Genomic DNA, 70,755 nt, shown 5'->3' on the forward strand with positions numbered 1-70,755 from the left:
TGGAATTTGACTCTTTCCCTTGACCCACTCCAATTATAATTTTTACAAAATTCAGATACCACATGTGTTATTTATCAAGATCTTATACTTTATATAGATTAAACTTATAATAATTAGCTTAGATCCTTGATTAGAATCTTTTAGTCCCATATCATTTCATTAGTTAATGAAAGATTTTGTAGTATTATGTCAAGCTCAACTCTAAGAGACGTATATTGAATTTTAATTAGTAAGAAATGTAACACCTAATAATGATTCTTCTCCAAAGAATCTTAGAGATAGATTTATAAATAAGTATAATTTAAAAGACGCTTATCATATCTCCGCTCAACAAAATATAATTTAAATATCATGTCATCTTTAATCTTCATATATGTTTGGTTGAGAGTCAGATATTTTTTATAAATTTTTTTTAGAGTTAAAATACAAAATATTAAGTCTCTAAATGTCAAATGTATTTATCTATTGAGATCTTATACTTTATATAAATTAAACTTACAACGAAACTTTTTAATAAATAATATATTAAATCATGTGATAATATTAAGTGTCTGTAATTGTTGAAATATATAGCTTTATACCAAGCTATTAGGTTCACAATCAACCCAAATGTTACATTTTTTTCTTAAGATAACAAAATCATAATTAAGAGAATGGACCAAAAGCTAGGAGAATTTGAGTGATGCCTTACTTTACTTTTTATTTTAATTTATTATTTATCATTTGTGACATAATCTTTGCGTAAGCAAAAATATTATTTAGACATCTAAATTTGATATTTTTATTGATATAAAGTATTAATAATATATTTTATATTTATATTAATATGACACATAATATAAGATATTAATATAAAATTTACTATAAATATTAAAATTAAATATTCAAATAACATTTCTGTAAGGCATAATATGCTTTAGCAATAAAAAAAATAACTTAATTTAGCTTATATTGACTAATATTATGTAAATAAAGGTGACTTTTGGTATTAAAATGAAATATAGATGAATAGCTGAAATAATTGAAAGTTTAGGAGTGGAAAGTCAATTTGAATGTAAAATATAATAGAGGTGCCAAACAATTAGGGCTCTGTTCAACTATCCAAATCTCGTGGCAGGAAGATTTCTAGAATCAATGGGGGTAGTAGTGGAATTTTTCAAAGTACGGTAACTTGGAATTTGTGACTGTCTATTAATTGGCTTCTCTAGGGAAAGTAAATCATTGTTCTAATTACAAAAATGAGCCCATTCCCATATTTTTTGCACGTACTTTCATATTTTTTTTGAATAATTATTTTTTTATTTTAATTATATTTATAAAAATATATTATCGAGTTTATTTGGCTTTTATACATTAATTTTTTTCATATGGCAATTTAAATTTTTTGTAATTTTGATTATAATTTATATTTTTAAATTAATTTAAGTATTATATTTTAATATAAATAAATTATGACATGTATTTTATTATTTTATTTTATTTATATTTTTATATATATAAAAATATAAAAATTAAATTGACTTGAACATATAAATTTAAAAATATAATCAAAATAATAAAAAATTTAAATTATTATAAGAAAAAAATTTCAAAGATACATGGATTAACTTTAACTCAAAAATCAAGTTTAAATTTATAATTAAAATTTTAAATAATTACACAAAAAAATAATTAAAAATATAAAAAACAAAAGTATGAATTTTACCACAAAAATGCCTTGCAAATTTGCAGTCTTTTGCACTCTTTGGCAATTATGGCTATTGTTGTCCACTTTTCGGGTTAAATTATAATATATTAGTTTATAAATTTTAAGAATAATATAATACACATTAATATAAGTCTTAAATTATCTTACAATTAAAATTAATCTAAATCTCATAATTACATTGAAATGATATCATATCAACAGTGGATTCTCCGAATCTCCTCGGAATGATATATCGTATCAAATCTCTTGATTGCTTCAGATTAAATATACCGTCGTCTTGTTAAACATTCCCTGCTGCAAATAAGTTCAGTAAAATTCAAATTACACCCTGGCCACGTTTTAATTTACAGCAGAACCCACATTGTTTTCTAAAATACAGTTCCAACCGTAACTAAAAGGACAAATTTACAACTCATGACCAACCACAACCATCCACTTGAAATCCAACCAAATCGGGATTTTTTGGCTTTACCTTACACAAAAATCGAACCTGCGGGAAATTATAATAATTAATATTCTAATAAATTTTCACACGCGAACTTAGAATATACTAATAAAAATAAATATTAAAAATTCATTCTAAAATTCTAGAATTGGGCGGCGGGTTCGATCCTCCTCATTTGGATCCCGTGTTTGTTGGCTTCATCCTCTTCGTCGTACACGTATGCGGACCCGCCATGCCGGGTCAGATCCATACCCGCCATCTCGTCCTCCGGCGAGATCCGGAGAAGATTCAACTTGTTCAGAATGAAGAACAGCGGCCCCATGGTGGCGCTCACCCACCCCACGATCACCAGAATCTGCACAACGTGCGCCGCCAGGAGCCGCCCGCCGCCGCCCATGAACAGCCCATACGGCCTCCCGGGCTTCCCGGGGTACACCTGGTTAACGTACTTCTCCCGGGCAAAAAGGGCCGTGAATATCACCCCCCACGCGCCGCACCCGCCGTGCAGCTGAGCCGCCTCCAGCGGGTCGTCGAACTTGACCCTCTCCGCCAGTCTATTACACCCGATCAGAACCAAAGCGGCCACGAACCCGCATATGATCGCCGCCCAAGGGTCCACCACCGAGCACCCGGCGGTTATAGCTGCGAAGCCGCCGAGGAGGCCGTTGCAAACGTCGGTGACGTTCCAGTGACCCGAAAGGAGTCGCTTCCCGAAGAGGGTGGTTAGGGCCGCCGTGCAGCCGGCCAGGGTGGTGGTCACGGCGGTTCTCCCCACCGCGCTCCACTGGCCGTAATAGCTGCCGCTGGTGTAAGGGCTAAGAATCTTGGTAAACGAGCCGGGGTTGAAGCCATACCAGCCGAACCAGAGCATGAAGGTGCCGAGTACCACGAGGGAGGCGCTGTGGCCACGAAGAGGCGCGGACCTGCCTGAGTTGTCGAACCGGCCAATTCTCGGGCCTTCGATGAGGGCTCCGTAAAGACCCGCAATGCCGCCAACCATGTGAACGACGCCGGAGCCGGCGAAGTCGATGACGCCCGATCTGAAGAGGAGGTTGTCGGTGTTGCCTGCGCTGGCCCACCCGTCCCCGGACCAGAACCAGTGTGAGACGACCGGGTAGACGAAGCCGGTGAGGAAAGAGGAGTAGATGAGGTAGGCGACGAACTGCGTTCGTTCTGCAATGGAACCGCTGGTAATGCCGGCGGCGGCGATGGCGAAGGCCCATTGGTAGAGGAAGTGGGAGTAGTCGAAGGAGGCGGAGTCGGAGGCGAAGGGGATGGACTTAAGGGCGAAGAAATGTTTGCCGATGAAGCCATTTGAGGGGGTGCCAAAGGCGAAGGCGAATCCAAAGAGGTAGTAGAAGAGGCCGCCGGCCGCGGCGTCGAGGACGTTGGTGAGCATGATGTTCATGGTGTTCTTGGCTCGGACGGAGCCGGCGCAGAGCATGGCGAAGCCGAGCTGCATCGAGAAGACCAGGTAGGCCGAGAAGAGGAGGTAGGTGGTGTCGACGGCATAGCCGGTATCGACGAACTTGTCGGCGACGACAGAGAACTGGTCGCAGATGTAGGAGGCGGCGGCGGCGGCGTTGGTGGTGTTGGCGCCGAAGAACTGCGCCAACTGGTTAGCCGAGCAACTCTCCGACGCCATTGGTGGGGAGAGAGAGAGAGAGAGAGAGAGAGATAAAGAGAGAGTTTAGACCGTAGACTTGAATTGGATGATCGGATTCTTGTTTTATGGATGGAGATTTTTGACTTTTCACCGTTTCACAGTATGAATGATGGGGGGCTTTTGGATGTAATTTTGAGGCTTAAATGGGGACGAGATGGTCATTTGGGGCGTTCGATACGTGATGACATTCTGATGTTTGCATTCGCGCGTTATACAAAATAGTCCTTCAAGTTGTTATTATTGACTGTATTTGGCCCATATGCTTTCTACAATTATAATAATAATAATAATGACGTGTCCCCCCCAATTTTCTTCTTTTATGAGACGACCATGTGCAGTTTGGTAAATTCACGTGCACAAATTATGTACAGTTTTATATTAAATATACACAAATTTATATATATAAACATGTTCTAAAATGTCTTGAAATATTAATAAATTAAATCAAAAGTTATGTTTTTAAAAATTTATAATAACCAAAGTATATTATATTTTACTATGAGAGTGTTAATTATGTCTTAAAGGGAAATACTTAAACACCAATAAATGTATATTATTTTTAAATTAGGTATATTTATTATATCTTATTTTCAACATTTAAACAATTTTATTGATTAATTAGATGATTTAAATTACCATACATTCATCATTAACTAATAAAATTGATTAGATGGTTTAAAATACAGTACATTTATCATCAACTAATGTTGACGTTCAGAATTGGTCAATCGTAATTCGTTGGTCTGCACTGGTATAATGAATCCGAGAGGGAGAAATGAGTTATTTGGTTTAGTTTGTTGATCCACCAGCCAGTTGGCCCCTATAAAATACTCCGATGCTCAAATAAGTAAATGAGTAAGTAAATGCAGAATGTCAGCAAGTTGGCAGGAAAAAACATACCATGTCTCTAGGGAGAACTAGTTGATATATAGGAGAAAGAGATGTCATCCTGCATATGATGTACGTCTGCAGGTGATGGGACATAATATCTAGTGCCGGCGAAAGTGCCCATGCAGCAGTAAGGTGCTGATGAGACCTTCATTAATGTCAATGGGATTTGTCATTAATGAGGATGTGATCTAAGGTGGCACGCGAAAATTCAGAAGTGACTATAATGATATTGTTGCAAGGGTCAGGATAAGACCGACATGGACTGATAAAATGGCCCGAGAGAACAGGGCCAAGCTAGGCCTGAATGACCCAGCTAGGATGACCCTTAGCCCATTAATATTATCTAGCATATAATTTTCTCGTTATGCGAGCTGATCGATTAAGCTGACGAATTGCAAGAGTCGCTGGGAGCTCGCTCGAAGTGTAGTTGGGAGTTCACTCGTATCAAGCCCGCTTGGTCCTGCGATCTAAGCTCGGGTTCCAATAATGTGTGAGCTCGCTTCGACGAACTCAGATTGGGGTTTACGGGGCTTTATGCCATTGGGCTGATCTGCTAGGTCAATCCCAGCCCATAAAAAGTAGAGCAAAAAATATTCGTAATAACTAATAAATTTGTTATTTAGGGATCTTCAATTACGATCAGTCTTTATCTCAGACCATCCTAATATCTTTAAAACTTATAGTTCACTTGTTGCATGATCTTAGGTGAGTGAACAAGTTTGCTACAATCCAAAATCGTGGGACATAATCTCTTTGATAAACACGTGATTGCATAGTTTAACATGGAGACAGAATCAAACCCATGCCCTCACAGTATCTCAAGCTTCTGAAAGTGTGCAACAGATTGTTTGCGCTATCTTGAAGCATTCACTTATTAAGATATTAGATGTGATTTTTGTTTTTATTTTTCATGAATAAAAGTTTGTCAAAATTAAAATGAAAATATTATTTGTACACATAATTTTAACATTTAGAATAATACTCATACATTAAAACTCTATTAAGATAATTTATCTGTAAAGTTCAAAATAAATTATCTGAATGGGAAAAATGATAAATTTATCTTGAAAGTTTAAGATAAAAAGTCAATATGACTTATTTTTAAAAAAATTAACAAATATAATGAAAATAATTTTTATTCAGGATGTTTTTCATATTTTATATTTTTCAATCTATATTTTGATTAACAAACGCTACCTTAGTGACATATTCCACAATAGATCTCATTAAGTTCACAATATATAGATATATAAAGGATTATAGTTATAAAAATATTGCATACTTTTTTTAATTTTAAAATGTTTGGATAATGTTTCAATTTGAATCTTTAAAATAAAATGTGTTGGACCCATTGATATGCTTTTTCTAATTTTAAACTTTATATGTTTTGTGATTTTAATATTTTATGAAATTATTTTAATTTAGATTGGTATGTATTAATTCTTGAATTTTGGCATGCTTCTTATATTTCTAAAATCATCTAAACCGTTAAATAATGATTTAAGTGGTTTGAAACAAATAATAATTTAATTATAATTTAAAAAATATTTTTTAAACCATCTAAATTGACCATTACACAGCTTATTAATTAACCCAATATTCAAACCCACTTTCCTAAACACATGTTTGTTTATAAAATTTTATTTTTTACTTTTATTTCAACCTGGTAAAGAAAGCTCCCAATTATTGCTTCTCCATGGCCAAAAAAGGCTGTTTTTTATCCAAACAGAAGCACCTTTATCCAAACAGAAGTGGTTTTTGACTTGTCTAACTGCGCAGCCAAACAGGTCATAAGAATGGCACACATTAAAGGCAAAGTCATTCATTGACTTGTCTCCTTCTGTCTATCCAATTAAGAGTGCCATAAATATAAGTTGAAGCTAAATGCCAGATGTCAAAGCAAATATCCACATCTAAGTGTAAAACAGAACAAAGAAACTGCTGTATTGAGATGAAATGGTCATACACTGTTGGCCATACTCAATTCAGATAAGCCAATGTCAACTTCAGACAGTTTAATTGGTAAACTTGAAGAACAAACAGATCAAAGTTTGGTACTAACAGCCATTGCTGAAAACTAGTTTGATTTCACAGCTATAACCAGTATGCATTTCTGTAGAACTTCTGCTTCTGATGATAGTGAGAATTCTCTCTCTACATATATATATATATATATGTATATATTCACGCTATTCAGATGCTCTTAGTTGCTTCTTCCTTTGCTTCCTGCGTTGCTCGCGCAAACCTGAAGAAAGAGATCAGTTGTCAAATATAACAACTAGAAGCTGGAGGGAAATGGACTAAATTTTCGAAAACAAAGGAAAAAGGGGGACAAATGTTAGTACGTTTCTTCTCCTCTTTTCTCTTCCGCCTCAAGTTTTCTACATTTCGTCGTTTTTCTGCAATTTCTTTCAGATCCATGATCTGAGAATGTATGACAGGGAAAGGAGAAGAGAGATCAGAAGTTGGAAAGAGTAAGAAGAAAAGGAGTAAAGATATAGGAAATGAGGCAGATATTGAGTATGATATTCCAACAGAAACAAGGCACATGGTATGAATATGAATGAATTTATAGTGGCGGCGGCGGCTATGTTGAACAGAGCAACATCAATCAATACAAATGACCCTTTTCATAACAAAAACTAGGGCATGCGACAAGTAATCACATTGCATCAGGGGACCTAAAACGGTGCAGCAAAGTATGACCCGTGATTGCATAAGAAACAAAATAAAACCGGTACTTAGCCCATGATTATTTAAAAATCCAAAGACATACACACTGGCCTCTGATATCTGATAATGTGATTGCTTCCTTTTCAAATCGGGCAGCTTGTGCATGCCAAAGTACCTATGACTCAATTTCAACATTTTTTGTCTGCAACTAAAAGTATGTCAAGTGAAGGTACCAATGAAGGCAAGTCGCTATTGCATCCTCAGGCAACATAAAAAAGTAGATGCTAGTCATCAGTAAGGGACTACTATAATATTCAACGACATGTCCCAAAGCTGGTCTGGGAGAAGCTAAAATACCACTGCCAAAGTCATGAATTTGTCAAACAATAAATCCTTCTAATCATTGATGATACACTGCACTATTTCTAACTGTAGAAGGTAAAGAAAATATAAAGCACACAAATAGACTCTATGATTTTAGACTCTGGGACATTGCTGAGCATTTGAGTGAACCAGATAAACCTCATCAACTAAAAGGAGCCGAATTTCTGTCCACAGAAAGACGATAACACTAATAATATAAACACAAACATCATACAATTCTCAAGATTTACCTCATGACCAGCATTTTTAAGTGCCTGTAGTGGTTCCACACAATCCTGACCTATAACCATTAATTTTCCTTTTTTGCCTTCTCTTGAATTTGTGATGTTACCAAGCCTCTGTGTAGCTAATTCTTCAAATTGGTGTTGAAGAAGAGGTGAAACACCAGCCTGAGGAAAGCAAGACTCAATAGATTGGATTAGATTATCAACAAAGCAAAACAAGCCTGCCTTCAAATATACTGGAAAATACAAGATGAAGTACGAATTTTTCAGCAGGGAAGAAAACAAGAAGGAACAAAGGGAAATACCACAATTTTCTAGCAAGATTTGCGAACATTACATTGACATGAGGATCCGTTTAGCTCCCTAAGAACCATAATAGTACTGCTAATGCAACCGTAGCACTGCTGCGGTATAAATCTTCATGTCTATTATGTTAGTGTCTCTGGCTACTAGGATTCCAAAAGGGCAGTAATAGAATCTTTTCAGATAGTAAATTATTCTGCAGAGAAAATAGAGCTTTTCTTGGCTTTTTAGACAAAAGCCAGCCCTTTGGCAGTGCTCTGTCTCTTCTTTATTCCCCTTTCTTAAATATTCAAAAATGGCAAAAACTGACCAGATTAGCCCTCTTAATCAGGTAGCTATTCCTAATCATATAAAGACAGGAATGGAATGTACCAACTATTTGTCAAGTGGTAAATTTAGAGTCAGGAAATATTGCAACAAAAACTATAAACTACAAGTAAAAGTGGTATTCTGCCTTTTGTGCTAGACTGGCTCTTGCAATCCCACATTTTTATATCTTCTAAAAAATGGCTGGAATTTCATTGATAACAAATGAATCAAACCTCTTGTAATATAAGAATAAATAGGCCTTCCATGACATAAGAAAGTGGTCAATGTGACCATGTGAACAAGAACAAAAGAAGAATGAAGAAACTCTGATGAAATAAAAGAAGGAAGATCTAAAAATATTACTCCTGCTAAAAAGCGATGTGAAAATGTTTTTGGTTGCAGAGGCCGTGAAAGCAGCATATTCAGCTCCTGCAGTTTCAAATAATAAAGTTATAATGAGACTAAAAGTCCTCACGCACAAGCTTTCAAATGCATGCCTACGAGAACAATTGCAATTAACAGACAAAAAGAGCCATAGTTTGAACAAACCTGTTGCAGCTTCTTTAGATGCGTGGTATTGGCTTTCTTTTGCTTATAACTGTTCACCTTTTCCTCTTCGCTTTCATCATCCTCCATATCTAATTCAATTGATTTAGCATTTCGTTCAAACCAATTTTTCTCTGCCTTTTCCTACAAAATAAGAAAAACCTATATGAACAGAATGCACACTGCAAGAATCTATCTTGAAGTTATAGCAGCTTCTTTAAGTACACTAACAAGGTGCATTAGGAGTGCATGAGGCTCCTGCATTGCAAACACACACACACACACATAGAGAGAGAGAGAGAGAGCATTTTATTGAGCAATAAATGCGGAGAATAAAAGGTGAATACTGTTATTTTCTTTTTCCCTGTTTTATGCACGCATAAAGGAAGCACACTCAAGTGATTTCAGATGCTAATATAAGATCCTATGGTTCCAGTGAAGAACTAATAACCAATTATTTGTTTTTTGAACCACAATATAGCAATTAAAACAATTGATTTCAAAACTAATACAAAGGCAATCTTTTGATGCATTCAGATCCAATCAGTCCTGAATGCATTTATAAAAGAAAGTGCAGATGGGTCCAAAAGGGTCTGCCCACTGCGGGATCCAGGTGCAATTACTCTAGAAGACTAGTGGTGTTATTTAAGAAAAAAAAAAAACTGAAAATGTTTGCCAATAACTGTTGGCGATGGCAGGTAAGACCGAGACAAACCTAACCTACAGCATTAATTGTACAAATTAACTTCTCCAAACCCTTGAGTTCCCAATCTTGGCAGCCAAAGCTTTCAGCCTAACAGTAAGCAAGGCCCCTTGTGCAAAAGTTACCAACACATAAGGAATTATTACCTGGGAGTCCTTCCGCAAAATCTTGTCTATTTGACGTGCAAGAGATAATCGTTTGGCAACTTCTGGCATATAAGAGATCTTTACAGGAAATCGTCGAAAACCTTCCTGAATACAGGAGCAGAGGTATTGTTATGCAAGAAGTTGATACCCATTATTCCTAGAAGAATAGATATAAAACATTGTCAAGTATAACTACTTCCAAAATAGTTTTTCCTTGTCTCAAAAATGTACACTATAGAGCCATTAACTGCAAAGAAAGTTCTTGTTTATCTAATTTAAAACCCAATAATTGGAGGCGTAATATACTTATCGTCATCACCATGAAAAAGAGGACACCAGAATCAACAAATGAAATGTATTCCAAAGTCGATCAGTTTACACCAATTCTACGAAAGGTCAATGTGAGCTCATCTATTTAGAGCAATTATTATTTTTTTTCCCTGGTGCAACAACAACCAGTAAGTGCTCCAGTGAAAAACAGTGATACTATTGATGTTGATGGTAATGCTTAGAAACAAGCAAGACCAAAATCAACTCCTGTTGAGATAATAAAGAAAGATGTAATACACTATGATTTAATGGAAAAACTATTTCCTCAATATAGTGGATTGGAGAAAAAGGATCAATGAATTCTATTTTTCATTTATTTATTTATTCGTATATACTTTCTTTCTATCCAATAAAGGATAGGGAGGACTGAGGAGCAATTGAAGCAGCAACACAAACGGGCCACTCACATGGCATCAACTTCAAGGACAACTAATGCAAGCAGTTTTGCTGCAACAAATAGAGGGCAAGACAAGTGTAGGTGCTCAAGTTCACTTGGCCACCATCACTAGTGGTCCACAGTCAGTTCCCAAATAACTGTACAAAAGACTTTACCTTTGAAAATGATTTGCACAAAGCAGCAAATTTAGATGCATCATTTGGTGAGACTAAGGTAATGCTACATCCATCAGAGAAGGCTCTAGCAGTTCTTCCACTTCTGTGAACGTAAACCTGGCAACAAATTATGTACTTTGTCAACAAGGACAAACTTTGAAGGGGAAGGGGGGTGGGGGGGGACAACCAAAGTTAAGGCCACAAGAAGAATCAAACAAACACGAGGCTTGAACCATAACAAAATAGAGAATGAAAAACAAGTCATTACTTCTGCTGAATGTGGAAGTTGATAATGTAGGACAGTTCGAACACCAGGAATATCAAGTCCTCTTGCTGCAACATCAGTCGCAATGAGTATACCATGTTCATTTGCACGAAAACGGTCAATTGCCTGCATTATTACAGAACATTTGAAGAACAAAGAGCAGAGAATCATCTAGCAGTAAAGAGAAACTGGTTTCTTTACAACCAACCCTCCCCGCCCCAACCAAAAAAAAAAAATTTAACAAAAAAAGAAGGAAAATGGAAGGAAAAAATTAATACAACTAAATTTTCCATAAAACCAATAACTGTAGCATTGACTTCTTTTCTTTACATTCTTTTATTCACACACACACACACAGAGGCAAAATATAAGTTGCTACAATTAAAGGGTGAATGACTAGGCATTAGCATACTCCTTGCAAGGGATAATCCAAGGTCTTGGTTCCAGTATAATTCATGACACCAATTAAAAAATCAACTGATAAAGGGAGCAAGTGAAAGATAATAGAATTAACAATAAGGCATACAAATCTGTATGTACAACAGGACATTTGGCTGTCTAACAAGCAACTTAGAAGTACTAGAAATAATAAATGCTAAAAATCACTTTTAGATCAAATTCAAACGGTGATCTTTGAAGGAGGCAGGGAACTTTTAGGCATCTTTCTAATAACTTTGTTACTGTTCAGTATTCATCACAAATATAAAGACAGATCTTCAATATAAGTATGCATGCATGCATAAATTGATCTGAATATCAAAACAATCTTGCAGTGGCTTTGGATACGGCAATAGGAGTTGGTAAGTTTACCCACGCTGTAAGCAAAAGATTTTCTCTTAAATAACAAAGAAAAGAACGCATTGAAATCAACCCTGGTTAAATAGGCTTATCCAGCTAGGCCTAGACCTTAGTTTACAATTAGAAAATTTGTGTGAAAAATTGGACACGCACCAGATAACTGAAGAATGTCTCTCCTTTTGATGGAAAATACACTTTAATAATATCATAATATTTTTTTATGTTTAGGTAAATAACATTTCAACTCATCATCGTTGTCGTCATCGTCATCAAAAACCTTAATCCCATTAGGTGGAATCTGCTACATGAATTTTAGCTCTCCACTCATCTCTATCAATATAGTCATATTTGATAAAATAACATTTCAACCAAGTAAATGTATTTGTCATCATAATTGTTTTGTTTATTTCTCAAAGATACATTAAGAGGGATAGGAACCAAATTAAAGCCATGGGCCTCTAGTAAACTAACTCTGCATGCCAAACCTGAAACTAGTAAAACTCTAAAGATGGTAACTTTTAGATACATCTAGAAAAATTTGAGAACCAACACAACATTGTCAGGCAGCTTTCTCATAGACAGAAATACTGACAAGAAACGTGATGCAAACCTTTAAGCGAGCTCGCTGTTGCATCTGAGCATGAAGTGTCCAAACATTAATTCCAAGAATCCGCAAAAGGGAAGAAGTATGGCGTAAAGCTGCAATTGATGTACAGAAAACCATTGTGCGGCCTTGTCCATGAACACTCAATATATAGTATAGATAAGCATCTTTGTCTTCTTCCTTGCATCTACAACCAATTATGCGTACATATCATTTCATGGGAGTAGCTGTTACCCTCAAAATAAGGAAGAAATGTGGTAGTGAATAAACAAAAGGCTATAACACATATTAAAGCAATTGGTAGAACCTCTCCATCAGCTTGAATACATTAAAACAGAGGCCAAATGACAACAGGCACACATTTATATATTTATACAATAACCTCACTTTTACGATTTCTAAAATTTGAACCGCAAAATTTACAGCTTTCATTTTGGCTGCGGAAACTTAAGAAACCTCGAGTAAAAAACAAGGCCTTCTGTTCCAACATACTCAGCAGAAAACAGATTATCTATGATTATTTCCATAATAGAAATAAAATTTACTTGTTAAGATTAAAATAAACATTTGCTTCAATTTTAACACTTTCCATCTAAGAACTACTTATATTTATCAGCAATAGCTTTCTATAATTGCCAATGCTGGGCTTGTCACCATCATGTCCTATCCATCAGTTGTGTCATATGATATCCACACTACTTGTCTAATATTTAAACTAAATAAGCTACTTAGCCATTAAATATAAAACTGTCAAATGTTTTGAAGAGATTCTCAAGGCTGCTTAGCAAGTTGTGAGCACAATAGTATTAGTCTTAAAAGTAGAAGTTGTGCCAGTTATCAAACTTAATGAGACAATATCCAAATTAGGGTTAAAAATATTCAAGACATTTGCCAATACAGGACATCTACATCAAATAACTGGAAGAACAACCAAATACAAGTATAGGGGCCTGAATGTTGCCCATGGTCACAAACTGAAGAGAAGGCAAAAAGAACTACATACTCAATAAATGACTCCTCAAGTTTATCTGCCACAATTGATTCACTTGTCAGATCAACAATGGCAGCATTTTCTTTCATGCCTGCCCGTTGAGAGAGAGTTTCTATAGAATTTAATTCACCATTCATCAGTTGCTTTGATCTCAGTGACCCATGCTTTAGCTTTTTGCGGAAATCAGCAGATAAAGCTAGAGTTGCCGAAAACACAAATGTTTGTCTTTTCTTCCTCTGGAGGTTTGTAACTGTCACACAATTCTGTGCATCTGGAAGATGCCCTTCATGTGAGCTACTTGTCATTGGAAGCATGTCAATTATGGAGTGTAGCTCACGAAAATGACCATTCTCTACCATACGATCAGCCTCATCCAACACAAAGAAAGATAGTGAATGCAACTGCAAAAAGCAAAATATGTAATTCAGAATTATTCTGACCAATTTTATATCAAATGATAAAACAACAGAAGGTAGGTGACTGTAGCTCCACAAGTTTTTGGATGAGATAAGAACTTCAATGGTAGGATAATGTGGAACTATGCAAAGCTAATATCAACTCAAAGAAAATATGACCATCATCCCGAAAAACGCCAAAATGAATGCCAAAAAATTCTCTAAAGGCAATGCATCAATAAGAGTACCCACCAGAAACTCTGTTACAGTTAAAACTCATTTTCAGTTTAGACTTGAGACTTTCTAGTTGAGAGAATATAAAGTAACGAATAGTTCTATAAATGGGGAACTTCTAGCTTCCCCAAAATTAGGTTACAACTATGACTATGAGGACAACCTAAATTGAAAGAACAGAATTTTTCCATGGAGATTATAATGCATCAATTTCCTTCCAAACTTATTTATTCATACAATCACAATTCTACGTATCTTGTTTTGTTCTGAGAGTAAAAATAATGATATAAAGCATAAAATTATCCCCCCTCTCAAACACATTAAGTATTTGGATGAGATGATGGTCAACAATCAAAGCAGGCAAAGTTTTTGGATTAAAAGTTCGCTGCCAACTCAATGTTTAAATGTATGCCTGTCTGTTGACTAGTTATGCAAGGAAGTCTGGCCACTTGTAACTTGTGAGGGGTGTATTAAGAATAAAAATAACAATGTACACAATAAAGTTATCCCCTTCATTCTCTAAGTGCTTAAGCTTTTGGGTGAGATGATGATAAATCACTTGAGATGGTACTAGGGAAAACCAAGGTTCTAGGATTAAACCTCTACTCCAAACCAATATTTAAATAATTGTATGTGCTTGTTCTAACCAAGCAATGAAGTCAATCATATGTGAGGGGCACGCTGAAAGTACAAAAAAATTATATAAAAAATAAAGTTACCCTTCACTCCGACAACTTAAAACCTTTCGATGAGATAGTGGTTAATAACTTAACATGTTGAAACTATTTACCTTCATTCTATTGACTAGCTTATGGCAACTCAACTTTGAAACCTTTGGTAAAACTATTATTTGCACTTGAAGACACTCTTATTTCTTCTTAGAAAGTAGTATTTTGAAATTTGTGAAATTCTTTAGATGACTGCTCTTCAAACCTTCTCAAACCAAAATCATAGTCTTTAAGTACCTAGTTGTGATTTCTCCATAGACTTTACAGCCAAAATCCTTGTCCAGGTCAATGGAAGACATTAATGATTATAATTGCTGATTGAGATCAGCTAATTTGTTCACCAAAAGGAGATACATGTAATACAGAGTTATTTTCCAGCATATACTTGAGAAGGTCCAAGTAGATCTATAAATTTTAGTAAATACGGATTAATTGCTTAGGGAATGTTACTTAACTTTTATTCAATGATCAATTTAGTGCATAGAAAACAAGATAAATGTCCCTTATCAAATACCAATGGAGAGGTAAACATAAGCACGCTGCAACCGAGAGTATGTAACTATGTATCAGAACTAACCTCGACAAGATGGATTTCTCCACCCGACATAAGTTCCCACAGCCTACCTGGAGTTCCAACAACAATCTCAGGCCTTGATTTCAGAAGCCTTTCCTGCTTTTCTGTTGACATTCCACCAACTATTGGGACTACCCTAATATTGGTACCTTTTGCAACTTCCTTAAGATGATCAGTAACCTGAAAAGGAAACAGAAACAAATCCCATATGAGAATAATACTTCCAAGCAATCTTCCTTCTATTTGTGAAACCACAAAAGTTACTTAACTCCAAAAATAGAGTTGAACCAGAAGTGATGCAAGCTCTTTTATAGGAGTAACAGTACCTAACTCCACAATTTGATTTATGAGTACCTGAAGTGCAAGCTCTCTAGTAGGAGTAATGATAAGAGCACGCAAAAGCCCTCTTGGAGCAATTTCGTCAGATGCCTCTCCTTTCTCTGCAACCAGCCTACCAGCTTTTTCACATTCCTCAAGGAGTCGTTGCAAAATCGGCAAACCAAATGCAAGTGTTTTCCCTGATCCTGTCTCTGCAGCACCAATGACGTCCTGTGATATAATTTTACACAGATAAATATCAGGTCATATGTTGTCACTACTCAAATTGTACTTTCTACACCTATATAAAGATCAAACAAACCTTTCCTTGATGAGCAGCTGCAGGAATACAAGCTTTTTGTATCGGCATTGGTTCTTTGAATCTAAGCCTATGTATTGATTTCATCAGAATAGGGTGGAGCCTCAATTCATTCCATGCATAATATTCAGCTTCATCAACCAAATCTCCTTCTGTATCATTCTTAGGGTCGCTGACTTCTGTTACATGTATATATTTCTTAAGGAACGCTCATAAAAGAAAAAAATACACCCACTTGAATGTCTGCGTTAGATTATCTCATAACCTTTACAATCAATCTAAAAATTAAAAGGTAGCTGAACAATAATATGTGCATTGTTGAAACATATTATAATATTATAATTGAACCGTAAATGGACAAGTTACCAAATAATTTTCATGGAAAAAAAGATATGGAGATCAAACCAAGTCAAACTTCAGAGTATCCATGACCAGAGGTTGATATCATTAAGGAGCTCGGAGTTAAAACATTCAAAACTACGCCTTAAAAATGTTTCCCAAATACCAACAAATTGGCATATAATGGTCTGGGCTACTCCAAACCTTTGTTTACATGTTTTTTGCTTCAAACTAATATAACAAAGTTTTATACTGACACACAAATAGAATAGGAATATTTAACAGTTAAAAATCACAATACTATATTTGATCCCCAAACAAAAATCACAATACTATAGAAAAGTATCAAGGCTGACCGATAACTAAGATCATCCTATTCAAATATGATCAAAAGCACTTATCACAAAAATCAAGCAGCGCAGAATTCAAAATAAATGCAAAACGAACCAGTCTTTGATTCCTGCTTTTCCTCGGAAGTCTTGTCTTTTTTGTTGTTGTTGTTGTTCTTCTTCTTCTTCTTTCTTTTCTTCTGTTTCTTCACTTCTATAATCTCTTCATCAACCTTCCTCTCACTACCAGCTTCAGCGTCACTGCCAGACTGCCCAGACCCATCATCATCATCATCATCTCTTTGCTTCCTTTTCTTCGACTTGGTAAGTTGCTTTGAGTCCTCCTCCTTGTTTTCACTCTCCGGTTTTGGAATTTCCAAACCATAGTCGACTTCATCAATCTCCTCAAGCGATAAAAACCCTGCATTCAACAACCCATTTCGAAAAATTTGCGATCATATATACATATATATATGTACACCATCAAAAGAAAAGATCAATCCCCTGAAATCCAAACAAAACTACTCTTTAAAGTTCACATTTTTGGAATACTGAGCTTCCGCACCCAAATTAACTAAACCAGAGGCACAATCAACCTTGAAAACTGAATCTCCTCTTTCTTTACTTTCACTAGCTTTCTGGAGAAGCAACAGGGTACTTAAATCAGCCATGGAAACTCACCTCCTTCGAGGTCGTTCGTGCCGGTGAACAGAGAAAAAGAGTCATCGGTCTCGGCCAGAGACGAATTCCATCGAAGGGAGTCGAAGCGTTCTAGTTGCTCGGAGTCTTTTCCGCGCTTTGCATTCTTTGTTTTCTTCTTTGGAGGTCGAGAGGCCATGGCCAGAGCTCGGAGGTTACAGAGACACGTCGGTTCGGTCACGGCGACGCTTCTCTAGGGCTTTATAAGCGTATGCATGTTGCGGCAATTTCTTAAAAGGTTAATTTCATATTCGCCCCTTAACTATGGTTCAATATCACTTGACTTACTTAAACAGTCAAAATATTACACTTTTGGTTAAAAATTCAAGTTTCGATTAAAGAGTAGAGTTTCAAGTTGATCCTTGTAGTTTGGTTTGAAAGTCGAGTTGGTGCTTGTAATTTAAGTTTATAACTCGGTGAGTTGAGATAGATGACAAAATAGTTCATAATAAAGCGAAAAATAAGAACAGATACAGTGAAGCAAAAGTTGTGACCTTTTAATTATTTGGGAATAATAAACTATAAATAAGTATGGTATAATTTTATTTTATATAGATAGAGAACATAAAATTATAATATAGTCAAAAGTTAAAAAAAAATTAAACAAATAATATATAGTCACGACGTGACTTTCCAATGTTGAAACCCACTAGTAATTTAATTAGTATTTTCTAGATTTTTGCAAGTTTATTAATATATGGTTATGTGTACAAATACATTTATATACAGCGAGTGATTGATTATAAGAAAGATAAAATATTAAATATATAAAGCATTTTGAATGTTTAATTTTTTTAACGTATTTGTCAAACTTATCTGATCATTTTTGAAAAAGTACTCATGTAATCTTTTATTTCCCTCTTTCAAGATAAAAATATCTGACATTTTCCTTCAGATAAATTTATTTTCCATTTTACAGATAAGTTTTAATTATCTATATGTTTCTTGTAGGATAGTTAATGTCATTTAATACTTTTTAAGATTTTAATTTGATTAAAATAACTTATTTATTTAAGTTTTATAATTAATATTATTTAATACATTTCTAAATTGTCATATGTTTTGATAATTTTTAAAATTTAAATTTATCTCTCTTTATATATATTTTATTAACTAATACAGTTTATTTCACCAATCTTTAAACTATTTTATTTAATTTTATATTTTATTATCTATTGTGAAAATATGTTTTAGCCATTTTTAATTATATAGGTGAGATTATTGTAATTCTAACAATAATTATTTATACTTTTCAACTTTTTTTAAATCTATTTTTGAATATGAATTTAGAAAATAAAATATTTTTTTTGTTTTTTGACAATTCATATTAATCATGAAATTATCGTTGATATTAACAAATAAATTTGAATGAATTTAAGAATAAGCATATTTTGATAAAAAAAAATAACTCACAATGGCTAAATGTATTTTATGAACATTCTTTAGGTTTTTTTGCCACTTTATTAACATATAATTGTGGATTGTTATATATTTATATTTAAATGTCTTATTTTATAAAATTATATACTCAATAGAAAAAAAAAATACCAACCTTACATATTTAAGTGAGGTGTCATGTGAGAACAACTAATTAACGTATGAAAAATTCTATTCACAATTCGTGAAATTGTTTTTCATAGCCCATATCATGCAAAATTTTTCATTAATTTTAAAATTCTCATTTTAGCGCCACAGCCCACTATCTCTTCTAACCACCATTGACTGTCGTCTCACATCTCTCTTTCTCTCCCACACCATATATACACATACGTATATATATATACACACAGGCGACAGTCATGGTTGCCGACCCATCACCATTAGTCGCCCCTCCTACACACACATTCTTGCACCATACACACACACACACACATATATATATATATACACGCTTGCTAGGTCGGCCATGGCCGATCCACACACATAGATATATATATATATATATGTGTGTGTGTGTACACACTCACACACACGAAAGCATGGCTGTGGCCATGGAACCTAGCCATGGTAGCAGTCGGGGAACCAAACATTCCTCGACTTGGGGCGATGGTAGCGATATCGCGGCTGACAAAGGCAACAATGTTGCCATAGTTACTGGGATGAAGAGGGATCGGGTGAGAAGGTTTCAGAAACCTCCGATCATTCGCGCGCGTGTGTATATATATATATATATATAGGTGTGTGTTGGGCTGGGTTCCATGGCTGCAGCCAGAGCCGATCCTTAGTTTTATGAGACCCAGGGCAAATTTTTTCAAATGTGCCTCTTTATGCAAATTAAATAAAAAATAAAAATTATTAACTAATTAATTTTATTAAAATTATAAAAATTTACAAAAAATAAGGAAGAATAATTTGGGGCCTCATTAAAACCTTGTTTGGAGAAAATCCAATGGAACAAAACCCCAAACGAAGGAAAAATAAGTACCCTGCATTGTAAATATTGTATTAAAAAATGAAAACTACATATTTGAGTCTACATACTTCCTCCCGAATCTCCGTAAGCATTTATTGATTTGATCAATTTTTCTTTCATCTAGGGTTGTTAAAAAATATCCGAAAACCAGTGAATCGAACCAAATTGGACCAAACCGTGCCTTTTTGATTGGTTTTATGGTTCAATGGTTAGATTCTGGTTCTAAAAAATTAAGAACCGATATATTTGATTTGGTTACTGATTTTTTTTTTTTCAAACCATGATTTGAACCAAACTGAAACCGATATTATATTTATATATATTATAATTTTGTTGGTATATGTATATATATATGCATAAATAGTATCACTTCTTAAAAAACTAGATAGATTCATGAACTATTTTATTATAGGCTTTTATGTGCTATTGCTATACTAAATAGTTGATGTAATCTCATTTGATGAAATAGTTTATGAATTATTTTGTTTTACTTTTATTTCAAGACTTGAAGCATTAATGAAGTTATGGGTTTATTTTAATTAATAAATTTGTTTGTAATTTCATATTTTGTAAAAATGTTTAGAAGTTAAATATTAATTGGATATAATCGAAATTGGTCCGGTGTAATGGATTGGTCATGGTTTGGTTTTATATATGTAATGGTTCAGTTACGGTTCTTATTTTTTCGGAATAGTTAAAAATGATTCGGTTACTATATTCTTATAGAACGAGATCAATCTGAACCGTTGACACCCCCACTTTCATCCTCCATAATTAATCGAAGCAAAAACAATCATCGCATGTACCAACCAAATAAAAATAACAATGAAATCTTCTTTTGACATAATACAAGCGGCAACTTCTTTTGTTAATTTTTTTTAATTTTTGATACACATATATACATAAATTTAAAAAGAAAATTGGCCCATCATCAGCTGTGGGCCCTAGCCCAAGGCCGACTCTGGCTGCGACCATGCTCTGTATGTGTATATATATGTGTGTATGTGTGAGTAAGCTATGGCCGACCCACTCTTTTTTTCTTTTTATTTTTTTCTTTCTCTCTCTGCAACAGTCATTAGGTGGGTCGATTTCCATGGCCGCGGCTGCCATGGAATCGTGTGTGTGTGTTTATATATATGTGTGTGGGTGTATATATATATGTGTATGTGTGGGTCGACCATGACAGCTGACCTACTCTTTTTCTCTTTTCTCTACTACGACTCGTGGCTATTATACAGAGAGAAAGAGCGAAAGTGTGTGTGAGGGGCGAATGGTAATAGGTCGGTAGCCATAATTGCTGACCGTGTATATATATATACGTATGTGTTTGTGTGTATATATGTATATAGTACGGGAGAGAAAGAGAAACGTGAGACGACAATCAAAGGTGGTTGGAAGAGATATTGGCCTACGGAGTTAAAATGAAAATTTTAAAATTAGTAAAAAAATTTACATGATAAGAGCTGTGAAGAACAATTTCACGGGTGCAGATAGAATTTCCCTTAACTTATATGACAAAAGGGTATTATGCACCATTTTGTTAGCCGTGTATAATATTTTTAATTATATTATTTATTATAATAATAATTTTAATATTTAAAAATATATATTATTTAAAAGATGACAAATTAGTCACCGCGGGCGATTCCCAAATAGGAACCCAAATCCAGCGCAGGCACGTGCACGGCATCGCCGCCACCACTTGGCGTCCATATCTGATGCCACTGCTCATCGCCAAATCCCTCTTCCTCTTCAAATTCAATCCCGCGAAGAGGCCATTTTCGTCGATGGCCAGCCGAGCTCCCGGCCCTGACACGCCCGCTGTCACCCCCAAGGCCCGCCTCAGGGGGGTCGTTTTCGACATGGACGGAACCCTAACGGTCCCCGTCATCGATTTCCCGGCAATGTACAGGGCCGTCCTCGGCGAAAACGAGTACTTGGCTGCCAAATCCAGGAGCCCCTCGGGGATCGACATTTTGCATCACATTGAGAATTGGAGTCCCCCGAAACGGCAGAAGGCCTACGAAATTATCGCCGATTTCGAGCGCCAGGGCCTCGATCGCCTCCAGATCATGCCCGGTTAGTCAAATTCTCAGGTTTTATATATGTTACCTTTCTCTGTGACGTGGATTTTTGGCGAATTTTGTGTTGGATGTCGTGCTCAAGTTGTTATATTAAATTGAATTTGACGATTGCTGTGCTTACCTTTTTCTGCTTTTGGAGCGAGGTCGGATTGGCACAATACAAATAAAAATAAAAATAATGACTTACTGTAATTTCAGACTAATGATATTTATATTATTTGTTCATTGAAGGTGTGATTTGGTTAGCTGTCATGCTTAATAAGATATGTTGGGTGATTTGTGTCTTGCGTTGGCCTTTTTGCTGGAAAATTTACACGTTCTTAGAAAATTATGTTTGGCCAAATCCATATTTTAGCCCTTGTATTTGCACGTTTTTTCTATTTAGACACATGAACTTTTTGTTATTTCAATTATACATCTGAATTATATAATTTTGAGTCAATTGCACACCTTGTCACAGTTAATCTAACGCATGCGCTAAAATACCCAAATTACCCCTCACTCGTGTGCAAATCGACCACCACATTTGCCACAACTTTTGGTCGGCGACTAGGCAAGTGCAAGCCACTAGAGGAAGCAGGCATTGACGATAGGCAAAGGCGAAGTCGGAGGTGCACGGTAGGCATCGACGACTGACAAACAAAGCCGTCGTCGGTCGGGGAAGGCGGAAGGCAAAGATATAGAGTCATTGGTGAAGTTGCCTATTTGCCTGCCGTCCTTGATTGACGATGGCCGACAAACGAAAAGGTGGAAGGTGAAGTTGCCGACTTCATTTGTCGGTCGTCGTCGGTTAGGAAAGGCAAAAGGTGAAGAGGCGACTTCGCCGACAACTTCACTTCTTCATCTTCCTCCTTTCTCAATTGATGATGACCTCGTCTGTCGGCCATTGGCAGGTCTGTCTTCACATTCGTTTTCACTTGTTGTTTGCCTTCGTTTATTGCCTCCTGACGGTCTACACCTGCCTCGTCACTAGCCAGAAGCTGTGGCGGAGATGGTGGTTGGTTTGCGCGCGCCCCTGAAGGGTAATTTGGGTATTTTAGCACGCATGCTTTGCATGTGCTAGATCAACTGTGACAAGGTGTGAAGTTGACTCGAAATTGTATAATTTAAGAGCGTAATTGAAATAACAAAAAGTTCGAGTACATGGGCTAAAATATGTATTTTGTCAATTATGTTTCTATGATGTTAAGTTTTCAAACTAACAAACTAATTTGTTGCAATTACTTGATAGATATTTGATCTAACTCTTTGATAGGTAAATAATGGTACAGGTGCATCGGAGCTTTGTGGTTTTCTTGATTCAAGGAACATTAGGTAATTGTTTCTACGAAGTCTTCGTCTTTTATTTATTGTTAGGTTTCCATTCCATTACTAAATCTCTCCAAAACAAAGCTGAAGAGTCTTCCACCAAAATTTTCTTGGTCTTCCTCTACATCTTTTGCTAAAAAAATATTTCCATTTCATCCACTCTCCAAATCATCTTAATTGTATCTTGCACATCTTATATTTAATACGGGCCATTATGATCTTGTTATGCATAACCTTATTTCTAATTTTATTTTTTCTTATATGGCCACACATTCATCTTATAAGTATTCGTTACACTCATATTTTGCACATGTTGGTGCTTTACTACTCAACATTATGTGTACAATAAAGGTGGCTTCTAAATTTTTTCATCTTTTTGAACAATTGACATGAAATATATGCAGTTGATCTTTTTTTTTGAATGACTTAAAGCTTGAAGGCCCATCATAATATCATTCACTCTTCCATTTTTACTAAATTTACATTCTATATGTTTAGTTTTTGACCTGTTCAACCTGAAACTTTGAATTCTAAGAGGTCCCTCTATAATTCAAGTTTATATTTGTGTTTTCTTTTGTCCCATTTATCAAAGCAACGCCATCTGCAAATAGCATACACCAAGGCACTTCTTCTTAAATGTCGTTAGTGATTTCATCCATCACTAGAACAAAGAGATGGGCTCAGTGCAGATCCTTAATGTAATTTAGTTATAATTGAAAAGGCCTCTCCCTCCCCTCCCCCCCCCCCCCCCCCCCCCCCCGCGCAGTGCGGAAGTAGGCACATATAGTGCAAACAGTATTGAGAGGTCTATAGGTGCCATGTTCTGTCAATTTTTCTTTATAATTATGGTTACAGTAGGTTTAAGTTTTTCTTTTTTGGTTTCTCAGAAGGGGATTAATCACTCGGAATGTCAAGGAAGCAGTTGATTTGTTTCACTTACAGTTTGGGGTAAGTTTTTCATTATTGTATGTATAAAGATCCACTGAGGTCAGATCTCTTTTAACTCAATTGTCTGATAAATATTTTTCTGTTTTGGCTGCACCCAAAATGTATATCCTCTTGAATTATATAGTAAACAAATAATTAATTCATTCCATAGTAATTGTCTAAGAAAGAAGACTCCATTCCTAGACTTTTGCCCTTACATCATTATGTGTATAACTGCTGGCAACAAATCTACAAAGAAGGCATCTTTTTCTATTTTTTAATGAGTTAGACAATACACGCCTTATACTAGGTCATACCTCCTTTTCTTTCAAGTTAGAAGACCAAAATAAGATCTTTGTCTTGTTTTGCGTAACATTTTATTGCTTGTAATAAGAACCATGAATTTGCATTTGTTTCAAATAGCCGATGTGATAAGGAAATTTCGAGTTTCCAAAACAGTTTATTTTTCTTGTTCATATTTTCTAGGAAATTTGTATTTATGAGAGACCTAAAACAACAACAACAACATATCCAGCCGTTATCCCACTATGTGGGGTTGGCTACATGAATTCTAGACTTCTATGTGGGTTACATCCCAATAGATAGTTTGTGTAAAATTCATATTTGGATCCGACTAGGTTTTACGCTGGCTGTCGGCTACCTAACGCAACCCTCCTCCTTTATGAGAGACCTAGTTACATATAAACCACCAACAATATACAGGGTATCAAATGCTTCTGTTGTTGCCTTGAGATTGAAGCATGGTAGGCACTATCCTTTTTGAAGTCACACAATCATTTGGGAGGGTTGCTTTTCTGCGTTTGTTTTTTATGCTCAATGTTCTCCTGAAACAGGGTAGTTAGAGTAGCTGACTGGATATTAGAGGGAGTTCATTATAGTGCTCTCAAACTAGGAATTACTGTAGACATTTTTTTGGTACGTACTATAGGTTGAATTGTTGTGTATGTGGTGAGTGTACAGGGGTTGGACTAAAATGCACAGTATTTAAAGATCAGTACTCTGTTTAATTCAAAGGAAAATCTAGTTTTGGGTGTTGACCATTTGGTTTTTAGTCTTCTGTTACTGAGGGCCTGATCATTCTGCAACCATTTTCTACCAATTGATGCTAATATGCTATTGAGATGAAAGATCATTTTGCAAGCATACTTCCAATAATAGACTTCTTGACTTTGCCCTCTCTATATAAGTTTTTATCTTTTTAACATATTTTGACTTCTGTCTTTTGGCACGTCACTATAGATGACATTTGCTCCAGCATTAAGCAGAGAATTTCGCCCTTGTAAACCGGATCCAGCTCCACTGCTGCACATTTGTTCCATATGGGAAGTTCAACCCACTGAAGTAATGATGATTGGCGACAGCCTTAAAGATGATGTGAGTTCTTTACTCTTCCTCTGTGTGTATGTGCACTTCCCTCTTTCTTTCTCTCTTTTACATTCATTTTGAGGTTCTATTTTTAAATGTTCAATTTACACGGTTTTATTAGATTTCATGCTTTATCTGAATAAATCACCCATACTTGTCTGCCATAATATGTCTATATATAAAATGCCTATTACTCATTGCAAATTGACAATAGATTGACATTACTTTTGGCCTCTATCTAATTAAAAAGTTAGGACTGTCTGGGTCCCTCTTAACTTTGCTGTGTCATTTTGGAGTCCGCAAAAAGATTCAGAGAAGGCGTTCTGTCCAGATGTTTTGGAAATTTACCTTAATCCCAATAAATTGATATGTGGTTGCAGAATCCATTTCTAGGTGAAGAGGAGTGGACCAATCATCTTGTGAATCAATAGACCTGATCTTCGAGATCTGGTTACAAATAAGCCTTAGTTCAGCTTTGGTTCTTAATTCTCAAGGACCAATCACCTAGATATAATTTTGGATTGGCTGGTTTACCCAAACTAACATAAGAATCAACCTCAAGTGTATTGTATACAATTGCATAGAAGCATTTGCAATCATTCCCCGGCACCGGAATAACTTTATATTGTCTCATCTATTCAAAGTAATATAAAAGGATAACTTTGTTTTCGAATTGATTGGGACTATAAATACAAGTCACTCGAGGATTCATGATTTCATGTTCTAGTCATTATTTTACACATAAATTGGAGTTCACAGTTGGAATTACTTTCTGGAGCCCCAAACAGGCTCAACCTTCATGGTCTGCCTTGGTCAGTTTGCAGGAACTCACTTTGATTATAGTTCTTATTTTCAACAACTTACCACCTCACTCTGGTCTTATTTTAGTTTGTTAGTTATCCTGGACCACCCTGAGAACCAAAGCAAGCATTTATTATCTACAAGTTGCAAACAAGCTTTGCCAGCATACCTCTACAAGCAGAAATTGAAATTGGTTATATTTTCCAAAATAATTCATGGCTGGATTACTTTGTTTTCAGTTGATTTGGGATTCAGGTAAGACTAATACTGGGAAATGCAGCTCTATGTTCACATCTAAGTCATTACTGACATGATTCTTATCTGAAATCGCTAGAGAATGATTTCTTTCATTCTACGTCATATGACACTTCTCTCACCCCTTGGTTGTCTTACCTGATACTTATCCCACGTAATTAGCGCACAAATGCCTGTCTCTTCACTTACCTGAATTTGTACTGCCTCGTTGCCATGTAAAAATAAGGGTGAATTTGCTCCATTACGGGGGCTGCCATTTGGGATACATGGAAGCCTAAGGGAAATAAATAAGCCTGCTGCAAGTTGGGTACTCATAGCGAAAGTAACAAGTAATTCGACAAGCATTTCTGGGTTAAGCATCAAGATGTCCAAAACCATCCTTCGCGCACCCTCTCACTTTGCATTTCTCTGTTTCACACGGGCAGTCCTATCACCTCTCATTTCCTGTTACCAAATTACTTAGTAAATTGGTCCTCTCAAATCTGTTGTTTGTTATATATCTCGATCCCCATAGCACACAGCATGTGGCTGTTATTTTCCTTGTCCTTGTAGGTTGCTTGCGGGAAAAGAGCTGGAGCATTTACTTGCTTGCTCGATGAAACTGGGAGGTATGGTTCTCCTGAGTATGCGACCGTGGAACTTAAGCCAGATTACAAGGTGTCTTCTCTTGCTGAAGTCCATTCACTTCTAGAAGCAAATTTTGACCTGAAATCATGACCCATTGTTACCTCAACAACGCAACCTCAGAAACTTCTAAAACTAAGAAGCATTGAGATTGTGTGTGATTCATGTGAGGTGTAAGCATTTCCCTAGTTGGTGGATAAGTTTATTTCTTGATTCTGTAAAAGGCTCATAGGAGAAGCCTTTGTAAAGTGCATAGACTAGGGATCTCTCTGGTTATGTGAAATACCTGTCTTTAGTCCAGCTGATAAGGGATGGTTTTCTGCTTAATTATTATTGTTGTCAGAGTTTGATTTCAGTTATTGGTGATTTATTTTTGGATTTTGTTTATTTATTAGGCTTGTAGTTTTTGTACTTGTAGCTATTGTTGTTCATTCTGGCATGTTTCCACTAATGTTTTACTTTTACCTGTTAATAAATTCTCAAAAAATAAGCAATGAAAATGAGGTAGCTGTCCAAAGCTTAAGGGTAAATTGTACTACCTTTCTTGAATTTTGACTATTTGATTCCAATATTCTCTAAATTTTAAAATTAGTTTGATTAATTTTTAGATTTTCTTACATTTTGTCACAACACCCCCCTTTTGTTATTAACAATGTTAAGTAAATCAATAGTACATTCTTTGTACTTTGAGTCTTTGGCTTGGATGTATTCTAAATTTTGGATTTTTGACTTGAACAACTTTTAAATTTTTATATTTTTGCCAAATTAGTCTTGGTCTTCTCAAAAAAATTTAAGAATTGACTTGGCAAAAAATAAAAGTTTAAGGGTGTGTTTGGGTCAAAAATCTAAACTCGAGGGAGTATATAATCAATTTATTTAAGACTATTAGTAATAGAGGAAGTGTTGTGACTAATTTTTGAAAGTTTAAGGGCTAATTGGGTTAATTTTAATATATAGGGATGCTTGAGTGAAATAGCTAAAATTTTTCAGCATAAATCTAATATTTCTCTAATTGAACTAATAAAATATCATGAAAAATATTATTTGTACTTTTTGGTCTATATCTTAAGTTACACAATATAGTTAAAATAATAAAAGAACCCCTCACCTAAGGTGTTGAGTTAAGATAGTAAAGTGCATGACTAAAATATTCCTCACTCAAGATGGTGAGGTGCGAGGAGTATTTTAGTCATTTATATTCGTATATAATCCACAATGTAGTTCTTGATGTACAAGTAGTATGATCCAAAATACCGTATAGTTAACTTAGAATACTTGGTTTGATAGTATGAGATTATAGTGATCTCTATAATAAAGTTTCAACTTTTACAGTTTGTAGAGTGTTGCTTGTATCGTATGAATTTAAAGTTTGAACTTTACTCAATACATATTACACGGGATAAATTTACTCAAAATAGTAGTTTCGTACTCTAATTGTAAAATAAAATTATAAAAGATTTATCAGTCTAAAATTTCTTTAAAATATATATCTTTTCTTTTCTTCATATTTTACTTTTCTAATTATCATATATTTACTCTAAAACATGCATTGAATTGAATAATTCACTTCAAATGAGATGGAGTAATCTCACTTGAGAGCTTATTTCAAAGCTCTTTTGAAAATTTATGCATCACTTGATTACTACTATTATTTGAGAGATTTTTACGGGCTTATGATATCTTTGCTTGTAAATTAGGAGAGAGCTCAAAATATTCACGGAAGATTATGATTTTTCTTCTACTTGTCAGTCTCCTCTACTATTATAAATATGAGATTCTTATAATTATAGTATGATCAAAATTCTATAGAAATTATAATTTTAATATTTTTTTATATTTCATTAAAGAGATTAATTTAAACATTAGAGGTCTCATGGGTGAGGTTCACCCGTGCCTCTAATAAGGTTTTTCGAAAATTACATTTGGAACACTTTTTTACTATAAAAAAATTTATTATTGAATGTTGACAACAACAATTATAAAAGATTTATATTTTTGTAATAAAAATAAAATTTATTTAAATATTTATTAAAAGAATTATTAATTATATATTTAAAATAAAAATAGATTTTAAAAGATATAAAAAAATCCTATTTTTAAATATTTATTAAATAAACAAATGATGAATTGCCATATAAGTCGCTATATATTTCCAGTAGGAGTGAAGAAAATAAGAAGCGACAAACAACGGAGCAGTCCACGGCCTTGGATTTGGGCATTAAACAGAAACGATAGCAATATATGATGATCCGAAAGGGGGCGCCAGGAAGTTATGTTGCACGAAAATATTTCATAGGAGCTGTTTTCCTATTTTGAAAATATTTTCGAAACGTTTTTTATTCTCATTTCGGATCCTATTTATGTTTATTTTTTTAAAAAATATCTATTTTTACGTTTTTATTTATTATTAATAATGTTTCTCATTTTTATTTTCGTATAATATAGTCAGGAAATGGGTAAAATTAATAAATAGTAACTGAACTTTAAAGTTGTAATTATTTGCTCACTCAACTTTAAATTGTAACCATTTACTCACTTAACTTTACTTATCGTTAACCCTCCATTACTCGTTATAATTCCGTTAAATATTATAAATGAAAAATACTAATGGAATCTGACGTGGCTAACGAAATCTGACGTGGCATTTAACAAACACTCATTGAACTTTAAAAATACTAATTACTCACTGAATTTTGCTCAGCGTTAACCACCTATCACCCCGTTACATCACTGTTTGATCTTGAAACATATTAAAAACTTTTTATATGCTTTTAAGATCACTTACTTTTCAAACAAAAAGTCAAAAATTAAATTAATAATTTAAATTAAAAAAATTATTGATGCAAATCAAAAGTAAACAAAAAATCTATTTAAATTTTTTTATCTCCATTACGAACAACAAAATTCATAAAAAAAAGTATTCAATAATGAAACCAAAAGCCAAAAACTAATTACAAAAATCGTATTTGTAAGAAAATGATATCATATGTATTTTTTTATATAGAAGAAATATGATTTTTGTAATTAATTTTTGGCTCTTGATCTCATTATTGAATACTTTTTTTTGTGAATTTCGTTATTCGTAATGGAGGAAAAAAAATTTAAATAGATTTTTTTTTTTTACTTTTGATTTGCTTCAATAATTTTTTAAATTTAAATTATTAGTTTAATTTTTGACTTTTGGTTTGAAAAGTAAGTGATCTTAAATGCATATAAAAAATTTTTAATATGTTTCAAGATCAAACGGTCATGTAACCGGTGTTTTTAAAGATCAAACGGTGATGTAACGGGGTGATAGATGGTTAACGTTGAGCAAAATTCAGTGAGTAATTAGTTACATTTTTAAAGTTCAGTAAGTGTTTGTTAAATTTACTTTTGCCACGTCAGATTCCATTAGCCACGTCAGATTCCGTTAGTATTTTCCGTTTATAATATTTAACGGAGTTATAACGAGTGATGGATGGTTAACGATAAGTAAAGTTGAGTGAGTAAATTGTTACAATTTAAAGTTAAGTGAGTAAATAATTACAACTTTAAAATACAGTGACTATTTATTAATTTTATCAATGATGCAGTGGGCGCGTGTTCAACAACGGTGTTGTGGGCTCCGCCAGATCTCCCGCAAGCAAACAAACAAAACATGGAACCTCGATCCTATGCCTCCATTAACAATTTGACATCTCTCTCTCTCTCTCTCTCTCTCTCTCTCAGAGTCCTATTCCCGCTGGGCTTTGGCCTCGACATACCTGTATATATATATAATAAATATATGCATATTGGCATGTTACCATCCCCTACACTCTTCTGGATCGATCTCCTCTCTCTCTCTCTCTCTCTCTCTCTCTCTCTCTCTCTCTCTCTATATATATATATATATATCTCAAAAATCAATAAGCCCTACTGTTTCCTCATTTCTGGGGAATTCAGGAAGTCGGGTTCTCTCTCTAATCTCTGTTTTCTTCTCAGTCTTTGCCACTAAACGCAGAGCTATGATCTACCCATTAGTTTCTAATGGGCACACGATAACTCCAATGAGCCTGAGGATCCAAAATTCCCCACCAGGGGTAGGTTTTTGTCTCACCAGACCAATCCATTGTTCTCAACACCAGAACCCCAAGAGCAACATCATTGACAAGCCCTTAAAACCCAGAACCCATCTCGTAAAACCCATTACAATAACTCCTGATGGAGTGTCTCCCGTCAAGGCTGAGAGGGTGTGTGAGGAGAGAAGAGGGTCTTCTCAAGTGGGGATTCGACAGATGATGGTTTTTTGTGGATTCGGGTATTGGGTGCAGGGTTTTAGGGGCTTCCCTTGGCTGGCTCTCAACTTTCATATGGCCCACAATCTTAATTTACGGCCATCAACATTGCAGCTTGTGCAGAACACTGGGAACCTTCCCATGGTGATTAAGCCTCTATATGGGATCTTGTCTGATGCTCTTTACATTGGGGGTGCTCACAGAATACCCTATATTTGTATTGGAGGTCAGTTTTCACCACTTTTTTCACTCTTCTTCCTTTCCCTTCTATTTGTTAATCATTGTGGTTTCGGCCGTTTTTTGTTCTTTTCATTTAATTTTTACTGCAATTGGTCTACCATGCTGGTTTCCCTTTTTCTTGTCATAAATTATGTTTAATTTCTGGAGCCGTTTTTCACTGAATGTTCATTGCCTTTAGATGGTTTATTTGGTTTTCGTAACCTTAAACTGGTTCTTTAATATCCTCTAGCTTCTTCTTCTTCTTGCTTTTTCCTTCATTTTTTTTTTAATTTTCTGAACTCTATGGCTGGTGCTATTACTTCGTTTTACCCTTAATTTCATATGCTTGTATCTTCTTAAAATTCTATTGCCGACAGAAAATTGCATACTTTTCTTGTTTAGATGGAAGAGAAAATTGCATACTTGAGGGAGCTGCAAATTTCAGATTCCTCATCTGTGCAAAATTGCAAATAGTTCTAGCAAATATGATTCTTTTTAAAAGTAATACTTTTAGTAAAGATTAAGCGAGAACTTGCTTGGATTTTTTCTATATCTTATTTATGACTGCTTTACCAAACAGTTTACGAGGAAGGCGTAGTTGGCTTTACTATAGTACAATACTACAATGAATATGGTCAAGTTGATGTGAATCAATGTATATTATTACGAGTACCATGAATTGGAAAATTCAATAGAGGCTGAATCCATTTGGGTATAATTCAAAATTAAGCAACTATTATGTAACTATGAAATTCACAGTAAAATTATTGTCTATGATGTGTCAGTAACCATTTCCACTCCAACCATGCATGTTGGGGTCAACGCCATTTAATTTACTGATATAAAGAGTGTTAGGCGTCATACTTCATGCTGTAAAATTCATACTCATGTCATAGCTATAGATTTAGGACCGTTGCCGGATCTAAAGAGCTTAAAGTTTAATACAATGTTGATCATGAATTCTGATCGGCGGTCTTGCTTGAGTACCACTAGTTGACCAATATGATGCCAACACTGATGCATGTCACACTTTTTTGTAGTCTTTTTGCAGGTCTTTTCTTGGGGTCCATTGGCATTGATCCCTTTTGCAAGTGAATCCCTTCCCACTCTAATGGCTTGCATTCTTCTCAGTAATCTTGGAGCTTCCATTACTGAAGTTTCCAAAGATGCTCTTGTTGCTGAATATGGACAAAGGCACAAAATGAGTGGTCTGCAATCTTATGCATTCATGGCCTTAGCTGCTGGTGGAGTCCTAGGAAATTTATTGGGTGGATTTTTTTTACTGAAAACACAACAACCTAAATCCATGTTTCTTGTCTTCACGGCTTTACTTGCTGTTCAACTTGCAATTTCCCTGGGAACAAGAGAGAGTCTTCTTGGTTTGCCTCAACCATCGAGTCACAGTCTTGTAAAGATTTCCGTTTCAGATAGTATCAGAAAGCAGTATTCAGATCTGAAGATGGCAATTACTGAAGATAACATCTCCCGCCCTCTTTTGTGGATCGTAGCTTCAGTTGCCATGGTCCCAATCCTCTCTGGTTCCATATTTTGCTATCAAACGCATTGCCTCGATCTTGATCCTTCAATCATTGGGATGTCCAAAGTGACTGGTCAGCTGATGCTTCTATCAATAACCGTACTCTATGACCGCATCTGGAAAAGGATGTCCATGAGAAAACTGATTGGTACAGTGCAGATTTTGTATGCTGCTTCTCTTCTTCTTGACCTTGTTTTGGTGAAGCAGATCAACCTTAAAATGGGATTTCCAAATGAGGTATTTGCCCTTTGTTTCTCTGGCATAGCCGAAACCATTTCACAATTTAAACTCCTGCCCTTCCTAGTACTTTTTGCAAATTTGGCTCCACCAGGTTGTGAAGGATCTCTCACTTCCTTCTTGGCATCAGCCTTGTGTTTAGCATCAATAGTTAGTGGGCTTCTAGGTGTTGGATTGGCTTCTCATCTTGGAATAACATCGGGAAATTACTCGAGCCTGCCCGTGGGAATTTTGATACAATTTCTTGCAGCTTTAGTACCACTGACATGGATTTATCACGTCCCTTCATCACAACCTATGTCTGTGAAGGAAAAGAAAAGAGGTAGGAGCAAAAGAACTCGAAGAAATAGGAGGGTTGGAAAAATTGTCCTCGGCTCTATTTATGCTTACAGGCGAGAAAGAGAATCCGAGGCCCAGAAGAATTAACTTTGCCTCAATCAAACAGAAAATGGGAACCGACGCTTGCATTGTGCTGATCATTGCCCCTGCCATTACCTGTGTCAGACAGCAATTCTTTGATGGCAATAACATTAGATTTGGAACAAATGGTGAATAATGCCTTTGGAGCTTCAAACAAAGCGCAATATTTTGCTCCACTGGTGTGTACAAGTCTACGTTTCAGCTGTAAATGGTCCAGCGAATAATTCATTTGACACTTCTCTTGAGATTTGTCTGAAAGGCAACAGCGGATATGGCTCAAAAGAGAGCTGACCGAGAAGGATTTATGTGTTTGATTCAAAGGGTGCCTGTCTAAGTGCTCTGTTTGTGGGGATTTTGTCAAATAAGGTTCTACTTATTACTTTTGGTTGCTGCTGTGCTGTATCACCTCTAAATTTGTAAATGAAGACCTTTTAGCCAGTAAGCCCCTCCCAAAGTGAAGGATGAAGATCACTGCGACGTGACAGTCTAATCTGTAAGTAAATCAACTCAATCAAGCATCTCCTCAATTTTCTTGCATCCCCATTCCACTGAGTATCGATCCATGGCAAAGTTTTTGAATCCCTGTGAAGTTAGCTAGCAGCATCTAGCATCTCTCAAGAGGCAAGTTAGATTTAGATCATATCTATTATAAATGTTGGGCATAGTGATATAATTGTTATTTAAACGGTCATTTTTTCGTCCAGAGCTCTCCATTAATATATGAATGAGTCTCTAGATATCTCGACGATCTTTATTTTTAAATTGTTAAGAATATATGAAAAAAATTTATAAAATATAATTTTTTTAAAAGGTATTTCTGGTCCTAAGATTAATCGATTACAGACTAGCATATGAGCTATTACTTTTGATTAATTTGAAATACTAATGATATAGGATGACGAGTCACATGTTATATTGCATGAGATGTAGATAATAGACATGTGGGTAGATGTTAGTTGACCATCTATTGAATATGATGCCTATAACATATCACATGGCTGAGAGAATTAATGATCTGTTATTTGCTTTCGATTGTGTATCTAATCCTTTAATCGGAAGCAACATAATTGTTTTGTACACTAGCAAGGTTGTTAAAATCGTAAAATCGTAAGAGGGTCTTCGACATATAAAATCGTAAAATCGAGTGCGATTCAACTTCAAAATCGTAAGGGTTTTTGATACAAAAAATCATAAAATCGTACCCGTAAAATCGGGAGTTTAACAACCATGTACACTAGTGTTGGGAATTTACTATTGAGCGGAACCATCCGGTGTGAGAGGTGAGGATGCTCTCTATATGGTCTTTGCATAATAGTGTATGGAGACAGATGCTCACTAATGAGATCCATTGTCCTTAATTAGATGTGGTGAACATCCTATGCGATCTCCGTTGGTCGGTGATTGTAGGAGTCTTTGGCCAAGGCATGCATGATTGAAAAGAGTTTCAGATGTTGAAAGGAGTTTTGATACATCATCTTGATCACCTTGGATTGGATGTTTGCATAGTTATTAAGTCTGTGAGTTTAGTCGGTCTATAACTCTCATTTGATCGGGATGTTAGTCAATGGAGAAATTATAATGCATGGAAATCGAGAGTCCAAATAGGTTTATAAGAAGTTTTATCTTCATTGCCATTAAAATCATTCCAAGTCTTGGCTAGAGGACATTCATTATCTTTTATGATGTTTTGGAGAGATGAGGGGACGTTTGTTAATCAATATATGAGTTAGAAAAGTCAAGATATATGATGCATCTCGGACTTTTATCATTTCTAACATGTTTGTTAAGTCTATCTAATCATTTTTGAAAAAATCATTAATGACCTTTTATCTTGATCTTTCAAGATATACTTATCTTTCATCCCCTAAAGATAAGTATATCTTGGTCTTTATAGATAAGAAAAAAATGACATTTGTGTCATGTAGTGCATTTTAAAAAATTTAACAAACAGTTTAATAAAAATCTTGAAATGCTTCCCAACTTTATCTTGACCATTCCATATTTTGGTCTAAAAATCATTCCGGACTTATCTTGATATTGACTTATCTTACTCATTTTAATAAACGTTACTTAAGTAAATTGAAATGCTCAATCAACGTCAAGAATTGACGTGTCCTGATTGTTACATGACTGTGAACTTAAAATGTCACACTCTAAGTAGGTAATGCATTGAATTAATGAGTAAATTGAAGTGCTCTATCAACGTGTCCTGATTGTTACATGACTGTGAACTTAAAATGTCACGCTCTAAGTAGGTAATGTATTGAATTAATGAATCTAAACTGATAAACTGTCTTTTTACCGTTAAGAGTTAATGAGTTAAATTATCATTGAAAGTTAATAGTTGATAAAAACATTATTAAGTGTTGTTGCCAAAATACAATAATTAAAATTTGTGATGTGGGGGTCCACTCGAGCTTGGTGTCGGGTGAAGTTATGTTGCCGTAAGAGAAGTTGCTTCAAGGGAGTTAGCTGCTTGGATGCTCGCTATAAGGATTCGCCACAAGATTCGTCGCAAGGTTTTGCCACTAGTTTTGCCATAAGTTTCGACGCAAGCTTTTGCCAGAAGGCTTCGCCATTAGCTTGGCCTTCGCCGCTAGGTTCGTCACAAGATTTTGCCACAAGGTTTCGCCACAAGTCTCGCCACAAGATTGTGCCACTAGGTTCGCCACAAGATTTGGCATTCGCTGCTAGGTTCGTCGTAAGACTTTACCTTCGCCGTTAGACTTGTCGCAAAACTTTACCTTCTATACTAGTTTTGCCGCAAGGATTCGATCCTGTTAATGTTGAGAAAATGGGTTAGAAGGCTCGCGAAAATTTTCCCCGCAAAGACCCTCCGATGCCAAAGTCAATCTAGGATCCCCAATGATTATTCACGAAAACCATCAAAATGTATTCAAAGTGTCTAGATTTTATCGAAATTGAAAGTCTCCATCAATGTCCTGTAGTTTGGTATTTATAGGTCTGGTTCTCAAGGGTATCTGACGCCGACACATGGCGGTTACTGAGTGGGTCAGATTTAACAAAAATAGGGAGATTATTACGAAGTTGCCGCGAGGCAGCTGGCCACGGTGTAAAGGCTGCCGCGAGGTAACTGTGCCTCGTGACAAACAACCGCGAGGCAGCTAGGCCTCGCGGAAAATGCTGTTGTGAGGCGGTTGGGCCTCGTGGCTTGCAACCGCGAGCCTGCTTCTCGAGGGCTACACGACAGCGAGCCTTGCGACTAGTAGTCGCTAGGCTGCCTATCACGCGCGCCTCGCGACAGGGTGTCGCGAGGTTGGCCCTTGTGGCCAGCTCGCTGCTATTCTGCCGCGAGCACTTGTTGGTGGGGCTGGCCCTTGCGGCCAGTCTTCGTCTTTGAAAAAATATTTTTAATTTTTTTTCTCAATTTTCGATGGCACAACATTAAGAGTTACATGATATTTTTAGCAGAATGTTATATATGAAAAATGTTTTAATTAAATTTTATATAATATTATGTGTATAATTATTATATATGTGTTATATAAAATTAATTTATTAGATCAATAAAGGGGAAATCAATTGTCAATTGAATTGATAAATAGAAGGGACAATTGAAATGATGGTGGCATGAGGCGCAATCATGCGACCGGAGAAGTGTAAGAGGCGGCGAAATCATGCGCCTGGAGAGTGCAATTGAAAGGGGCATGGCTTGGGAGAATTGTTCTCCCCCGTTGAAGCTGCAGATATTATTATTATTATTATTATTATTATTATTATTATTATTATTAAAAAGGAGGAGCAGCAGCAGCAGCAGCAGCAGCTCCATTTTTCATGTGAATTTGCCCCTCTTCTAGAACCTCTTATTTTCCTGTCTTGGCAGTTCTCTTCTTAACCAAAATGTTAAAAAGAGAAGATTCTCTAGTATGATCTTTCATTTGTCACTCCTAGCCTTCCTGCTGCATGATTTCAATAACTATGATACAAATTCAGATTCATTTTTAATTATTCTCTTTTATAGGTATGATTGGTACCTTATCAATGGTTGGTTGAGTTAATTCTTTGTGACATCAAAAGGTTAAGGTTCGAGTTAGTTTAAGTTATCAAAGTAATCTCTTCGTCAAAGGCAAAGCAAGTGAAATACTAAAGCAAAATTCTATTTGTCTCTATCTCTTTTATTTTTCATAGCCACCTTTTATAATTGCATAATTATTTTTCAAAAATATTTTTATACACAACCATCCCACTTACATCACCCATCATCATCTGCTATCATCGCACCTTACCATCATTGCCCATCTTCGCACTCGTCGGCGGTCACAAGAAACACAACTGCCCATTATCGAAAAGCTCCCATTGGTAGCCGCATCACTCATCATCGCAAAGTTCTCACCAACGGTTGTATCGCCCATCATTGCAAAGCCCGAACCCTAGGGTTAGGGTGCGATGATGGACGGCTGCGTTGTTTGCGGCTATTGGTGATGATGGGCGATGCAGTCGCTAGTGGGAGCCTTGTGATTCTCGCAGCCTTCGGCAAGTGCGATGATAGGCAATGATGGTCGGGTGCGATGGGTGATGCAAGTGAGATGATTATGTATTAAGGGTATTTTTGAAAAATAATTATACAATTGTAAAAGGTGACTGTGGAGATCAAAAGAGATTGATGCAAATAGAATTTTTCAATACTAAATTATTTGATAATCATTCTTTTTATAATTTTAAATTTTAGTTGGGAATAATAAAAAAATGGGGTTGTATCGGGCTTGAGTTTGTGCCTGAACTTGAGTCAAGCTTGAAAATGAAGTTCAAAATTACTTATTTAAAAGGTCATCAAATCCTAACTCAAAGTCTAGACTCATTTATAATAACCGAGGTTTAAATGAATTTCAAATGAGTTTTATCTAATTTTTTTTTTTTTTTTTTTTTATAAATTTTAACTTTAAGGATCGTTCAATTTTAAGCTTGTTCATATAAAATATATAAAATTAGTGTATTTTGATATATTCTTAAATCTTCAATAGTATAGTAAAAAGAAAATCTCATTTATAAAATACACATTATTTTAAAATATAATCCAAATAAGTATATAAATAAACCTATAAACAAGTCCATAAACGGGGTAAAATTAATAAACATTTATTAAACTTTAAAGTTGTAATTATTTATTCACTCAACTTTAAATTGTAACTATTTAGTCACAAAATTTTACTCATTGTTAACCATCTATTATTCGTTATAATCCTGTCAAATATTACACTAACAGAATTTGACATGACTAACGGAATCTAAAATTACCCAATCAAATATTCATTTTTAGCCTAGTGAGCTCCCGTCAGCTACAAGACATTTGCCAACTCATTTAAGTGAGATTAATTAACTGGAAGTTTAGAGACAGAATTGAAATTGAAGCTTCCAGTAAGTGACCAAATTGAATTAAAATTAAGGGTTCCTGCTGGTCACCAGATACGCACGCACAACACAAAATCAAGGGCTTCTGCCATTCTCTGCCACCGTTCTTCCTCGCCGCACGGTTGCTCGGTGCTCGTGGCTGCTCTTCTCCTTCGCTGCAAGATCGCTGGGTGCTCGTGGGTCCTCGCCGTGCAATTGCTCGGTGCAGATCACTGTTGTGTGTGTCTGCGATTAGTTGACAACTATGATCAAGGGAGAATGGAGGCTGAAGATGGTTTTCTGACAACAGAAACCGTGACCGATGAAGACTTGAAAATGAATTTACCATCATTGGTTCTCTGAGAACCCCCTTGCTTTTCTGTCAAATAACCACGGGAAAACACAAATGAGCCAATGCCATTATGGGAAATATGGTAAAGCCAACAAAGCATTTTCAATATCAGCATGTTGACTCAAATGAGGGCATAATTGTAATTAAATAATGACATGTTCAGAATTTCAACACTAGCACCAATTTATATGCAATTCAGTTTGAATAAGTTGCTTGGCTATGGAGTAGGACGAGGATCAGAATAAAAAGTGCATAATATTATATATATATATATATATAAAGTTGATTAAAATAATAGACAAGTGAAATGTTTATAGTAGATAACCCACAAGTTAATTGTGAAATCATGAGAGAGTCACTTTCAAAAGAAGCAAGAAGCGCTTCCAACCGAGCAACCGCGTGGCAAGGGAGAACGGCGGCCACGAGCACGAAGCAATCGCGCGGCGAGGGAGAACCCACAAGCATCAAGCAATTGCACGGCGAGGACCCACGAGCACCCAACAATCTTGCAGCGAAGGAGAAGAGCGGTCACGAGCACCAAGCAACTGTGCGGCGAGGAAGAACGATGGTAGAGAATGGCAGAATTCCGTCTCTAATTAAACTTCCAGTTAATTAATCTCACTTAAATGAGTTGGCAAATGACTTGGAGCTGACGGGGAGCTGACTCGACTAAAAATGAATATTTGATTGGGTAATTTTGAATTTTGTTAGTCATATCAGATTTTGTTAATGTAATATTTGACAGGATTATAACGAATGATGAATGGTTAACAATGAGTAAAGTTCAGTGACTAAGTAGTTACAATTTAAAGTTAAGTGAGTAAATAATTATAACTTTAAAATTTAGTGAGTGTTTATTAATTTTACCCTTCATAAACGAGCTTACAAATAGACTTATTCACGAGAATTGCCATAACCCTTCATCATTAGAACTAGTTCATCCAGCATCCCATAAATAATATCAGAACAAGGATGCGCTTTATCAGCAACATAGAAGCTGTGAGTTTCCTTGTTAACAGTTATCCAACTGCAACCAGGCAACTTCCTTAGTTGCTTCTCTTTCATGACAGTCCTCACTTCAGCAGCAACACCCCACTTCTGAGAAGAAGCATATGAGTTTGACAGGGATACGTAATTAGATGCATTCTCAGGTTCGATCCGAATAAGGAATTCATAAGCCAAATCTCTTATCTCAGAATTCCCATGGAGGAGAGAAGCACTAAGAAGAGCACCCCATACACTGGGACCAGGTTCCACAGCCATTGCCTTGATGAAGTCCAAGGCTTGCTTCAGCTGGCCCGATCGGCCTAACATATCAACCACACACGCACACATCTCCAATGTTGGTTTAATTCCATGGTGCCTTACAACTGAGTTGTAAATGTCAAGGCCTTCATTTACCAATCCCGACCTACTGCAAGCAGAAAGCACCCCCACCATTACAATCACATCTGGTTTGATCCCAAGTTGAAGCATCTTCTCATACAAATAAATGGCTTCTTGACCCTTCCCATGCAATCCATATCCAGAAATCATTGAACTCCAAGATACTGCATCTTTACAAAAAGGATGATCTTCAAATAGTCGTCTGGCACTGGTCAAGCTACCACACTTGGCGTACATGTCAATCAGGGCATTGCATAATGAAACTTCATGCGTTAATTCCTTTCTTATTGCAAAGCCATGGATTTGCTTCCCTCCCATTAAACTAGCAAGTGAAATACAAGCAGGGAGAAGGCACACAAGCGAGACCCTGTTGGGTTCTGTTCCATCTCTCATTTGCATTTCACGGAAAAGAATCAAAGCTTTCTCTGATTCTCCATTCTGCACATAACCATTGATCAATGCAGTCCAAGCAAAAACATTTCTCGACTTCATATGGTCAAAAACCAATCCAGCAACGTTTACTTTATTACTTCTCGAATACATATCAATCAAGCAACATCCTAAATGAACGTCAGAACCCGAACCCAACTCCAGTCCATTCTTCACAGTGTAACAATGAACTTCCCTTCCACGGTTCCATTTGCCAGCATCTCCTCCACACAAAGGGAGAAGACTAGACACAGTATATGCATCGGGTTTCAGCCCTTCAATTTGCATAGTTTTAACAAATTCCCATATTATAGAACTATCAACCTTCTCCTCCTCGGAATTCATGAAACCTCCTAATAGTGTATTCCAAGAAGAAATATTCCTCCGCGGCATTTCATCGAACAGCTTACGCGACTCAATAAATTCACTACATCTACAATACATAGACAAAATGGAATTAGCAACAACAGTATCTGAAACAAGCCCAGTTCGTATACACTTCCCATGAACCACTTTCCCCGCAGAAAAGTCCCCAATATCGGTGGAAACTTTCGAAAGAGTCGAATATGTGAAGTCATCCGGCGACTCCTCACCTAAGCACATTTGCGTAAAAAGATCAAAACTTTCCCTGTAAAACTTATTTTTCGCGTACCCGTTAATCATAGCGTTCCATATGTACACATTCTTGCACCGAACCGAGTCGAAAACAACCCTTGCCTCGACTGGGTCTCTGCACGCGGAGTATGCAGAGATGAGCTTCGTCGCGACGACGGCGTTTTGGTCGAATCCCAGACGGAAGACGCGGCCATGGGACTGTTCCGTGAGCTTCAAAGATTGGCGGTCGATGGAAAGTTGCAGGAATCGGAGGACGCAGAGAGGCGGGTCGAGCCCTGGGGCAGAAGCGTAATAACGGAAGGTCTTGTGGGCAATTCTGAAAGGTCGAGGTGCAGCAGAGAAGCCGATGGTCATGTAGGATCCCCAGATAAGCTGAAGTCCAAAATCCTCATTTACTGGAAGGAGGAGGATTTATAGGGGCGATGATTGGGCCAGTCCAGCCCAGCCCAGCCCATTGGGTTGACCTAGCCTCATTTATATGGGCCGAATCTTGAAGTTCGGCCCAGATTGGCCCAAATACTTCAAATGGCAATTGGGGACCAGGATTGGGCCCAGTTGAACATGCCAAACCAATTAATCAAGACCTCATATGGTTAAACAATCACCATAATCCAAACGTTGCCTTGGGATTAAGAAATGTTAAAGCAGAGTAAAGCCAAATTGATGATTATTGTTCACATGAGGTTGTCTGATTAGTATCACTTAATTAGTTAATTAATAAGGGCTTTTTCTTTCTTCATTATAAAACTCTTCTGTTCTTATCCAAAACAAATTAAATAGCAATAAAAAGGGGGAAAACAAAATAAAAGGTGCCAACTTTTTGAAGCTTTTGTACTTCACTATACGGCCTTCTAAACCTCGAATATTGATTGAATGAAACATGCAACACCTTCGATGAAACAAAACTTTAAAAGCGTTAATTCAATACTCAAGTTTGATATTTATAGTGAGATTCTTGTACTATGAAACCAAAATGCCATAAGACATGACTAAGACATTATGGATTAATTAGCTAATTAAGGAAAACAGCATAATAATATATTGCTGACAAACCAAACATTAATTTCCTTGATTGATTACAGTTACAGTGGTCTTCAGGTTCAGAGAAGAGAACCCATTTGGTTCTACATAAGTAAACTTCCTAGCTAATCACTGGTACTAGAAGATTGATTAATTTAAGCTTAGTGCATGGATAAAGCAGAGATATATAGTTAAGAAGTACAGGACAAGGAGATTAAGATCACAATATGTATGATGATGATGAACTAGAAGGGATTGGCTAAAGTTTGCATGAGGCCAGCCTTGTTAGCTGCAAATGCCATGCTCAAGTTGCTGCCATGGACATCATCCATGTTCCAGAGGCCATCCCACAGATTTATGCTTTCTTCAGTACTACTGGTGGCAGCCGCCGCCGCCGCCTCCTCAGCCACATGCTGATGAGTTGATCCAGCACAGAAGCCATTGAAGAAGGGGCAGAAGAAAACTTGATCAGCTATACTGTTGGGATATGGAGAGGAACCAGCTACTTCTTGCCTCATCTGATTGTCGTCGAGCAGTGAGATGATTCTCTTCAGCTCGAGTTGGTTTAGCAGCTGCTGCTGCTGCTGCTGAAACTGCTGCCTCCTCAGCAGCCGGGCTTTGGCCTTCCCACTGGCGCCGTCCAGGGCGGTCTTTGCCTTCTTCTTGAAATGAGTCCTCCAGTAGTTCTTGATCTCGTTGTCGGTTCTTCCAGGCAAGCTCCGAGCGATTGTTGACCACCTGTGTCGTGGGCGTGGCAGTAGGTATTAGGTATGATACTAGTTATAAGAGCGAGCTAACTTATCAAAAGATAATAAAGGTTAAGATTTGCAGAAATTAAGGTTGGATGACGGCTAATCAATTACCTATTTCCCCACCGAGCATGGAGCTCAAGAATTATGTTCTCTTCATGTGGGGTGATTTGCCCCCTCTTCAGGTCCGGCCTCAAGTAATTCACCCACCTCAATCTGCAGCTTTTGCCGTTCCTCTTCAGCCCTTTACAACCGAAACCAATTTACAAACTTTATCAGTTTATATATATTAATTCAACCATTTGGAGAGTTGCTTAGTGCCCCAGTTATCTTCATTTAATTTCCATATGATAATGATTAATCTGGGCAGCATCAATAAAGACAGCATTTTTTAATGTTTATCTTGTTCATGAACGGGAAAACATGGCTTTTAGCTATACCTGCAAGCCGGGCCACAGAGTTCCATCTTCCTTCACCATGCACCTTGACATACTCAATGAGCAGCCTGTCTTCTTCAGCAGTCCAAGGGCCTTTCCTCCAGCAGCCTTCTTCCATGACAGTAGCCCACCCCAGGTGGTGTTGAGCCATCACAGCCCCACAAGACATGAAAGCGCAGATTGGTGCCTAAGCAGTAAGCAGTAAGCAGCCTGTTGTATGATGATAGGTGCTAGCTAGCTAATTAACTAGAAACTTAGGAAGCTTAATTGTAGGGTTGTGTGTTCAATGTTCTGTGACAAAAAGGGCTTGTGTTTGTTACATATTTATACCTGCACAAGTAGCCTAGCTACTAGGTTCCATCAGTCAAGCTTTATCCTTTTTCAAGATCATCATCCATCACTATACACATTCATATATATATCATATATATATATATATATATATATCCTACTCCAATATGAGGAACAGATATTGTTCCCTATATATTATACCATTTTTCTTGTGAAGTTGCCAAAATACCCCCTTGCCTCTCACTCTTCTAGATTGAACTTAATTATTTAGTACTGACTTGTTTCACCAATTCTTGGCAATTTCACCCAAAAATGACAGAAAAAAGAACCCATCTATCTATCAACTTATACAAAATTTAGATCAATTGATTTGGGAAAGATAAAATTAACAGTGATGTGCAGATAAAAATGTTATAATTATTTGTAGAATTACAGTGACTTAATATTAATCAAACTAACAGGGAAATTAATTTTCTTATGGTGATTAAAAAAAAAAAAGAAAATTGCCATATCGGGAATATTGAGAAAAGACAAATAATCTCATTTTGTCTCACATATCCTTATTAATAAATAATAAAAAGATGACATTTATCTTTTCATTCAATTTAAATTTAAAGAATAAACTCATAAATTTTAACTCTTGAATTTTAATCCCAAAGAATTAGACTCCTGGAAATAATCTAGTTCCAAGGATTAGCCGCAAGCTTGAGATATTCGAGTCTGGGAATCTTGAAATTCCAAATATTTCATCTTACTTTCAAAAAATTCGTCTCTTATTAATTGAGCGAAACACTGTCTCTAACTAGTCGAACAAATTCTCTATCGGCCAAGGAAAACCAAGCTCGTGAATCTTAGAAATAATTCCAAATATCTCGACTCACTTCACCTAGGATAAAACCCTTAGATGTAAACCACAAAATTCATAATATTCGCACATTTGTTACTCATTTTTTATGCTAGCAGTGGAAAACTCTTTCGATATATTTATATGGAGACATAAGTATAATAATAAATCTAAATATCTTCTTCACCAAGACATTGGACAAAATGTACTTGTGGATCCAAATCCATTAATCAAGTATACTTGTTGATGATAAAAGTATATATATATATATATATATATATATAAGAGGATATATATATGAGGCTAAGAGGATTACGAATTCCTTGGACAAAGGCCACGTATGGGAGCTAGCTAGGGTTCATGAATCTAGACAACAAAAACCCATAGCTCCAAGAGCATTTTGGTAATAGGGATCCAATTAATTAAATCTAACATTAGTGGGTGGCAAATATTTTATCTTGAAAACTACTATAGGGCCAATGGGTGCAGACCAGGTGTTGGATTTGCTTGCTCTTTAAGGAGATGGAAAGGAAAATCACCATCAAGGAAACTATACTTGGTTGGATTCCATGTTTGGTATATATTAGGGTTATTAAATGCTAATGCTTCTAGGGTTTGAGACGTCACCTATGAACAGATGGAATGCAATTGAAGAGCCTGGAGACAACTCTTTAGTTACGTGGAGAGGCACGAGCCTTAGTATTATCACATACTTGAAGTATTTTAAATAAAAACACAAATTCTAAGAGATACGTATATCATTAGTCACGTGTAATTATTTAAGTCTATCATTAATTAATATCAAGATTGATTTAATTATTGAAAGATATATAGAAGGACTGAGCATCGTCTTTACAAATCAAACGAGATTTAGACGAGTTCGGTCTGGAGGACAACTACTTGACACACTTAGCTCTGGAAGAACTTGGTGATGATTGATTCCTGGTATTATCATTTTGCAGGAGCAGTATAGGTCAAATTCAAAAAGCTGATTCCCTTTTCATATTTGTATGTGGGGGGATTAGTCTCAAGTGAGTATATATGGGTGTGTTGAGTAGTGACAGCTAATATCAGTATCTTTGTATGCTTGCAAGATCATCTAATTAATTAATCTTTTTATTAAACAATGAACATGCAGCTGGTCCAAAATCTTGTGTTGTACGGCCGCCAAAGAATAATGAGATCCCAAAGATATCTCATTGATTAAACAATTCGAGATTTTGTACATTAAAATTTGATATTTACAATTGTTGATGTCTGAACACAAGAATAAATTTAGTGATTGAAAACATCGTGGTCAAGTCGCTTAAATCTATAAAAAAGAGAATAATTAAAAGACATATAGAAATTTCTATTCAAACACTCTGATATTTAAATTAGACAATAAAGATTTGAAAGTTGTGTTAAAACTAGTATAAGAGACGTATCTTTTCTAAGATAATAATCTATTTATTTATATAGGAACATAAAATTTTCTAAAACCCTACTAAGATTAAGATTCTTTCAAATAATGTTTATCTTGACATTTCAAGTCCCATTATGATTATAATTTTTTATGAATAATGTTTATCCATTTCATAGAATTCTAGGAAAATTTTTTGGATATCAGAGTTATTTATTTTGTGTGTTGCACGGGACCTCTCCCATTAAAGAGAAGATTACAAAACAAGCCCTTGGGCCGGAGCTTGGGTTGCTATCTTTGAGGGATCAAAATAATCCCCCGCTGTAAACTCTCGGGAAATCATTCTTTCAATAAGTGATAGATCTTAAAGGTCTTTGTTACTGTCTTTGGAAAACTGTGATATGTTTCGGATAATACTTTTTCTTGGTCTTTCGTGCTCAATTTATTGAGAGATTGCATGATCTCCTGGTTGAGATCTAATCTCCCAAGAGATTATACAGTCCTCTCGGCAGTCATTTGATCTCAGATAAATTATGTGATCTCTCAGTATTCATTATTTTTTGGGGAGTTATTTATTTATTTATTTTGGCTCAATTAATTTAAGGACCTTTAGACTTTTTTAATTTTTTAACAAGTTTTAGATATGACCCATCAATATTAATAAAAATATCAACATTAAGTTTCTAAATAATATTTGTGTTAAAGGGAGATACGAAACCTGCTTAGTGACACAAGATTTTAGGGATACCAGTTGTCGAAGAGTGGCTAAGTCACAAAAAGGAAATCTCAAAGAGGCTGTGTTATTGCACCTTTTGGATTGTTTTCTTTTTGGCTGTCCTTTCGGAGTAGATTAGGATAACAGGTCTTGAGATGCTGTGGAAAGGAACCTTCCAATATAAAACTATGAATATAGGACCCTCCCTTTTGTTTTGCTTTGCTTTAAGCTCAAGAGAATGTTGGGAATTGGGAAATTCCAACAAGGTTCTAAAAATAAGACTAATTTAATGGGATTATCTATATTATGTATATTTATAAAAAAAAAATTATTATAGTATGACACGAGTCTCACTAGAGTGTTACATGTGTTTTGTTGAATTCTCAATTAATTGACGAATTCGTCATTAAAAAATTAACTTAAATACAAAGAGTAAGGGTTTAATAAATAAAGTTATATGATATTTAAGAGATTTAGTATTATTTATTTTAGTTTTTTTTAAGTATTAACTTGATTGTTAAAGACGAAACTTTACTCTTGCAAAGGAGTTTGGATTTAGAGGCTCTTTTTGAAGACTTAGTTTTATTGCTACTTTTGGTTTCCACTTGGCTTTTATCAACTCAAGAAAAAGATAACACCTAGTTGTATGAAACTAAAGGTCACTAATACTCTTGTCTCTATCATTAATGTGGTGCTTTAAATGTGACAAAATATATAAAATTTGAAAAGAGAAGATGAGAAAGATTTAAAGAATAAAGAGGGACTCACTCCATGTGATTGTTAGTGATGTGTTATGGAGAAAAGTCTAAAAAAGCTTAAGATAATTTTCGAGCCTTTGGTAGCATCATGCAAAAAAATAGAGCTAGGACAACGGAAGGTTAGGAGACCTTTATGATCTTGAGCTTAAAAGACAAGAGACTTGTGAGTTAGGAAAGTAATTTTTTCTATTGATAGAAGATCTCTCGAAGACAGTGAGTAGGGAAACCAAGATCTCTTGGCGATTGTAGGCTAAGAGACCAGTAAGTCGCTCGAAAACTAAAATAAAAAAACTTCTACCAAAGGGCTATTATTGTCCTCTTAAAAATCATGACCAAGATGTGACTCAGAGTTTGTGTTGTAAATTTTTATAGAGCACAAATAAGATAAATTTTACATTTAATTTTTTTAAAAATTTTATAAAAAGAATAAATATTATGCATAAAAATTTTAATCCTAAAGAATCTCAAAATAATAAGATGGATATTATTTAAAAAGAATCTTATTCAAATTCGAGTAGATATTAGAAAGCTCCATGTTTAATAATATAATAATAATGGGTACCAAAAGAGTAAAATTACTAATCTATCCCTAGAGGACAACAAATCCCAAATTGCCACGTTTTTTCTCGTTCAGATTAGACCAAAAAGATAAACTCACAAAATTTATATATATTTATATTAATATATAGGGAAGCCATCGTCGCATAAATATCACAAGCTTAGTGTCAAAATAACATTTTTAATTTTAGAATAATATATTTTTTGATGGCTTCCCTATTTATTATGTAAAGTAATGAAGATATTTTAGACTTAATTAAATTGTTTAGCTACGTTGAATCTCATTAATTAACAAATCACATTAAATTGGGCACGGCTCAGATGTAACCCTAATTAACAACTATAGTTAACTGTATATTATATGATTATAATTAACTGTTTCCTGGTAAAGCTGCAGCTAAGAGTCCCAAATCAAATTGGTAAGTACCATATGGTACTCTCAAGTCTCAACTTTAGCAGATCTGCTTATATCAAGCAGATCATGGTTACTAATTTTTAAATTAATCACTTAACTTCTTGATATTGTAATTAATTTGTACACCCACTTGTTATTTTAATTAGTCACTGATTCTGATATTTTCTTTATTTTAAATATTATTTGGATACTTAATTTTGACACTTATTGCCCTATTATGTATCGGTGTTTTATACCGTATGTTATATTAATATAAATATATAAAATATTAGAATTAATCATAAAAATAATCTAATTCTTCAAGTGAATTTATAATTTTATCCAATCTTTTTAATTTTGATAATTATATTCAAATCGGCTCAATTGACTCTAATTATATCTAATATATAAAATTAATTTAAAAATAGTGTATCCATTTTGATTTGACGTTTTACGTGTCATATAATAATTATATTTGTGAGACTCACGTGTATACATAAATAAAAAAAATTATTTATTTTATAAATATTATTATTATATGATACCTGATATGCTAAGTTAACATGAATACATTATCTCTAAATCGATTTTATATGTTGGATAAAATTATAATTAATTAAGTCAATTTGAATTTAATTATTAAAATTGAAAAGATTGGATAAAATTATAAATTTGCGAAGAGAATTTGATTATTTTCATGATTAGTCCAAAATATTAATGTTGAATATTAAGAAAAGTGTTATATTTAAATATTCAAAAAATATTTTTATTTTAATTGGTATGTATAATTAATCAGTTTAGCTATGTAAGTAATTTTTATTTGGGCTTAATTAACTTCACATCAGATTGCTTTATGTCCACATCACAAATCAAACTGTCTTGCTTCGTGAATATACGATGATGAATTTCCTAGCTGGATGACATAATTGGAGCTTTCCTTTATATGAAGAATTTCATTATTATTTTTTTATATTAAATATTGTCAAAGTATTATTTTAATAATATTTTTGAAAAATTCTATGAAATTGTCCCTTTCCAAACTTTTATTCCCACCTATGAACATGGTTGATATGCACGGTGATGGTCAATGTGGGGAGTGATCGTTTAATTTTGTTGTGATATGAACACTTATAAAAAAGAGTGAGGTTAACTTGTTATATATAATTTATAATATTTAAGTAAGTAAAATAAACGAGTAGTAAGTATCGTGAATCTATTAGTTTTCTTGTAGAGATTATGTTCGTTATATAGGCAAAGTAAATTAGAATACATGAAGTTATCTCTAAAATTCTCGAGTTTGATTATCTTGAATTGGAGAAAAATTAGTTGGACTTGATACAAATAGAGTTGGAATTATTTAATAAGAGTCGAAACTTTCAAAAGTGAGTTGAGATTTTAAGAGTTATCTCCAAGGTTCTTTGACTTAGATATCTTTGGCGGACAACAAATTTGTCAAGCTGAAACTATCTCCAAGACTTTCAAGTTTGATTTCTAAAGCCCTACCTATTTATTCCATATTAGAATTAAAGAGTTAGATTTTGTAAACTTATCTTTTAAATTTGGATAATTGAAAGAATACATGTCATTCTCTTATTTTTTTCTAAATAGAGATACTAGGAAAAATAAGATTGGTTGCTTTCTGTAAATAACTCGGTGATTTCACCCTTTTGGGTATTCGTAAGAACACTTTACAAGGCGATTAATAATACATAATTTTAATTAAATAATTAAATTATAATTAATATTGATATGTCATAGGTAAAAGTCTATAAAATGACTAAAAAACCTAAAAGTCCAAAATAATTTTTTGGGCTAAAAAGATGTAATTTTTCCCTAATAAGAAGTACTGAACAAAGTGCAAGTAAGATAATTTCGATATTCAAAAAACTCTTCAAAAGTTCTACGAAAAAAATAAACATTATCCATAAAAAATTTAATTCTAACGGAACCTGAAATGTTAGGATAAATGTTAACCATAGTAATCTTAATTATAGAGGATCTCAAAATATTAGAATAAATATTATCTGAAAGAATCATAATTTTAGTGGATGAATAAATGAGCCCTCATTCCAAAAAATGTATGTATCTGATACTAGTTTCAATATGATTTTTAAGTTTTTATTATTTGACTTAAACATAGAAGTATTTGCTTGAAAATTTTCTTATACACTAATCATTCTCTTTCTTATAGACTCCAACTAAGTTGACAACGACATTTTTAGTTAATAAATGTACTATTGTGTTTGAGCGATAACAAATATAAATAATATATTAAAGTAAATCCTACAAACAACAAGAATTCGACTCCTTAAAGTGTCATTTAGAGGATTTCTAGCTATATTGTATGAAAATAGAAATGAGAAATGAATACAGTATGAAACGAAAACAGAAAAACGCCATTTTTAAAAAAGTAGAAAACAAAAACGTCGGAAAACGAGTAAATAAAAAAATATAAGAGTTTTTTTATAAATATAATTTTTAATATAAAAATTATAAAAAATAATTATTCAATCTAAAAATAAACATAAATCTCATAATATATTCAAACAAATTCTAGAAAAAATTAAAAATTTTGAGTTAGAGGTGAAAAAATTTCATCTCTATTTGTGGCAGTGTACGCGGCCGCCACGATTAAGGCCAAATCGATCCCCTCTCGGGGCCAGCCCGATTGGCGCCTAGGCGACGCTTAGCTGCCTAACTTGCCGTCTACGTCGTTCACTCTCTCTCGTCAAACGTGGCCTGGACTTGTCATCGCTTGGGTTGCGCATGGCCTAGACTTGTCGCCGCCTGGGTCATTCACCCTCTCTTATCGGATGAAGCTTGGACTTGTCGCCTTGCTCTTGCTATGCATCTTCGTCCTTGCTCCTTGTTTGCAGCAAGTTATCTTTTTCCTTGCTACTTGCAGCAAGCAACAAGTTACAGCAAGCATCATCTTGTTGTTGATGTTATTTATTCATCTTAAATAACATAATATATATATATATATATATATTTCCTAGGTATTAGGTGTCTATCGACCGCTCGACTAGTGCTTAACGCGTTTTAAAACACTAATTTGTGAATGAAAATGTGTTTCTAAATTAGAAACGTATTTTTAATATTTTGTTAATATTATTAAATGATTATGAAATTTTTTTAAAATTATAAAAATAATCTAAAAACATTTGTTAACGTTTGGAAAATAAAAACCTTTTGAAGGTGTCAAAATAACACTCCGTACATCATAAAGTTGTAGGTAGGTAAAGTTGGGAAAACCAATCCCTAAGTTTGAGTGAGTGCAGATCATCAACACATTTTTGAAAACTTCTCACACTTCTTCTCTAAATAATAATAATAATAATAATAATAATGATAATAATAAAAAAGAAGCCGTCCTTCCTTAAGGTGGTCGGTACAGGTAAAAAGCAAAATGAAGCAAAACATGACGAAATAAACCCTTTTTTGAATTTGACCAAAAACATCGTTTTAGTTCGAAAGGCTACAGCAAATTTGCCAACCCAAATGCTCATTATTTGGTCGGTCTTCATTTTGTAATTTCTATATTAAAATATCCTTCTTCATCTTCATGCTTGATTTGATAGTTGTTTTTATATTAAAAGGTGGAGTGTCTTCCTAAATGTTTTTAATTTTAAAAATTTATTTGATTTATAGAGACCCGGGACTTGATTTCTGGACACTAAAAATGGAGCAAAGTCATAGTACGTAATAAATAATATATTGTCTTTTAGGTTTCATGTCTTTATATATGTAAGAGAAGAGTTATGATTGTATCACGTGAATTTAAATCTACGTGTTAATTTAGACAAGTGAAGATTTAGATCTCGATTAGGGTAGATTTGATTATTTAGGCAAGCTCTTTTACTGAGTTTGGCATGTTCCGGTTAAATTTGATGTTGAATTAATCATTCTTACATTTCAAACTAATCATACTTACATTTCAATTTTGTGACGTTGCTCTTTTAAGTCATTTGATTGACTAGATAAGGTTGGAATAACAAAACACAAAGATTTAGTCTCATAACAAATAAGAGGTTATAATTAATAATCTTATACTTGATTAAGATTTAATTTCTTTTAAGAGATGACTCTATTTACATATTTTTAATAATTATTTAATATACGTAATTTATAAATCTCGAACAAAACGTAAATAAAATAACTTCAACATTCGAAAATCTTATACGAAAAAGATAAATATTATATATATATTTTTAATTCTAATGGATCTTAAAATGTCATAATAAATATTATTCGTAAGAATCATAATTCTAAGGGATTTGAGAAAGTTTCATGTTTCCTTATAAATAAACACACTCATTTAAAAAAAAATATATTTTTTATACTAGTTTCAACATGATTTTCATTTTTCAGTGTCTAATTTAAGTATCAGAATGTTTGCGTATAGACTTTTTTACACTCTTTAATCGTTTTCTTTTTTCAGACTCCAAACGATTTGAGGACGATATTTGCACTCAATAAGTTCATTTTTATATTCAAGCAACAATAATTGCATATCTAATAATTTACTTTAAATTGACCAAAAATAATAAATTATTGCCGCTTATACACAACACAACGCTCCCCAAGCTTGCTTAGTCCAAGTTAGGCACTCTTCTAATGCCCTATCAGAAGCTTTTAGGCCAATTATTCAGCTTGTGGTTGTCATCTCAGCATGGTTAGGCTGTGTTGTTGGGCACCACTAAGAGATCATCCCAGCTAGCTAATGACATATCTTGATTGCTGCTTGACCATCTCAATTGTTGGCTACATGCATATGGAGGACAGCACAGAATTAACTAAATTAATTAAATCTCCTTCATCAACTCGGCAGATTAACTTAAAGTTAAGAATATGATCACATTCTAAAGTGTCCCTCTTCACTTTTAACTCTCTCCCCCACTAAGCCTGGGTTTAATTGGCATTTTGGGTTCAACCAAGTACTTTATCCTACTTTGACCATCCTAATCCTGCTTGCTTTGCTTCAAAGCAGGAGTGCCTCTTGACTTGGTCAAACATCAGTCAACTCTTGGTTTTATCCATTTTATATAAAAATAAATAAATTTCATATCTGCTATTCTAACGACCTTGTTAAAGAAAAAATAATATTTTTTAATATTATAAAACTGCCTCAAAATATTTTTAAAATTAAAAAAATATTTTCTGATGTTAAGCATTTCAGGATAAGAAACGTTTCGAAAATACTAAAACATTTCAAAATTTTCATACATTAGAAGTCCAAATGACAATTCCGTCCCATCCCATTGGCAAGTTCTAGTGTTATTGATAAATTAGAAGATCTCAATTTGTGGCTAGCTAGTTAGGTTTTGCTCGAAAAACAACATTTTTTTTTTTTTAAATTTAGTAGACACTACTTTTGATAACATTCATACATTAATATATTATGTTTAATATAAATGTGTAACACATCAATACATAAATATTACTAAAAACATTATAACTAAATATCCAAATAACATTTTGGTCTTAGTTATCTTTCCGGTAGTGACATATAACTATCATACAGATCAAAAGATTCAAAACCCTATCCCATCAAAGTGCTTAGAACTGTAGAATTAATTAATGGAGAAATAATCATGTCATGGTATTAAACTCAGGATCAAATGGATATTAATGCAGATCTTAATCATGATGCTATCAGACCCAACTTTGGAAGAGCCCCTAATTGATAATTAATTAGTAAATCCTAATAACCCAAGCTCTCCCAGTACCCATATATATATATATATATATCCATCTTAATTACCACAAACATTGACTTGTTTCTTTTTGCCCCACTAATTTGCAGAGACATTCTCAATTTCTCTTTTAAGTCAACTCCAAATTAGAAGCACCTAGCTAGTTAATTAATCTGCACACGTGGATCAATTTATTGACTTTAAACTTGCCCTTAATTATATCCCTTTTATATATAGCCCCCCCCCCCCCCCTAAATTAATTAGCATAAGGTCCTAGCTAGCTATTAATTGATGGAAATATCTAAAGCAAATTAATTTCATCTTTAATCATAGAATTATTAATAAGATCACATGAGTTCATTGATCTTGTATTCCCTATTTTGCTTTTGTGACTGAATATCTAATTAAACAAATGCAAGAGTTACTTAATTTTTAGTGTTGACGGATGAGTTCCTTCACTAAAGTCCTATCTTCAAAGTCCGATCACTATATATAAAAGTCTACCTCCACTTAATTTATAGTGATTCTTTTAACCTGTGATGCACAAAATCGTCTAGGGGCATCATTTTGACGTCTCCATTTCCAAATCATCAAAAACTATCAAATACGTTTTTGAACTATTTTTTGTAATTTTAAAAATATTTTAGGATCATTTTGTAATATTAAAAAAATATAAAAAATACATTTACGATTTGAAAATACATTTTCATCTACAAAGAAGTTAGAGATGAAATCCTCTGCCGAAATCGAAGGCACAAATGACGAGAAATCGAGCAATGGCGATAATCTCAAAAAGTTAGAGATGAAATTTTTTCGTTTCTAACTCAAAATTTTTAATTTTTTTTTGAGATTTGTTTTCAATTTAAACACATTATGAAATTTATATTTATTTTTAGATTGAATAAATATTTTTTTATAATTTTCTATATCAAAAATTATATTTACAAAAAAAATTCTTATATTTGTTTTTATTTACGTGTTTTCCTCAAATATTTTTATTTATTTATTTTTATTTATATATTTTTTATTTTCATTTCGTATCTTATTCGCTTTTGGTTTCTATGTAACCTAAGTTTTAGGTCTTTCACCTTCAAGGATCCAAGTAATAAGAGGTATGAATAATGTAGGTATAATAAATATCATGAGTTAAATATTTTATAGATGGTGAAAATCCAACACCTTTGGAATTATTTTCAAGATTGACTATTTCTGATTAAAATATGGGGATTCTGATTAAGATTGGTTAATATTGGGAAATCATCTACTTAATGATAATTTATTGTGTTATAATTGTAATTTGGAATTTAAATTTATCTTTAATTGGAATTCTATTTGATTGTGATTAACACTTCGAATTTGACTATAATTAAAATATTGTTAAATTTGATTTTGAGTATGATTTATTTTATCTAAAAGAATATCCTCATGAGTTATTTTCTGATCATGATAGAATTTTATGTGTACATTTATAGACGATTTTAGGCCTATAAATAGGTGTTCAATATTTCAGAATTAGTTACAGTTATATCATTAATATTGTACCAATTTCGTCATAATAATATTTTATTCTTTTGTCTGTAATTTTTTATTTAAATTTTTCACATAAATTTTTTTATCCATATGTGTGATTAATGGTTTGATTATAATTTATTTTCTATCCAATTTCATAATAAATTAGTATCAGAACTGTTGTATCAAACTATCATCTCAATCGTTAGATCTATAACTTCTGCACCATATTTTAGCTAGGGTGCATAGCAATTGCTGCCTCCCGCCTCCGCCGCCGTCCATTGGTCGCCTCTAGTTTTTGGTCGGCTGACCAATCGCCACCTCTTCATCAATTACCTATGATTCTTATTAGGCCGATGGACTTTGCCATTGCTTCTGGCCTTCCCTTTTCGACTGACCGTCTTTCCTCTTTGGCCTTCGATTGTTCAGCTTCTTTAACCGATCACAGTGTTATTTTTTTCTGTATATTTATAAATAATTTTAAATCTATAAATAGATATTCAATACTCTTAAATTAATTATAGCTATATCATTATTATTATATCAATTTCATCATAGTAATATTTTATTCTTCTGACTGTAATTTTTTCAATTTAAAATTTTCATGTAAAATTCTATGTTGATATATATATATATAATTGATGATTTAATTATGATTTATTTTAGATCCAATTTCGTTTAATAGTTTTTCAGTTCATCATTTCTATTAATCCTCTCGCAAACAAGCCCGATGAAGAAGGAACTGAACTTTCAGCATTTACCACTAAACCAAGCTTTCCATAAAACAACAGTACAATCACTGACTACAGAGGCTCAACACAAGGGCCCCAAAACAGGAAAGCTACAACACAAACACAAAGTCAGAATCATACTTACATATATATATATATATATCACATTGATGGTCATGTCAGCTAGAACAGAAAACGAACAAATTAAGCCCTAAAACCCAGAATTAATTAATCCAGCAGCAAGCTAGCTAGCAAGCTCTTTGCAGCTTAATTAAACCCTAGTCCCAGCCACGCCGGCGCTGCCCTTGAGTGCTGGATCGCCGGCGCCGACCGGGCCGGCGTATTCAGTGTCCCGGTAGCCGGGCCCGTACCGGCTGCTGTAAACGCCGGCGTGAAGCATCAGGAGGTAGAGCAGCTCGGTTAGGGCCAGAATTATTACAAATGCTTCCAATATCTTCAGCCGCCACCCTCTGTGCCCTCCTACGTTTATCTGCTTGCATGCCAGCCTGAAAATCATCACATCTTTCAAACCCGATTGCGTGGTTTGTGGAGTATTGCGTGTCGATAAATATAAAAGGAAAGGAAAGGGATAATGCATGGTCTGCATACCCAAAAGCCAGCGCAGTGACAGCCCAAGCTACCAACGACGATGAGACTGCGGCGGCTAAGCTGTCATTCCTCCAGGCTCTTATGTGGTTTCCGCCGGCGAATTTTGATACAATCCCGAGCACCGCCGCCAGAATTGAGAAGGTCAAGAAGAACCCGGTGGCGCCATTTCCCCCAAAGCCTAAGAAAGATGGATCGAAATTAATGGGTTCAGTTCTTTCCATTTCCATGCGGATTAACGCTAATTAATGAGAAAGATAAGACCAGTAGAACGAGGAAATAGAGAACTTACTGGGATGGTGAGTTTGGCCATTGATGTAGTGGTTGAGGCACCAACTAGCGAAACCCAAGACGATGAAGTACATTACTAAGTTGAGAAACAGCAATGGCGCCGCCACGTTCCTGCCCATTCTCATGGTCGCCATATGTGGGTATCCTCCTCCTCCTCCTCCTCCTCTTCTTCTTCTTTCAATATGATTGAACCTGCAGAATCTATATAGCTGTCACACAAAACCTCCCCCTTCAGTTTCGTTTCTTTTTGGGTCTCGTCTTAGGTTGCAGATAGGATTCGCATGCATGTGTGACACGTGTTGTGTTGGCTGCCACTAGCTTACAAGTGGTCGGACACTTGTCACTTTCTAAATGAGTTCTCTCCACTCCCCCTCCTTCAAATTTTAGAATAGGAAATATTATATGGACATAGAGTTGTGATATTTTGGTAATATTTATGCATTAATATATATTTATATTAATATTTATGCATTAATATTAATGTTAATATAACATGTTAATTATTAGGTACAGTTTCTAGATACATGGATATTTGAAATTTGATTTTATGTTAATGCATCTTCTTTGTAATTTTGTCTTTTATAACAGATACATGTACCTTAATTATTAAGGATGTATGTACAATATGTTGCAGCCTCAACTTCCTCGATTGATCGATCAGAATAACAACCATTGGAGTATTCAAATGAAAGTGTTATATGGCTCTCAAGATCTTTGGGAGATTGTTAAAAATGGTTATGAAGTACGTACCATTTGATCAATCAACCCCTTTATCACAACAATTGACAATGTTGAAGGATAATCGAAAGAAAGGACAAGAAGACACTCTATTTCATTTACCAAGTGGTGGATGAAGCAATTTTTAAGAGGATCTATGCAGTGGTTAGATAAAAAAAGAACAAGACTCGATCTCTTAACGAGACCTACATGGGTGAAAATAAAGTAAAACTGGTTCGACTTCATAAGCAATTAAAGAAGTGAGTTTGACTTGCTTAAAATGAAAAGTGTTATGAAATTGGATCGAATACAAACCACAATCAAACCAATCAACCACACATGAATACATAATTTAACATAAAAAATTCAAATTGGGAAAAACTACGATATAAAAAATAAAATATCACTAATCAAAATTGGTAATACAAAAGTTATGTTGACACACAAACTTTGTGTCTGATTTCATGTGACATGAGCACCTATTTATAGACCTAAACTCATCTATGGATAAATATAGAAAATCATATCCTGATTAGAATATGACAAATGAGGATATTCCTCCAGATAAGATAAATCTCAGATAAAATCGAATTTGACAATATCGTAATTACAGTCAAATTCAAAGTTATTGTCACAATCAAATTAGGAAACTCAATCACAGATAAACAAGAATTTTGAGTCATAATTATCACAAAAAAAAAAAAATTGTGAAAGAATACTTTAATCATATAGTTTCCATAGCCAACCAATGTCAAGGTCAATGGAGAACAAATTTCAGTTCAGCAAATTATTGACAAAATTCTTCAAAGTATGACCCCAAAAAATGAACATATGTTGTTGTTGCTATTGAAGAATCAATTATCGCCGACGAGAACAATAAATCGGGTAGGTTTTGAGTTGGGTTATTTTTAATTTTTTTTATTTTTTAATCAAAGAAGAAAAAGAGAGAATATAAAATAAATTAGTTATTTTACCCTTTTATTTAATTAACAATAAATGTGGTTATTGTTATTTCTCAAATTTTAGAGATTTTTTTTTGTAATTTTGTCAAATTTTAAGGGTGTCCTATTTCATTTGGGACGTGTTTGATAGCCATTTTTTTTTATGGAAAAGATAAAATTTTCACTCAATTTTTAACTTGTGCATTGTTTGACAGTCATTCTTTTTAGGAAAATCATTTTCCTTACAATGGTCACGTGAGGATATTTTCCTTCAAATCATGGAAATCAAATTCTTTAGAGGGAAAGAGATGGAATTTTCCTGACAATTGAAAAATGCAGGTGGGCAGGATGAGCGAAAAGGGCTGGGAAGGGGGTGGTGTTATTTAATAAATATAAATATATGTATAAAAAGTGAATATATCAAAAATTTAATAATTAATAAATATAAATATATGTATAAAAAGTGAATATGTCAAAATTTTAATAATTAATAAATATAAATATATGTATAAAAAGTGAATATGTCAAAAATTATATATAAATTATTTCTTTGGAAAACAAAAAAAAATAATTTTGTAGTTTCATTTTTTGAGAAAATAATTTAATTAATTTAAAATACATTATTATTTTAATTTTTTTTACAAGATTTAATATTTTTTAATACATTTTCATCATTAAATTCCATGAAAAATGTGTCATTTTTCATAAAAAATAATGCCTATCAAACACGAAATACCAGGAAAATAATCAAATTCTATGAAAAATATTACCAATCAAATACTAAAAGATGAAAAATAACATCATTTTTCAGATAAAAAATTATACCAATAAAATAGTTTAAACTTTCAATTTCTAGAAATTTATTTTCTCTACAATTTAATTATCTAGAATTCATTTTATTTCCGCTCAAATTTTACCCTTGCAATCAAAGACACCCTGATGTTCTTCATTTTCTTGGTGTCAATGGAATTTGGTTCGGGCCCATACAAGAGTGGGTGGGCTGGGACCATTACAAATAAATCAGTTTGGCCCATGTAGTTTCGGACAATAATTCTTGACCCGAAATCCAAAGTCCAAATCTGATCGGAGCTTTTAGGCCCCATAATTCCCCTGTCAGCATGCACCCCCGGGGGGGGGGGGGGGTTTTTGGACACCCTATTTGGCTTGCTCCACTCATGGGGAAGCCGGATTCTGTGTGTCCAAACACTCCAATATAGCTGACGTGTTGTCGCGTAGGTGGGAGGTAGGCCCCACAGGATCGCAATACAGTATACTTTACTCTTTTATGGGTTTTATTTTTATTTTTTAAATATTTTGATATTGGCAGAACAATATATCCAATATATATGGATAGATGCCCTTAAAAAGAATAAAAAAAATGGATAATTTAGATAAAAATTGATAAATTATTTATTTATGTGATGGGTTTTATTTTTATTTTTTAAATATTTTGATATTGACAGAACAATATATCCAATATATATAGATAGATGCCCTTAAAAAGAATAAAAAAATGGATAATTTAGATAAAAATGATAAATTATTTATTTATGTGATGGGTTTTATTTTTATTTTTTAATTATTTTGATATTGACAGAACAATATATCCAATATATATAGATAGATGCCCTTAAAAAGAATAAAAAAATGGATAATTTAGATTAAAATTGATAAATTATTTATTTTTGTGATTAATTATTATGAGAGTGATTTGAACAAAAAAGAAAAATAATTATTACAAGACCGAAAAATTCGTAATAAAGCGAATGGTTGGTTCCACCATTGCCTCTTCCCTGGTTTCAACTGCAACAACAGGAAGCCACTCTCTCTCTCTCTCTCGTTCCCTGTTCCTCTATGCTATGGAAATCTTCGAGTTCGAGACTGTCTCTGCAAAACCCTAGAACCTTTCGTTGTATCTCGCTGTATCCATGATAAAGATCCAGTCTTTTTCTGTCTAAAAGCATCTCCTTCTTTGTCTCTCTCTCTAGAGAACCCCAAGAAATGGCTTCTGTCGTCCCATTTCTAGACCTGAATCTCTTCCCGGATCCGCCGGCAGCAACCGGGGCGACCAGCAGTGCTGGGTTGTTAATTCCTAAATTGGAGCCAAAGGTGGAGCCCCTTGATGAGCCAACCCCTGCGCAAACCCAACCTCACCAACCTAATTCTTCGAGCCCTAACCCTAGGCTTTGTTTCAATTCTCTGCCGGATTCTTTTTTCAGTGAATTGAACTCCAACTCCGCCGATTCGGTCCAAGGTACGGACAATTCGCCGGACGGGAAAAATGTCTACTCGGAGTTCCACCGGATTTCGGAGCTTTTCCGAACCGCGTTCGCCAAGCCAATGCAAAAGCAGGAGAGGGTTGAGGTCGCGGTTCCGGATCCGGATTCGAAGGCGATCGTTCCGGTGCCGGATGAGAACACTACGTCGGCGGCCGTCGTGCCGGCGAGACGAAAGTGTAAGCCGCGGTCGTCGGAGTTGGTTAGGGTTATGAATATGGGAGCCGACGACCATAGATACTTCAGGGATGTAGTGAGGAAGACGAGAATGGTATACAATTCACTCCGTGTTTTTGCGGTGGCAGAGGAGGAGAAGCGGTTCGGGAGGCGGTGTCGAGCTGATCTAAAGGCGGCGGCAGTGATGAAGGAACGGGGCTTGTGGTTGAATCGCGATAGGCGGATTGTGGGTTCAATTCCAGGTGTTTTTGTCGGGGACTTGTTCTTCTTTAGAATGGAATTGTGCGTGGTTGGCTTGCACGGCCAAGCTCAGGCTGGAATTGACTACCTTGGGGCGACCCATAGCTCAAACGGCGAACCAATAGCGACCAGCATAATCGTGTCTGGTGGATACGAAGACGACGATGATCAGGGTGATGTTCTTATATATACTGGCCATGGCGGGCAAGACAAGAACTCCAGGCAATGTGTTCATCAGAAACTGGAAGGTGGAAACCTGGCATTAGAGCGAAGCATGCATTATGGCATTGAGGTGAGGGTGATTCGCGGGTTTAAATATCAAGGAAGCGCCAGTGGTAAGGTTTATGTCTATGATGGGTTATATAGAGTTATTGATTCATGGTTTGATGTGGGTAAGTCTGGTTTTGGAGTATACAAGTACAAGCTTATTAGAATTGAGAATCAACCACTAATGGGCAGTGTTACTCTGAAGTTTGCTTTGACCCTTAGGACCACACCATTATCAGTCAGACCATTGGGTTATGCGAGTCTGGATATTTCGATGAAGAAAGAAAATATCCCAGTTTTTTTATTCAATGATATAGATGCTAACCATGAGCCAATGTATTATCAGTATATTGTTACGGCTATATTTCCACCTTTTGCCTATCATGAGGAAAATAAAGGTTGTGATTGTGTTGCTGGGTGCATGGATGATTGCCCCTGTGCTAGGAAAAATGGGGGTGAGTTTGCTTATGATCAAAATGGTATTCTTGTAAGGGGCAAGCCAGTAATATTTGAGTGCGGGACCCATTGCCGTTGCCTCGCTAGCTGCCGAAATCGTGTTAGCCAAAAGGGGGTGAGGAATAGATTAGAAGTGTTTAGGTCAAATGAAACCGGATGGGGAGTGAGATCGCTAGACTTGATTCAAGCAGGTGCTTTTATTTGCGAGTATGCTGGAGTTGTTTTAACTAAGGAGCAAGCCCAGATTTTTGCAATGAATGGAGATAGTTTGGTGTATCCGAGTCGGTTTGCTGAAACTGAAAGATGGGCTGAATGGGGGGATCTGTCACCAATATTTACTGATTATGTCCGTCCAGCATATCCATCAATTCCTTCATTGGGTTTTGCTATGGATGTATCAAGAATGAGGAACGTTGCTTGCTACATGAGCCACAGTTCAAGTCCTAATGTTATGGTGCAATTTGTGCTCTACGACCACAATAATTTGTTGTACCCACACCTTATGCTATTTGCAATGGAGAATATTCCGCCTTTGAGAGAGCTTAGTCTTGATTATGGAATGGCAGATGAATGGACAGGAAAGCTTCGTATTTGTGCTTAGCTAAATTTTGAGTAGGTTCTGTTTTCAACTGAGGTGCAGGTCAGTGTTTTGGGGTGCCATATACTCAAGGTAAGCTCATGTTCTTTCTGGGTGATTACTTGGTCTTTAAATTTGAACTTTTTGAGCTTGTATCCGCAATTATCTGTTTCCTTTTTTGACTGATAGCTGAATTTGGTTCATATTCTTCTATGCCTTGTTTTTGCTTTAGTTCAGTGTCAACTCTCGTATCTATTTTTTGGTGATTTCGTACACATTGGAGGTTAACCTTGCTGGAGATGACAAGAGAAGGTGAAGAAATGACACAGAATATCCTTACCTTTTGCTTTCGTTGAAGGCATACAGGAAAGGGTGAGGGAGAGATTTTGGGGGGGGGGGGGGGGATGTGTCCAAATTTTGTCGTTCTACGTTATTCCAATTATGTTCTGGAGGATTTAATCGGTTGTTATGCATAGCTGTCATGCAGTTGTGCACTTGTGGCCACTGTGATATCAAATGCTTTAACCTATATGCTTTAATTTCCATTTGAATTTCTTATAACCAGCAAGACTATACCCTATAACGTGGAAATTATCTAATTTGTTGGTACACACAATGGTCCAGTGTGTGGCCAAATTTTGCCGTTATACATAATTCCAATTCTATTATGGAGCATTTAATTGGTTGTCATGCATGGTTCTCACAGAGTTTGCACTTGTGACCATTTTATATAAAATGCTTTCAACCTTTGTGGTTGAATTTCCATTTGAATTAAGAACAATAGCTGAAAAGACTATACTATAGAATGGCAGTTTCCTAATTTGTCAATACACTATGGTACAGTATGACGACTCTGAAGAAATAACCATTTGAGTTAACTTGACTTGCTTGTTTGCTTGCATGGGGCTTGAGTTCCTTGCTAAATTTTGCCGTTGTACATGATTCCAATTCTTTTAGGAGCATTTAATCTGATGCTATGCATGGTTGGCATGCAGTTTGACTGGTGTGCACTTGTGGCCATTGTGATATCAAATGCCTGCACCCATATGGTTGAATTTCCTGTTGAGTTAAGAATTATAACAAATGAGACTACACTATAAGATGGCAGTTTTGCTGATTTGTTGGTATACACACAATGGTGCTTGGCTGGCTTGCTCAATGACTGTGACTTCCGGAACTCTGAGTAGAAAAACTACCTCAAGTGATGACTGTTATGCAATTGTTTCCTACATACCCATGATGCCTGTAATAAATTTAAAGAACTTCTCTTTTGTGGCAGTGGATGACTACATTAAAGGCCATTCAATACCCAATTACAAGCTTATAAAAAGGGAAATTTTCAGATTTCTCTATTGCACTATAGTTGGCAAGTTATGATATTATATGATTGTCATTCCTCTTATATGTACCATATTCTGTAAAAAGCAAATCTCATTTTGATATTAGAAAGGTCAAATGTTATGGTAGTGTTTGTTACTTATAATAGGAGTTTCATCTGAAATTGTGTTGTGGGTTCATGATATTTGCCTTTTAGAGATCTCCTGTTTTTGTTTTTTGTCATTTGTTTTTCTTTTTTGCTTAAATATAACATGTAAACCAAACTGAATCATTTTATTTCATTAGAAATTGGCATTTGTTGGAACTAGTGCCTTGTCATGCAACAATGTTTTTATGTTTGACATTGAAGATGACTAAGGAGTCCTGTCAATTTAATTGATATATATATGCAGGTGGAAAGTGGACACTCTAAAGCAACATATTTTGTGGACCCAAGTTGTCAGTATCTAATCCTTGGCAAATGCAAGATCCGGTATCAGATTATTAACAAGCTTTTATACTTGCTCTCTGTTGCTGTGGCCTTGTCATTTCATGGTCATAGATCCTAACACTAAAGGTTCCAAATGTTCAAGGGCATGATAAAAAGATGATTATTGGACTGAGAGGAACTTACAAAGCTGCTGCTGAAGTGATTTTGTGCATCTATCTCTCGCCATGTTTTAGATAGAAACTTTGAATGCACAAATATTACCAGATATTATATGGACTCTTATACATGATCCGTATATATGAAATAAATCCAGTTTATATAGTGTTTGTATAGGGACTGAACTGTAGCATAACTGCATCTGCAGATGGTTGAATGTAATATAGTTTATATGCTTTCATCATTTATTTAGATAAGCTGCTGCAGATTTGTAGTTGATCCACAGGCAGACTAAAACTGTGGTTCCGTGTTTTCAGTTATGCAAAGGTTAAATGGAGTCAAGGAGGCAGATCCTTTTTTTTTTTTCTTTTTCAAATCTTTGTTTTTTTGGATTGTGTGGGTGTGAATCCTGATCTTACATTATGAAGTAGAGTTATAAATAGTGCCGCAGGCTATCATCATCGTTGACAGTCATCATCATCATCGGCTTTCGGGTATATACTTCCTTCTCAGATCTAGGTATGGTTGAACAACTTTTTTTTATTTCTATTTTCTTTTTATTTCAATGCTCGTTCCTAGATCTGGGCTTTGAATTTCTTTCTTTTCTTAAACCCTAATATCATTCTCTTTACTTAGATCTAAACTGACTATATATATATGTATATATATTTTCATTTTTTAGTTTTTAGTCTTAAAGTCTGTTGCTTTCGAAAGGTCATTCAACTACTTCTGAGATCAATATATATTTTTTATTTTTCAGTTGTGTCTTTTCCCTCAAAATATTTCTGGGTCTGTCCTGGTTATTTCATTCCATGGTAAATATATTTTAGAATCTTATAATCAGTGTTGTCTGCAGAAACTGTCAACCTTTTTTTTTTTTGGTACGTGTGTTACCCTGCAAATTGTGTGATTAACATGAGTTTAGGTGATGATGCTCTGGTCGTTACTGATGTACTATTGATTCATGAAAGCAAAGAGCTTGTTGCTGGGGAAATTGATAATTAACAGTGATGTATTGTGTGGGTTCATGATTTTATATGAGTTAAAAGTTTGATTATGATATGATTGAGTGTGCGTAGTTTTTTCCACTTATTCACAAATTTGTTACCTTCCAGTGAAGTTATTTTCAGACAGGTGCCATTTTTGTAGATATGTTGTGTGAGGAAATGTAATCTGAATTACACTGGATGAGGTCAGAAAAGGGTCTCCCTCATACCCATCTTTTGGTTTGACTTCTCTTTTAATATGTTGTTATCAGGTACATGCAATGCAATCATTTTTTTTTTTGCTTGAAAACTTGCCTTGTGATCTTGCTCATCATTGTTTAATCGTTGATTCTTATTTGGGTCTTGTTTTTCATTTTACGCTTCCTTTCATTTGAGTCTATAATTTAAGGTACTCCCTTCCATTCTTGATTATCCATACAAAGATTCTCTTTCCCCCCCTATGTATTAGATCTGGGATTCTTTAGTTGTTTGCCCAAAATGTTGTTTAATGGATGAAGGAGGGGTACAGTTTATGGGATCTGCTGTCTCTCCATAGAAATTTTCAACTATCAGATTTTATTTATTTATTTTTATTTGTGAAATTTTTAACTTTGAGAACTGTTATAAAATCTGTTAGGAAAGGATTGTGGGGTTAATTAAATGAATCTGCTTGCTGGGACTGCCCTTAATTGATGCATTGTAAGTCTATGGCCTTTGGAACGGTTTTGGTAGATTCTATTTGGTTTCATCTTTTTCCAAATTGCTGCAATGATTCTGTTGTGGGTTTGTGGTTGCCGCTCCTAGAAACTTGCAAATGATGAAGCCACTACTTCAGTGATTTGATTTAGGCAAGATCTTCAACAATTGAAGCATTAAAAGGTACCTTCCTAAGTGGTGTTATTTGGGTTTATTATTATTATTAGTGTTTATTATTCTTTCTTTCTTTTTTCTGTTTACTCTGTTTTGTGGATATGTGGGTGCCGGTCCCGATCTTACATTATGAGGGCATTTTGAGTAATTAATTAATTTTACTCTTGTTTGTGGATATGTATGTCTTCTGCTGTAGACAGATGAATCGAGTAGATAAGCTCTTAAATCAAGTTAATCAGTTAAACATTTTGATATGTGGGCCGTTAAGCCTTTGACTTCATTGAAATCTCATTTTGACATTACAGTTACATTGTGTCTAGTTTAATCCTTGGCATATGAAAGATCCAGAATTAGTTATTGACAAGCTTTTATAATTGTCTGCTGTTGTGGCCTTAATTTTCTCAAGAATTAGCAAGATTTTGTTGTTTCCAGCTCCGATAGCTTGGCAAAGCATGGTTCCAAATGACATGGATTCACTGCATGTACATACTTAGATGATGCCTAGTACAGATGAGAGAGTTACATATTGAAAGAGCAAATTTAAACATTCAGACATGGCTCTTGATGGAAGAACTATAGCCCTTGTCATAGTACCTGGACCACAACATCACACCTCCATAATTGGTAGAAGCAGCCTTGATTGCTGGAAGCACTTGGAAGTGAGTTCAGAGGCCGGAATGTAGCCACTTCCGGCTGCTTCAGGCGATGCGGGCAGGCCCAGAAGATCTTGGAGGCCGGCATGTCTTTATTCCACTGCTTCCAGGCATCTTCTAATTTAGTCACGTCACCAGAAGAGTATTGGCAAGTAGGGTTATTGTAGAATTGGACCCAAACATAGTCAAAAAGTCCCGTCTTCAAGGCATTTCCAACCCATACATCAGGAGAGATGCCCTGAGGGGCTGCAGTCAAGTACACCTTTTTGCTCTGATTGCTATACCCAGAAAGAAACCTTGCAAGTTCATCCCAGTGTTGGTTCATTCCCCTTCGATGTCAAAGTGGATCCCATCCAAAACAGTGTCACCAAGAGGGCGAGCAGCCAACTGGCCACCCAAAAAATTGTCCCAAAGATAAGTCGCAACCTGCCTGTTATCCTCGGTCGAGCCAAGGAAGTAGCTCCCCGTCCCCCCTCCCAGTGAAAAGCATCACACCTTAATGCCTTTGGCCTGACATGATTTTATTTCAGGGCTCAGTTTGGTGCACTCGTTGCTGTACGGATCGCAGTGGGCTGCAAGGTTGATCATTGGCGTCTGACCGTTGCCGAAAGTCGGCAGAAAAGCTATGTTCACAAAATCATAGTCTCCCGTGGCACAAGCCCCTGCCAGAGTCCCTTCATTGCCATTCTGACCCCAATAGACTGCAATTCCTGCAGCATCACAACCAGCACCAAGCAGTAGCATTACCAGGAACAAGGAGAAGAATGAAACAACTACTCTCTCTCCCACACTGAAATGCCATAATAAGGTGCGTTATATCCTTCTAAGCTCTGCTTGATGAAGCTTTGCTTGAGGCTTGAGCTGTGTGGCATTTATAGCGAGAAGGCTATTCCCACAACAAGAGCTATTATTTTGTACTTATTAGGGAGACTTAGATTAGATTAGCAACTAATTAATCCCCTGCCATTATGCATTAAAAATTCTGATTAATGCGGGTTTGGTTTTCCGTGGACGCTGTCTGTGTTAGATTAGAAGTGAAATGAAGCTTAATTTGTTTCTTAGTTCTTGTCCACCCCATTGTGGCAAATCCATCTTGGCTTAGATTTGATGTTTCTTTCGTTGCCCAAAGCTCAGCATAGATTGGTTCCATTAATTTGAACAAATAACCAGTTAGGGGGTGTTTGGCTTGGCAGTTTGACTGCTTATAAGCTATTCCTTTAGCTTATAAGTTGTATAATTATTTAATTATACGTTTGTTGAAAATTAAAGAGATTAAACGCTATCAATATAAAATGCTGTTTTAACAACGTTTTAGAAAAATTTACCCCATTTTTTTTCTCATAATGCTATTACCAACTTATTTCGTTAATCAAGTTATTTATGATTTTACTCTCAAACAACAGTCATATTTCTAACCTTATTCCTCTTTTTCATCCTTTTACCTTCTCTCTGTCGTCGCCTTTGTTCGTACCGTCGCCGCCTTCATATCTTTCATGGCTATGGTCGCCTCCAATCCCATCTCTATCAGCATCATCATGCCTTTTGCCCATCGCTCCATTGCCATCGTCAGGCCCTCTGTCCATCACCTCCATCGCTGTTGTTGTGCCATCCATTCACCTCTATCTCTCTCTCTCTATATATATATTTAATATATATTTTTTAATATTTTAACAATATATTTAATATTTTTATGAATTAAATTTAAAATTTTAATATAAAATATTGTCTTAATATATTTTTTAATAATTATATATAATTTATTAGCATCTAATGGTAAAAAATTTATCAGTTAAATGTTAATTTATAATTTATTTTTATTAAAAATTAATATTTTTATAAATTTTATTAGTATTATTCAGTAATATGTTTATTTTAATTTTTTTATTATGTTTTGATAGTTTATTATTTTTTATAAACTAAATACATAATTATATAAATTACAGATTAAAGCATATTTATTTAAATATAATTATCAATTTAAACATTTTTTTTAATAAATAAGAATTAGATTAAAAGAAATCAACGCGAAGAGTGTCTACAAGAAAATACTAGGGCATACCCCATTGCAAGACTAAAATTAGAAACTAACACTAATCTCAACATCCCAATAAAAGACATGGGATCAAAACAAAAAACAAAAATACATTCCTACCAAATCTATTTAAGCATGAGTAGTGATTAACTCACTCACTGCTCCAAAGCAAGATAAATTGCGAAGAGCAAATAAAGGAGCAGCGAAAGGGCTTCAAATCATCTCCCACCCACCATGACAAACTCCAGAATCAAGCACTTGAGGATTGGATGGCATGACAAATCAACCACAACGGCATCAATTCAATGCCTTCCCTGCCTTAAGAACCCTATTATTCTTATGATGATGATGATGATGATGAGACTGCTATTAAGAAAAGAATTCACCAATTCTTCATCAAGAGATCCACAACAAATGTTTGGTTCGAATTTGTAGAACCTCTTCTTGCTTCATTCCCCTGTCATTTGAATGCTGCCATATATATATATATATATATATATGTGTGTGTGCGTGCGCGCGCGCGCTAATGAATGAAGTCTCCTGGAAGGCACTTCTGAGGCGAAC

The 70,755-nt window shown here is 35.0% G+C and overlaps 9 protein-coding genes and 1 pseudogene across 13 annotated transcripts in view; 3 read left to right on the forward strand and 7 right to left on the reverse strand.

Annotated features, from left to right (window-relative positions):
• Positions 1 to 2,123: 2,123 nt before the first annotated feature.
• Positions 2,124 to 3,858, reverse strand: LOC127799074 (ammonium transporter 1 member 1-like). The gene has a single exon (XM_052332793.1). It carries the CDS (start codon positions 3,796 to 3,798, stop codon positions 2,296 to 2,298), a length of 1,503 nt encoding a protein of 500 aa, XP_052188753.1. The 5' UTR covers positions 3,799 to 3,858; the 3' UTR covers positions 2,124 to 2,295.
• A 2,772-nt stretch (positions 3,859 to 6,630) lies between these two features.
• On the reverse strand, positions 6,631 to 17,667 carry LOC127800299 (DEAD-box ATP-dependent RNA helicase 13). The gene is made up of 15 exons (XM_052334840.1): positions 17,456 to 17,667; positions 16,893 to 17,195; positions 16,110 to 16,285; positions 15,824 to 16,018; positions 15,473 to 15,649; positions 13,551 to 13,939; positions 12,554 to 12,734; positions 11,149 to 11,271; positions 10,881 to 10,997; positions 9,999 to 10,103; positions 9,153 to 9,293; positions 8,967 to 9,032; positions 7,998 to 8,156; positions 7,056 to 7,134; positions 6,631 to 6,955 (listed from the first exon to the last, which is right to left on the reverse strand). Exons 1-15 carry the CDS (start codon positions 17,610 to 17,612, stop codon positions 6,900 to 6,902), a joined length of 2,424 nt encoding a protein of 807 aa, XP_052190800.1. The 5' UTR covers positions 17,613 to 17,667; the 3' UTR covers positions 6,631 to 6,899.
• Positions 17,668 to 21,532: 3,865 nt separating this feature from the next.
• LOC127800487 (haloacid dehalogenase-like hydrolase domain-containing protein At2g33255) lies at positions 21,533 to 27,626 on the forward strand. Its single transcript, XM_052335112.1, has 5 exons — positions 21,533 to 21,965; positions 23,242 to 23,284; positions 24,166 to 24,226; positions 25,466 to 25,600; positions 27,200 to 27,626. Exons 1-5 carry the CDS (start codon positions 21,605 to 21,607, stop codon positions 27,362 to 27,364), a joined length of 765 nt encoding a protein of 254 aa, XP_052191072.1. The 5' UTR covers positions 21,533 to 21,604; the 3' UTR covers positions 27,365 to 27,626.
• Positions 27,627 to 30,982: 3,356 nt separating this feature from the next.
• On the forward strand, positions 30,983 to 34,480 carry LOC127798810 (probable folate-biopterin transporter 9, chloroplastic). The gene is made up of 2 exons (XM_052332424.1): positions 30,983 to 31,756; positions 32,790 to 34,480. Exons 1-2 carry the CDS (start codon positions 31,261 to 31,263, stop codon positions 33,947 to 33,949), a joined length of 1,656 nt encoding a protein of 551 aa, XP_052188384.1. The 5' UTR covers positions 30,983 to 31,260; the 3' UTR covers positions 33,950 to 34,480.
• Positions 34,481 to 40,502: 6,022 nt separating this feature from the next.
• Positions 40,503 to 42,444, reverse strand: LOC127798923 (putative pentatricopeptide repeat-containing protein At1g68930). 2 transcript variants are annotated; one of them, XM_052332573.1, is made up of 2 exons: positions 42,112 to 42,444; positions 40,503 to 41,892 (listed from the first exon to the last, which is right to left on the reverse strand). In XM_052332573.1, the coding sequence occupies exons 1-2, from the start codon at positions 42,426 to 42,428 to the stop codon at positions 40,539 to 40,541; spliced, it is 1,671 nt and encodes a 556-aa protein (XP_052188533.1). In that variant the 5' UTR covers positions 42,429 to 42,444; the 3' UTR covers positions 40,503 to 40,538. The 2 variants fall into 2 exon arrangements, with proteins under 2 accessions (XP_052188533.1, XP_052188532.1); XM_052332572.1 differs by having other exon boundaries at positions 40,503 to 42,444.
• Positions 42,445 to 43,090: 646 nt separating this feature from the next.
• LOC127800167 (myb-related protein MYBAS2-like) lies at positions 43,091 to 44,476 on the reverse strand. Its single transcript, XM_052334623.1, has 3 exons — positions 44,284 to 44,476; positions 43,958 to 44,087; positions 43,091 to 43,832 (listed from the first exon to the last, which is right to left on the reverse strand). The coding sequence occupies exons 1-3, from the start codon at positions 44,447 to 44,449 to the stop codon at positions 43,340 to 43,342; spliced, it is 789 nt and encodes a 262-aa protein (XP_052190583.1). The 5' UTR covers positions 44,450 to 44,476; the 3' UTR covers positions 43,091 to 43,339.
• Positions 44,477 to 57,423: 12,947 nt separating this feature from the next.
• On the reverse strand, positions 57,424 to 58,220 carry LOC127798695 (membrane protein PM19L-like). The gene is made up of 3 exons (XM_052332242.1): positions 58,077 to 58,220; positions 57,788 to 57,965; positions 57,424 to 57,684 (listed from the first exon to the last, which is right to left on the reverse strand). The coding sequence occupies exons 1-3, from the start codon at positions 58,207 to 58,209 to the stop codon at positions 57,450 to 57,452; spliced, it is 546 nt and encodes a 181-aa protein (XP_052188202.1). The 5' UTR covers positions 58,210 to 58,220; the 3' UTR covers positions 57,424 to 57,449.
• A 3,302-nt stretch (positions 58,221 to 61,522) lies between these two features.
• Positions 61,523 to 70,755, forward strand: part of LOC127800425 (histone-lysine N-methyltransferase family member SUVH9) — a 36,362-nt gene continuing 27,129 nt past the window's right edge. For 2 of the 4 annotated variants that reach the window (XM_052335021.1, XM_052335023.1), the window contains exon 1: positions 61,523 to 63,819. In XM_052335021.1, coding sequence (XP_052190981.1) covers positions 61,735 to 63,750 — 2,016 coding nt within the window. In that variant the 5' untranslated portion in view covers positions 61,523 to 61,734 and the 3' untranslated portion in view covers positions 63,751 to 63,819. Of the gene's footprint in view, positions 63,820 to 64,721; positions 65,407 to 65,456; positions 65,895 to 70,755 lie in introns of those variants that run through there. The other 2 variants (XM_052335018.1, XM_052335022.1) reach the window with 2 other exon arrangements.
• On the reverse strand, positions 68,055 to 68,923 carry LOC127800428 (acidic endochitinase-like; annotated as a pseudogene).
• LOC127799123 (F-box protein At4g35733-like) overlaps positions 70,715 to 70,755 on the reverse strand; it is a 1,196-nt gene continuing 1,155 nt past the window's right edge. The window contains exon 2 of the mRNA XM_052332865.1: positions 70,715 to 70,755. This exon is cut by the window's right edge and continues 836 nt beyond it. Coding sequence (XP_052188825.1) covers positions 70,715 to 70,755 — 41 coding nt within the window.

Source organism: Diospyros lotus, chromosome 4 (assembly GCF_014633365.1).
Source record: "Diospyros lotus cultivar Yz01 chromosome 4, ASM1463336v1, whole genome shotgun sequence".
Taxonomy (NCBI): Eukaryota; Viridiplantae; Streptophyta; class Magnoliopsida; order Ericales; family Ebenaceae; genus Diospyros; species Diospyros lotus.

Bases quoted from the DNA above. Each gene is read 5' to 3' on its own strand.
- LOC127799074 (XM_052332793.1), bottom strand. From the start codon at position 3,798: ATGGCGTCGGAGAGTTGCTCGGCTAACCAGTTGGCGCAGTTCTTCGGC.
- LOC127800299 (XM_052334840.1), bottom strand. From the start codon at position 17,612: ATGGCCTCTCGACCTCCAAAGAAGAAAACAAAGAATGCAAAGCGCGGA. The intron at 15,650-15,823 runs GTACTCATAAAT...TTTCCTTTTCAG, and splicing joins CTAGAGAGCTTGCACTTCAG to GTTACTGATCATCTTAAGGA. The intron at 10,104-10,880 runs GTAAAGTCTTTT...TCCTGTATTCAG, and splicing joins TGTGCAAATCATTTTCAAAG to GAAGGTTTTCGACGATTTCC.
- LOC127800487 (XM_052335112.1), top strand. From the start codon at position 21,605: ATGCCACTGCTCATCGCCAAATCCCTCTTCCTCTTCAAATTCAATCCC. The intron at 21,966-23,241 runs GTTAGTCAAATT...ATAATGGTACAG, and splicing joins TCGCCTCCAGATCATGCCCG to GTGCATCGGAGCTTTGTGGT. The intron at 25,601-27,199 runs GTGAGTTCTTTA...TTGTCCTTGTAG, and splicing joins GCGACAGCCTTAAAGATGAT to GTTGCTTGCGGGAAAAGAGC.
- LOC127798810 (XM_052332424.1), top strand. From the start codon at position 31,261: ATGATCTACCCATTAGTTTCTAATGGGCACACGATAACTCCAATGAGC. The intron at 31,757-32,789 runs GTCAGTTTTCAC...ACTTTTTTGTAG, and splicing joins ACCCTATATTTGTATTGGAG to TCTTTTTGCAGGTCTTTTCT.
- LOC127798923 (XM_052332572.1), bottom strand. From the start codon at position 42,428: ATGACCATCGGCTTCTCTGCTGCACCTCGACCTTTCAGAATTGCCCAC.
- LOC127800167 (XM_052334623.1), bottom strand. From the start codon at position 44,449: ATGTCTTGTGGGGCTGTGATGGCTCAACACCACCTGGGGTGGGCTACT. The intron at 44,088-44,283 runs GTATAGCTAAAA...TCGGTTGTAAAG, and splicing joins CTCTGTGGCCCGGCTTGCAG to GGCTGAAGAGGAACGGCAAA. The intron at 43,833-43,957 runs GTAATTGATTAG...CCCACGACACAG, and splicing joins CATGCTCGGTGGGGAAATAG to GTGGTCAACAATCGCTCGGA.
- LOC127798695 (XM_052332242.1), bottom strand. From the start codon at position 58,209: ATGGCGACCATGAGAATGGGCAGGAACGTGGCGGCGCCATTGCTGTTT. The intron at 57,966-58,076 runs GTAAGTTCTCTA...CATCTTTCTTAG, and splicing joins TGGCCAAACTCACCATCCCA to GCTTTGGGGGAAATGGCGCC. The intron at 57,685-57,787 runs GTATGCAGACCA...GATGATTTTCAG, and splicing joins GTCACTGCGCTGGCTTTTGG to GCTGGCATGCAAGCAGATAA.